A 66012-nucleotide genomic window follows, 5' to 3' on the forward strand; every position below is an offset into this window, starting at 1 on the left:
TTTTTTTTTTTTTTTGGTGGTACTAGGGGTGGAACCCAGAGGCTTTCTACCTCCGGGCTATACTCCCAGACCTTTTTTAAAAAGTATATTTTATTTGGAAGCAGGGTCTCACTGAGTTGCCGAGAGCCTCACTAAGTAGCTGAGGCTGGCTTCGAACCTGCGCGATCCTCCTGTCTCAGCCTCCCATGTGCCGGGATTACAAGCGTGCGCCACCACGCCCGGCGGAAGGGAGGGTTTAGAGGGACATGCATTTAACTGGTGACTCATTCCTTCATCTGCCTCACTAGACAGCGGATGAGATGAATGGCATGGGGTTCTGTCCCGGAAGCTCTTCCCCACAGATGAAATAAATTTCGACTCCAACGAACGCTGTCTACCCCCAAACCTACCTTCATGGTTGAATGATAAGAATATACGTCTTTCTTTTGTTTATATATTTTTTGTGGTACTGGGATGATTGAGCCCAGGGGCAGGCTACCTCTGAGCTACACCCCCACGTCCTTCCTATTTTTTCTTTTTAAAACAGGATCTCCCTAGTTTGCTAGGAGTGTTGCCACGCTGCTGAGGCCGTCCTTGAACCTGCCATCTTCCTGTCTCAGCCTCCCAAGCATTGGGATTACAGGTGTGCGCCACCGTGCCTGGCTAAGAATATATTTTGTCTGTGTGCCTTTCCTCTCCTTCCTTCTTCCCCATTCCTTGTCTATTTTTCCATATCCCCTCTTTCTTTCCCAGGCATGTGTCACCTTAAGCCTAGTTACGTTATAACCACCTAGGACCAAAAAGGACTGGCTCTTGGTGTCCTCAGGCGGGACCTGGTCTTGGTGTCCCTCCACACTTCTCTTCAGGACCGCCTTCTCCCCTGCATCCAGGACCACCAGCATCACCCAGCTGGCTGGAGCTCATTTGCATATCCTTCTCTGATTGGTTGGTCAAAGCCACTGGGGTACCTAACCCTCCATCCTCATCTTCCTGTTAAGGCCGCACTTGGTCCACCAGCCTGGGACTCTGAGACTCGGCTCTGCCCACGTTTGTTCAATTATTCCTCAATAAAGTGTCAGTAGGTGATGTCTCCTGGCTTGGGGTTTGAAGACCTACATTGAATCCAGGTGTGGTGTGCATGCCTGGTATTCTGGAGTCTAAGACAGGAGGATTGCAGGTTTGAGAACAGCATTGGCAACTTAGCAAGACCTTGTTTCAAAATGAAAACAAAATAAAATCAGGCTCGGGGAGTAGCTCAGAAGTCGAATGCCCCTAGGTTCAATCCCTAACACACACACACACACACACACACACACACACACATTCAGGCCCCGACATTGCCACTGACAAATTGTGTGATCTTCAGTGATTCCATTTTCCTCTCTGAGACTCCTATGATGGAGTTTTTAGGAGATCCTCTGTAGTGATTAGTATGAACCCTGGAGCCAAATTCCAAGCTCAAATCTTACTTCGTCCACATACCAGCAGATGGCGCTGTGTGCCAGCCTGTTACATTGCCCAGTTGGTGGGAGCTGGAATAGCAAATGCATAAATAAGTGCCCAGGTATAAAAATGTTACGGTTGTTCCACACTCGCCAGAATGACTGCAGGTCCGAGAGGTGAAATAGCAAGCTCGGCAGAGACTGGGAACACTGCGAGGTGTGGTGCACCCATGTCCCATCCCAGGGACCACCCAGCGGGGCTGCCCAGGCGTGGCCACCAGAAGAAGCGCTCTCAGTGGCCATAGCAGCCGTGTGGTCCCCGCCCCAATGTGGAAGGGCCCGCATGCCCACACAGGAACCTGCACAGCCCGGTCCCTTCCGCCCTCCGCCGCGCTCCTGTCTCTGACCCTTTCTGTCTAGAAGGCTTTCTCTCCGTCCTTCGGCTTACACCCAGGCCTGGCCCACAACACCCTCCTTCCCGAGCTGCCCTGACTCCCGAGCTGCAGGTGGCCGTGCTTGGGCTGGGCCTGTCCCGTTGTGTATCTGTGGATGTTCTCTGGATAGTGGGGTCCCGCTCTCATCTTCCCAACGGGATCATGACGATTGCAGAGGGACCGGCTTTGGCTCCTTCTCAGGGAGCCCAGAGAGTCCGCTGGGCACCTCGGAGCTACACCCCAGCTCATTTTAGTTCTTTATTTGGTGGTACTGGGAATTGAACCCAAAGCTTTTCTACCTCTGAGCCATGCCTCCAGCCCTATTTTACTTATTTATTAATTATTCTGAAACAGGGTCTCACTATGTGGCAGAGGGCCTCATTAAGCAGCTGAGCCTCGCCACAAAACTGTGATCCTCCTGTCTCAGCCTCCTAAGGACTGGCAGGTGCCAATACATCCCAAAGGACTGGGATTGTGTGTGTGTGTGTGTGTGTGTGTGTGTGTGTGTGTGTGTGTTGTGTGTGTGTGTGTGTTCCTGGGTATTGGACCCAGGGACATTCTAACTCTGTGCTCCACCCCAAGCCCTTTTTATTTTGAAAGTGTCTTGGATATATATTTGTTTTGTGTTACAGGGGAATTGAACCCATAGACTTTCTACTGTTTTTCTGAGCTCCACCTCCACCCTCATTTTATATTTTTACTTTGAAAGGGGGCTGGCTAAGCCGTCAACGTTCCTGCTAAATTGCTGAGACCATCCTTGAACAATGCAATTCTTGTATCTTGTGTCTCAGCCTCCCAAGTCCTGGGATTACAGGAATGAGTGTTTTCTTTTCTTTTCTTTTCTTTTTTTTTTTGGTGGTACTGGGGTTCCTGGAAACCCTTCTCCGGGCTACACTCCCAGACCTATTTTATACTTTTTAAATTTGGAAACAGGGTCTCTCTCGTAAGCCAGCGCGGCTGGCTTCGAACCCGCGCGATCCTCCTGTCTCCGCCTCCCAAGCGCGGGGATGACAAGCGTGCCCACCACGCCCGTGAAAGCTGGGATTTTGAACTCAGTCATAGCCTTAGATAAGAGGCGCTGGAGGTCTGGCGCATGCGCAGAGCAGGATCCCGCGCAAGCTCCGCTCAGGACTACAACTCCCGGCAGACACCGCGCTCCCGGCTGACTCCGCGTTCCCGGCACTCGCGTCGCCGACTGATGACGCGCCTCAGTAGCGCGGGGAATTTCGACTGGTAGTCCCGCGCGAGAGTCCAGTGGGCAGACGGCGGAGGCTGCTGCGGGCGGCCATGGAGGCCCTGGCGGAGCCTCGGTGGCCTCCGGGCCTGGCGGTCATGAAGGTGAGGGCCGGGAGGCCGCGCTGCAGCGTGGGGGAGGCCCGCCCGCCAGGGAGCGAGGCCGCTGGGCCGGGGCGGCTCCCTCCCGCCCGCCCTGGCCTTCGGGTCCCTGAGCGGGTGGAGGCCGCGAGCTGTGTCCCCGCCACCGCGTCTACACCAGCCAGCCGGCCCTAGGAGGGAGCGTCTACACCAGCCAGCCAGCCCTAGGAGGGAGCACGTCTACACCAGCCAGCCAGCCCTTGGTGGGAGCGTCTACACCAGACAGCCGGCCCTAGGAGGGAGCGTCTACACTAGACAGCCGGCCCTAGGAGGGAGCGTCTACACTAGACAGCCAGCCCTTGGTGGGAGCGTCTACACCAGCCAGCCGGCCCTAGGAGGGAGCGTCTACACTAGACAGCCGGCCCTAGCTGGGAGTGTCTACACCAGACAGCCGGCCCTAGGAGGGAGCGTCTACACCAGCCAGCCGGCCCTAGGAGGGAGCGTCTACACTAGACAGCCGGCCCTAGCCGGGAGCACGTCTACACCAGCCAGCCAGCCCTAGGAGGGAGCACGTCTACACTAGACAGCCAGCCCTAGGAGGGAGCGTCTACACTAGAAAGCCAGCCCTTGGTGGGAGCGTCTACACCAGCCAGCCAGCCCTAGCTGGGAGCGTCTACACCAGACAGGCAGCCCTAGCTGGGAGTACACTCGACAGCCAGCCCTAGCTGGGAGCGTCTACACCAGACAGCTGTAGCTGGGAGTGCATCTACACCAGACAGCCGGCCCTAGCTGGGAGCAGTCTACACTGCAGAATCCCTGCAAACTGGCTCCGGGCACCATGGGGGTGGACACTGCATCTGGTGACATTTGTGTGTGTGTGGTACTGAGGGTGGAACCCAGGGGCTTTCTCCCTCCGGGCTATACCCCCAGACCTATTTTTTATATTTTACTTGGAAACAGGGTCTCACTAAGTTGCTGAGAGCCTCACTAAGTAGCTGAGGCTGGCTTCGAACCCGTGTGATCCTCCTGTCTCAGCCTCCCAAGCGCGGGGATGACAACTGTGCACCACCACGCCTGGTGACATATTTTTAAATCGCCTGGGATTGACGGGAGCCTAGTTGCCCCGTTTTGCCCGAGGGCTCCGCCGCCCAGCCTTCCCTAACACTCATATATTTTTATTTGTTAGCACTGGGGAGCGAGCCCCAAGGCACTGTCACTGAGCTGTGCCCCGCTTTTTTTGTGTGCTACACCCCCAGTCCAACTATATTTTTATATAAATTTTTTACTTTGAAATGGTCTTGATCGGTGGCTGAGGTTGGCCTCACTAAAGTTACTCAGGGCCTCTCTGGCTAAGTTGGTGAGGCCGGCCTCGAACCTGTAGTCCTTCTTTCTTAGCCTCCCAAGTACTAGATTATCAGTTGTGCACTCTCTTTCCTTTTTAAAACATTGAAACATGATTTCCCTAAATTGCTAGAGTTTCTCTAATTTTCCCAGTTTGGATACAAACCTGCCATCCACCTGTCTCAGCCTCTGAGTAGCTGGAATTATAGGTTGGCACCTTTCCTGTCTTATTCTCCTGAGTAACTAGGATTTAGAGTGTGTGCCATAGATCCAACTTTAATCTCTCTCTCTTTAAAAAAGAGATAGGCATGAGCCGGGCATGGTGGCTCACGCTTGTAATCCCAGCATTCCGGAGGCAGAGACCGGAGGATCATGGTCCACGGACAGCCTCAGCTACTTAGTGAGGCCCTCCGCAGCCTAGTAAGAGACCCTGTTTCAAAAATAAAGAATTAAAAAAAATAGGGCAAGGGGTGTAGCTCAGAGATGGAATGCCCTTGGGTTCCGTCCCCAGACATGCAATACAAAAGGAAAAAACCGAGAGAGAGACGAAACACTTGTTTTACGTTATGAATTATTTAATTGCATTTATTTGGGTTTTTTTTGTGTGTGTATGTGTGTGTTTTGTTTTTGGTACTAGGTATTGAACCCAGAGCCATTCTACCTCAAAGCTACACCCCAACCCCCCTTTATTGTATTTTTTATTTGAATCAGGGTTTCCTTCATTTACTGAGGCTGGCCTCAAACCTCTGATTCTCCTTTCTCAGCCTGGAATTACAGGTATGTGCCACCATACTTGGCTCTCCCCAGGTCTTTTTATTTTTTCGTTTTGAAACAGGGTCTCCGTAGGTGTCGAGAGGCTCTCTTCACTGCTGAGGCTGGCCTAGAACCTGCGATCCTGTCTCAACCTCCCAAGTACTAGATACAGGGGGGCACCACCACACCCATGCCAAGCGAACGCTCAGCCATTGACCTACACCCATAGCTCTTTATATTTCAAGACAGGGTCGCACTGAGTTTCCCAGGCTGGCGTGGAACTTGTGGTCCTGACTCGGCTTCCGAAGGAGCTGGGCGTACAGGTGTGACCCCAGCCAGTGACTCCCAACGCGTTTTCCAGAGACAAGCTCGCTGTCTTCCTTGGCTTTGGTATCTCGCCACAGCACTAAGTACAGAATTCAGCACCACAGTTTGTTTAATGAGTGAATGTTCAGCTCGGACGTCAGTTGCCTATACGGAGTTCACAGTAGAATCGTGGAAGTGCTTTGGGAAGCCAGCCCCCTCCAGGATTTGAATACCTTTGATAACATCTCCCAATTTTTCCTTTACATTTGGCTTGAATTCCTTCAGGAACAAACAACTAACTGCTCTGACATTGTTTTTTTTATACTGAATTGAAATCGGACTCAGAATCTATGGTTTCCAACCTAGGATCTGTAAAAAGAATTTGATGTTTGGAATGATTTAGGAAGTTTTCTTTTTGTGGGGCATGTTTTTCTGAGAAGAGAGTTTGTAGTTTTCAGAAGAGTCAGTAATTTTCTTTTCTTTTTTCTTTTTTGGTGGTACTGGGGATTAGCCCTGGGGTATTCTGTGTCTGAGCTACCCCGCCAGCTTTATGTTATTTGTATTTTAAACAGGGTCTCATAGGCTGATGGGTCTTAATACTTGCTAACACTGTCCTTGAACCTGTGACCATCTTATCTCAACTTCAAGTACTCTGGATTCCAGGAATGTGCCACCAACCCAGCTTCATCTAATTTTTTTTTCCCCAGGCATTGGCGATAGGACCCAGGGAATTCTACCTTTGGGCTATTCCTCAGTTCTGTTTTTTTTTTTTTTTTATTTTTTCATTTTGAAATAGGATCTCACCAAGTTGCTAAGGCTGGCCCCAAACCCCCAATCCTCCTGTCTCAGCCTCCCAAGTACTATGGTTACAACCATGTGTGACCACTCTAGCTTGATTATGCATGTATATTTGGTGCAGTATTTTTGAATTTTTTTTAGGTGATGGATAAAGAGCCCTGATGGACACACCAATGTTGGTGTCTTTCTGTTACACAGGTGGTTGTTTTTTGCATTTCAGGCAGTCGATGATTTGCTGCGATGTGGAATTTGCTTTGACTATTTCAACATTGCAATGATTATTCCTCAGTGTTCACATAACTGTAAGTATGTTTTAATGTTGTGAGTTATTAAAATGCCATTTTTACATGAGATAGCATTAGCACATATTTATTTCTCACCAATAGCTTCTCTGTCTTGAAGCTTTAGTCTTTGCTATTTCCCCTTGAACATGGAAGTTATTTTTATAATGTTTCAATATTTTCTAGCAGTTTTGCACTTTTCCCTTGTCTATGTTTATGTTTTTTTTTTTTTTTTTTTTTTCCTGGAAGCCCTTCTACCTCCAGGCTACACTCCCAGACCTATTTTTACATTTTTATTTGGAAACAGGGTCTCCTAAGCCAGTGCGCGCGGCTGGCTTCGAAATGTGCGATCCTCCTGTCTCTGCCTCCCAAGCGCGGGGATTACAAGCGTGCGCCACCACGCCCGGCTATGTTTATGCTTTTTATAGGATTTTTTTATGGTAGTGGGGTCTGAACCCAGAGGCATTCTTTTTTTTTTTTTTTTTTTTTTGCCGGTCTGGGAATGGAACCTGGGGTATTTTACTTCCAAGCTACAGCCCCTGCCCTGTTTTTTTATTCTTTATTTTGAAACCGGGTCTCACTGAGTTGCAGAGGGCCTCACTAAGTAGCTGAGGCTGTCCATGAACCGATCCTCGGGTCTCAGCCTCCTGAATGCTGGGATGACAAGCCTGCGCCACCACGCCCGGCTGAACCCAGAGGCATTCTACCTCTCAGTTACCTCCCCAGCCCTTTTTTAATTTTTTTGTTTTGAAACATTGCTGAGATTGCTACCCTTGAACCTGTGACTCTTATCTCAGCCTCCCAATACTGGATTTAGAGGCATGTGCCCCTATGCCCAGGCTTTTATACCATTTATAGGAGTAAGGCTTTTGTTACAATATGTGGTTCTATATTTAGTAAGCACTTTTAGATGCTATACTTAAATTTAAAATTTAAAGCACACTTTTTTTTTTGAGATGCGGTCTCGCTATAGTTCATAGACTGGTCTTAAATGAGTGATTCAAGCGATCTTCCCACCTCAGCCTCCCGCGTAGCTGGGACTGCAGGTGCACGCCACTCTTCCAGCTAAGAATTTTGCTTTTGGTACTGGGGTTCCTGGAAGCCCTTCTACCTCTGGGCTACACTCCCAGACCTATTTTATATTTTTTGAAACAGGGTCTCTTACGCCAGCGCGGCTGGCTTCGAACCTGCCCGATCCTCCTGTCTCCGCCTCCCAAGCGTGCGCCGCCACGCCCGGCAGAATTTTGCTTTTAATAGGATAATAGGTGAGCCAATCAAGTGGTACTTGGGATAGGATCTTAAAGTTTAAACATCTGTTACAATTAAATATATTTCTCTACTTACAGTGGAGTTTCATCCTCGTATATCCTGAATAAGTTGACAATACCATAAGTTAAAAATATACCCAAGCTGGGCGTGGTGGCGCACGCTTATAATCCCCATAATCCCCGTGCTTGGGAGGTGCCAGCTGCGCTGGCGTAAGAGACCCTGTTTCCAATAAAAAATATAAAATAGGTCTGGGAGTGTAGCCTGGAGGTAGAAGGGTTTCCAGGAACCCCAGTACCACCAAAAAAAAAAAAAAATTATATATATACCCAAGCTGCCAACCGTTGTAGCCCAGCAGTATGGTGCAATACGGTATGTAGAATATTCGTTGCCTACCATATTTGTGTGTGTGGGACTGGGGATGGAACCCAGGGGCATTCTATCTCTGCGCTGCACACCCGGCCCTATTTCATTGTTTATTTTGAAGCAGGGTCTGACTAAGTTGCTGCGGCTGCTGGGAGCTCGCGATTCCCTCGTCTCAGCCTCCCGGGTACTGGGGTTACAGGCTGCGCCACCGTGCCCGGCCCCTTTACCGTCTTGACTGTGGCTGACTGGGGGTGTGGCGACTGCTGCTACCCAGCAGCAGACCAGCAGTAGTGTGTTGTTAATGAGCGGGCATCATTGCGCCAGGGGAACATCAGAACGTCGAAAGGCAGACCAGACCCTAGTGAGGACTGTCTGACTATTTCCAATGGGAGAATTCTCCCACGGAAGAGCATTACAGTCTGTTTTACCACTTAACTACTGTCGGATCCTGGAAAGATGATTATATTAGAGTTTACTTGTTCTGTGTGTGTGTGTGTGTGTGCTGGGGAGTGAACTCAGGGTCATTCTACCTCCAAGTACACCCAGCCCTCTTTTCTTTATTTGGAGCAGGCTCTCGTGAGGTTGCTGAGGGGTCTCAATAAGTCGCTGAGGCTGGTGCGAACCTGCAATTCTCCTGTGTCAGCCTCCCCAGTAGTGGGATTAGAGGTGTGCGCCACCACGCGCGGTTTGCTCTTTTCATTTCTGAAATAGGTTATTAATTCTGAATTATTTCATTTCTGAAATATTTATTTCAGAAATTAATTATGAATTATTTCATTTCTGAAATAGGTTATTAATAGGATATTAAAATATCATTACTGTGCCGGGTGCTGCCTCATTCTGCCTTCAGTGTTTGCTTTTATGGGGCGACCCCCCACTCCTGCGCACGCCCCGTGCTTCCCAGGCTGGCCCCCCCATCCCTGGGCCCGTAGGCTCCTTCACCTCGCTTCACTTGTCTGCTTTTGTATTCGTCATATTAGCATGAAGTGGCCCTCCGTCCTGTAGTGTGTTTCTTTCTTCCTATGCTTGTGACCTGGTGTCCTTTGTAACAGTGCGGCCATCATCATTCTCTTTGGGATGCCTGAAAGGTCTTTGACTTTTAGTCTCTGCCCTTAAGTCTAACAGGAGTCTCTTCGAGACAGCAGGGAGCTGTGTCTTTTTTAATATGCATTTAGTCTCTCTGTATCTTTTGTTTGTTTTTGTTCTGTCTTTTGTGGTACTAGGGATTCAATCCAGGTGCATTCAACCTCCGAGCTCCACCTCCAGCCCAATTTTATTTCTCACTTTGGAACAGTCTCAAGTTGCAGAGGGCCACATAAAGTGGCTGGGCTGGCCGGGAACCTGCGGTCCTCCTGTCTTGGCCTCCCGAGCACTGAGGTTAGAGACCTGTGCAGCCACACCTGGCTACTCTGTATCTCTTCATTAGGATGCTAACTCCATTTACCTTTGAAGTGGTTACTAGTAAGTAGTTAAAGTACTTCCTAATTTTAAACTATTTAGTTAGTTAGTTGTGCTGGGGATGGAACCCCTGGGCTTCCTACCTCTAGGCTCTGCCCCCCAGACCTCTATTATTATTTTTTTTGGAAACAGGTTCTCAGTAAGTTGCTGAGGCTGGTTAGACCTGCGAGCCTCCTGTCTCAGTCTCACACGTACTGGCAGCCATTACAGGCCTGTGCCGTCACCAAGTTCTGGGATTACAAACTGCGCCATCACACCCAGCCCTTAAGTAATTTAATTTTTTTTAAATTTATTTTTTATTGGTGCAATGTATTCATACATCATAGTGGTATAAAGAAAATACTTTTGTAGACATACATGCACATCTCGCCCAGTTAGCCCCTACCACGATCCCTACCCCATTCCCTCCCCATCCCTCCTTCCCACGTTGGCTTACTGGTTGACATCTAGTATTATAGCAATTTATACAATATTAACATTGATAATCTCACATAACAGTTTCATTTGTCTGGTACCAAACTTTTGATGACTTAAAGATAACATTTCAATATTTCTTTTTGCTTTCTTTCTTACCAGAGAATATTTTTTTCTTTTTTTTTTTTTTTTAGGTGAAACTATCATACATTTATTTATTTATTTTTCAGAAAAAATCTATCCTGATATGGAATATGGACTCTAGATACCCAAAACAGTCTCAAAGAAGAACAAAGCTAGAAGATGTATATTTTCTGATTTCAAACCATATAAAGCTACAATAATTGAAACAGTGTAGTACTGTTCTAAAGGCAGATATATAAACCATTGGGGCTAAATAAAAGCCTAGAGATAAATTCTTCCATACATTGTCAAGTTATTTTTGACAAGGTTTCCATGAACTTTTGGTGGAGGAAATACTAGTCTTTTAACTAAATATTGTTGAAAAATAATAATAAATGAAAAAGAATAAAATTGGACCCTTACCTAACACATATACAAATATTAACTCAAAATAGATAAAAGACCTAAATATAAATCTTAATACTATAAGCTTTTAGAAGAAAATCTGGGTCATAAAACCTCACAACATTGAAATTGGAAGTGATTTCTTGGATATGATTTCAATGGCACAGGCAACAAAAGAGTAAATAAACTCCCTAAAAAATAAAAAAATATTGTATATCCAAAGACAATGTAAACAGAGTTGAAAGTTACTGATCCTCTTCCAAGAGTTCCTCCTATGACCCATTTCTCCCTAACTCTCACATATTAGGGAAAGCATCTGATTTCTTATTTTTTGTGCCTGACTAATCTCACTTAGCATAATGTCCTCCAGTTCCATCCATTTCTCTGAAAATGATGTAATTGAGTTTTTTTTGATGGCTGAGTAAAATTCCATTGTGTACATATCCCACAGTTTTGTAATCCATTCATCTGTTGATGGACATCTTGGCTGGTTCCATAGTTTGGCTAGGGTGAATTGTGCAGCTATGAACATAGATACACATGCATTAGTTTGGTAGTTTGGTTTCTTTTCTTTTGGGTAGATACCCAACAGTGGTATTGCTGGATCAAATGGTAGATTTGTTCCCATTCTTCTGAGGATTCTCCATACTGTTTTCCAAAGTGGTTGCACTAATTTGCAATCCCACCAACAATGTCTTAGAGTTCCCACTTCTCCACATCCTCGCCAGCATCTGTTGTTGTTTGTGTTTTGAATGATGGCCATTCTAGTTGGAGTTAGGTGAAATCTCAGGGTAGTTTTGATTTGCATCTCTCTGATTGCCAGTGATGTTGAGCATTTTTTCATGCATTTATTGGCCATTTGAATTTCTTCTTTTGTGAAGTGTCTATTTAGTTCATTTGCCCATTTTGTTATTGGATGCTTTGTTTTCTTAGTATTGAGTTTCTTGAGTTCTCTGTATATTCTAGATATTAGTCCTCTATCAGTTGTGTAGGTGGCAAAAATCTTCTCCCATTCTGTTGGCTCTCGATTGAGGTTCTTGATAGTTTTCTTTGCTGATCAGAAGCTCTTCAGTTTCATGCAATCCCATGTATTGATTCTCCTTTTAATTTGTTGTGCCTTTGGGGTCTTGTTGAGGAAATGTTTGTCTGTGCCTATGTGTTGTAGTGTTGGACCTATGCCCTCTTCAAGGAGCTTCAAGGTCTCTGGTTTAATTTCCAAGTCTTTGATCCATCGTGAGTTGACTTTTGTACAGGGTGAAAAAGTGGAATTTCCAATTTTCTGCATATGGTTAACCAGTTTTGCCAACACCATTTGTTGAAGAGGCTATCTTTTTTCCAGTGTATGTTTTTGGCTCCTTTGTCAAAAATCAATTTTTGTTTCTGGGTCTTCTCTTCTGCTCCATTGGTCTATATATCTGTTCTTTTGCCAGTACCATGCTGTTTTTTATTACAATGGCTTTGTAGTATAGTTTAAAGTCAGGTATTGTGATTCCTCCTGCGTGGTTTTTGTTGCTGAGAACTACCTTGGCTATTCTGGGCTTTTTGTTATTCCAGATAAATTTAAGGACTGATTTTTCTATGTCTGTGAGGAATGATCTTGGTAGTTTAATGGGCATTGCATTAAATCTGTAGATCACTTTTGGGAGGATGGCCATTTTAATGATATTAATTCTGCCAATCCATGAACATGGAAGGTCTTTCCATCTTCTAAGATCTTCTTCGATTTCTTTTTTCAGTGTTTTATAATTTTCTTTGTAGAGATCTTTTACTTCCTTGGTCAAGTTTATTCCTAGGTATTTTATTTTTTTGTGGGAGATCCTGAGTGGAAGTGTTTTCTGAATTTCTTTTTCAGTGGATTTATGGTTGGTGTACAGGAAAGCTTCTGATTTTTTAAGATTGATTTTGTATCCAGATACCTTGCTGAATTTGTTGATCAGTTCTATAAGCCTTTTGGTTGAGTTTGTTGGGTTTTCTAAATATAGTATCATGTCATCTGCAAATAGTGAAAGCTTAAGTTCTTCTTTTCCTATTTGTACTCCTTTGATTTCCTTTTCTTGCCTTATTGCTCTGGCTAGAGTCTCTAGTACTATATTGAAGAGAAGTGGTGATAGTGGACATCCTTGTCTTGTTCCAGTTTTTAGGGGAAATTCTTGAAGTTTTTCCCCATTTAATATGATGTTGGCAGTGGGCTTATTGTAGATTGCCTTAATAATGTTGAGATATGTTCCTTCTATTCCAATTCTCTGCAGTGTTTTTATCATAAATGGATGTTGAATTTTATCAAATGCTTTTTCAGCATCTATTGAGATGATCATGTGGTTTTTGTCTTTGATTCTGTTTATATGATGAATTACATGGATTGTTTTTCGTATATTGAACCAGCCTTGCATCCCTGGGATGAACCCTACCTGGTCATGGTGAATGATTTTCTTGATGTGGTTTTGAATGCGTGTTGCTAGTATTTTGTTTAATAGTTTTGCATCCAAGTTCATCAGAGATATAGGCCTGTAGTTTTCCTTCCTTGAACTGTCTTTATTCGGTTTGGGTATTAGTGTGATGTTGGCTTCATAGAATGTATTTGGGAGAGTCCCGGTTTTTTCTATTTCCCGAAATAGTTTGAGTAGTATTGGGATTAGTTCTCCTATAAAGGTTTTATAGAATTCACTTGGGAAACCATCTGGTCCTGGGCTTTTCTTTGATGGTAAGCTCTTTATTGCTATTTCAATCTCTTTGATTGTTATTGGTTGGTTTAAGTGTTCTATATCTTCTTGACTCAGTTTAGGAAGGTTGTATTTATCTAGGAAGTTGTCGATTTCCTCCAGATTTTCCATTTTGTTGGAGTACAGTTTTTCAAAGTAGTTTCTGATAATCCTCTGGATTTCTACACTGTCAGTAGTAATGTCTCCTTTTTCATCCCTTATCTTCATAATTTGGGTTGATTCTCTCTTTTTTTTAGTTAGGTTGGCTAGTGGTTTATCAATCTTGTTAATTTTTTCAAGAAACCAGCTTTTGGTTTTGTTGATTTTCTGTATTGTTTTTTTATTCTCTATTTCGTTAATTTCTGCTCTAATTTTAATAATTTCCCGTCTTCTGCTGGCTTTGGGGTTCAATTGTTCCTGCTTTTCAAGGGCTTTGAGGTGTGTCATAAGGCTATTTATTTGAAGATTTTCTGTTTTTCTTATGTGAGCACTCAGTGCTATAAATTTTCCTCTTAATACTGCCTTCAAAGTGTCCCAGAGGTTTTGATATGTTGTTTCTTTATTTTCATTTGTTTCTAGAAATTTCTTGATTTCACCTCTTACATCTTCTATGACCCATTCTTCATTCAGAAGTGTGGTGTTCAGTCTCCACATGTTTATGTTGTTTCTCTGGGTCTTCTTATAGTTGATTTCTAGTTTCATTCCATTATGGTCTGAAATGACACAGGGAAGTATGTAACATTTTTTAAATTTGCTAGTGCTCATTTTGTGTCCCAGGATGTGATCTATTTTGGAGAAGGTTCCATGAGCAGCTGAGAAAAATGTAAACTCTTCTGTAGTTGGGTGAAATATTCTATATGTGTCCAAAAGGTCCATTTGGTTAATGGTGTTCTTTAGTTCTGAGACATCTTTACTGACCCTTTGTCTGGAAGATCGGTCTAGTATTGTGAGAGGTGTGTTGAAGTCTCCCAGTATTATTGTGTTGGGATTTATGTGTGGCTTCATGTCACAAAGAGTTTGATTTATGAAAGTAGCTGCCCCTATGTTTGGGGCATAGATGTTGATTATTGTTATTTCCTCTTGCTGGACTATTCCTTTTACCAGTAAAATGTGACCTTCTTTGTCTCTTCTAATAAGTTTGGGTTTGAAGTCTAACTTGTCTGATATCATAGTTGCTACTCCTGCTTGTCTTCGAGTACCATTAGCATGGATTACCTTGCTCCAGCCCTTTACCTTGAGTTTGTTCCTATCTTTACTTGTGAGGTGTGTTTCTTGTAAGCAGCAGATGGATGGATTCTGGCTTTTAATCCATTTTGCCACTTTATGTCTTTTTATTGGGGAGTTGAGGCCGTTTACATTCAGTGTGATTATAGAGAGATAATTTTTAATTCCCAACATGTTAAGATCTTATTTCTGTTTGAGATACTGTTTATTCTTCTTTGCTTAGTTGTCTGCTGGATGGGAATTCTTGTTTCTTTGGTTCTGGCGTGAATTACCCATTTCCTCTTTGCAGTTAATCTCCTTGAGTATTTTCTCTAGCGCTGGTTTTGAAGACATAAATTCCTTCAGTTGCTGTTTGTCATGGAAGCTTCTTATTTCCCCATCTAATTTGATGGATAGTTTTGCTGGGTAGGAAATTTTTGGCTGGAAGTTGTTTTCTTTCAGAGTTTGGAATATGTTACTCCAAGCCCTTCTGGCTTTCATAACTTGGTTTGGGAAGTCTGGAGTGATTCTAATTGGTTTGCCTCTGTATGTCACATGGCCTTTTGTTTTTGTTGCCTTTAAGATTCTCTCCTTGGCTTCCACATTAGTCATTCTGACAATTATGTGGCGTGGGGATCCTCTTCTCTGATCCTGTCTAAAGGGAGTTCTATAAGTTTCCTGGACCTGTGTATCGACCTCTTGCTCTATGTTTGGAAAATTTTCTGCTATTACTTCCTTGAAGAGATTGTTGATCCCTTTGGTTTCACCTTCTTTTCCCTCCTCTATTCCAATTATTCTTAGGTTAGCTCTCTTGAAATGGGCCCATATTTCTTCAATGTCAGATTCCTGCTGTCGGGTTTTTTTTTCTAAATTAGAAACTATGCGTTCATTTTTAGAATGATCATCTTCAAGAAGCGAGATTCTATTCTCCATGTGGTTTAATCTGTTGTTTATACTTTGAATTGAGCTTAAGTAATCATTTAATATTGATATTTTTTCATTAATTTTTATCCTTCTCTTCCTATCTTCCTTTGTGTTTCATTTATTTATGTTTTGTTGTGACATGCCGGGATTCCTTTCTTATTTTCTTTTTTTTTGGCAGTACCGGGGGTGGAACCCAGGAGCATTCTACCTCTGAACTATGCCGTCGGTCCTATTTTTTTAGTCTTTTTATTTTTTGAAATAGGGTCATAGGGTCTCACTGAGTTGCAGAGGGCCTCAGTAAGTAGCTGAGGCTGTCTGCGAACCGCAATCCTCCTGTCTCAGCCTCCCAAGTGCTGGGATCACAATCGTGCGCCACCACGCCTGGCGGGATTTATTATTTTTGATGTACTTCCTTTTCCTAAAAATATTGTTTAATTACACGTGTAAATGTACTTAGAGCAGAAATACTAGAAATATAAGCTTACGATAACATATCATAGATGATGGAAATATTCTGGGGCCTCAGTTGTATTTTGTTAAAATTCAGAGTCCTACACTATGAACGTAGCTTAATGTATTTTGTTTTATTTTGTGTTTTTGCAGATTGTTCCCTCTGTATACGAAAATTTCTCTCCTATAAAACTCAATGTCCAACTTGTTGCGTGGTGAGTCTTTGTTTACCTTTTTAAAACTTATTGATTGATACAAATTTTTCTGCTTCATGTGTACACAGAAACCCATGGGGCTATGTGTGGTTGTGGAATTAAACTATACAGAAGACGTTTTCAGCCAGATGTGGTGGTTCACCTGCAATCCCAGTACTCGGGAGGCCGACACAGAAGGATTGCAGGTTTAGGGGCAGCCTCAACCTCCTGAGACCCTGTTTCAAAGTTAAAAATAAAAGGGCTGGGGATATAACTCTGAGTAGAATGCCCCTGAGTTCAAGCTTTTGTGCCAAAAAAAAATTTTTTTTTCCCCAGAAAGTACACAGAAGGAGAACTGGGCTTTGTTTTGCTCAGTTTTTCAATAGGATTCTTGATAACCAAAATGTGTTTTAGGAAGTAAAAACTAATATTAACATTGGGTATATAGCACTAATTCTTATGATCTTTTTTCTATGGCTCCTTTTTTTTTTTTTTTTTTTGTGGTACTGGGGATGGAACCCAGGGGCATTGTACCTCTGAGCTACACCCTCAGCCCTAGTTTTTAGTCTTTTTTTTTTTGGTGGTACTGGGGTTCCTGGAAGCCTTCTACCTTAGGGCTACACTCCCAGACCTATTTTATATATTGTTTTTTATTTAAAAACAGGGTCTCTTAGGCCAGCAAGGCTGCCTTCGAACCTGCGCGATACTCCTGTCTCTGCCTCCCAAGCGTGGGGATGACAAGCGTGCGCCACCACGCCCGGCTAGTCTTTTTTATTTTTGAAACCGGGTCTCGCTGAGTTGCAAAGGGCCTCACTAAGTAGCAGAGGCTGGCCATGAACTATGATCCTTTAGTCTCCGCCTCCCGAATGCTGGGATGACAAGCGTGCCCCAACGCCCCGCGCTTCTGTTTTTTTTAAGTCTCTTGGTTTTGGCGGGCACTCTGATTGTGCGGGATCCTTCGCAGGGACTGACGGTGTCAGTGTACGCAGAAGGCAGTGACTCGGGTCCGTGGGCCCAGCCAGCCTGCTGGCCCCTCGCCGCGTTCTCAGTCAGACCTTCAAGGGGACACCAGGGAATTTATTCACGCAGAAAAAGTAGTGTGAATAGGTGGGAAAGTAAATTAGAAGGGAAATGGAGCATAACTGAGAATAAAGACAGGAGAGACAGAGAGGTCTGGCAGGGTGCTGGGGCTGGGCGTGGTGGTGCCCCCTGTCACCCTGGTACTTGGGAGCCTGAGACAGGAGGACTGCAGGTTCAAGGCCAGCCTCAGCAACTTAGTAAGACCCTGTTTCAAAACGAAAAAGCCTTTTCTTTTAGTACTAGGGATGGAACCCAGGGCCGTTCTAAATTTGAACTATACCCTCAGCCCTATTTTTGATTCTTTATTTTGAAACAAGTTCTCACTAAGTTGCAGAGGGCCTCACTAAGTATCCGAGGCTGGTGGCAAACCGAGATCCTCCTGTCTCAGCCTCCCAAGTACTGGGATTACAAGCGTGAGCCACCACGTCCAGCTCAAAAAAATTTAAAAAGGGCTGGGGTGTGGCTTGGAGTTAGAATGCCCCTGGCTTCAATCTCCAGTCTCTCTCTCTCTCTTTCTGTCTCTCTCTCTCACTCTCACACACCCACACACAATTTAAATAATTAAAAAACGAGCTGGGCATGGTGGCACACACCTATATTCCTAGTACTTAAGAGGCTGAGAGCCTCTCCTGCTTGAGAGGTCTCCAGACTTTGGCCCTGGCTTAGTGAGAGCAGCCTCACCGCTGAGGTGGGCTCAGTAGCTTCCCACGGAGTGACATCTGGCTCGTCACTTGCCCCTTGTGTCCCTGAAACCCAGGTACCCTGCACTGTCTGTGACCCCTGAGTGAGGACTTAGAAGAGCACCCCTCTTCTCTTTACCAGGGGAATTTTGGGAAGAGCTGACTGCTGGCATTTTGAGGAAAAGTTCTTGTTCATAGGAGGTTTTACCTTAGTCAGTGCAGGGTGAACGAGATAGGCTTAATGGAAGCCTTTGAGCGCCTCATCCTGAGTTCCAGTTGGCAGGTACCGCTCACCGTTAAAAGCCTGTCAGTGTAAACGAGCTTTGTCCTGAGCTTTCCTGGAAGGGACGGGGCCGGAGCGCCTCAGGGGATGGTGACGCTCACCAATGACGATGGCGCGCGTTAATTACTGCTTTTGACCTTTCTCCATATGTTGTTTTTCTCTCCTAGACAGTCACAGAGCCAGACCTGAGAAATAACCGCATATTAGACGAATTGGTAAAAAGCTTGAATTTTGCACGGTATGATTTAATTTTGTGACTAACCTCTAACCACCTTTGCTTTTTCCATGTGTTCCCTCTGCACACCTTCTGGTTAGGGAATGCAGGGTCACCTATTTTGGAGTAAAGAAGGGAAGTGATATTATTCATTTTTCACATAGGGAAAAACTAGTATGTCGCCTGAGGTTTTCTTTGTTTTTCCTTCCTTCCTTCCTTCTTTCCTTCCTTCCTCCCTCCCTTCCTCCCTCCCTCCCTTCCTTCCTTTCTCTTTCTTCATCTTTTTGGGTTTTTTGGTGGTACTGGGGATTGAAATCAGGGGCACTCTACCACTAGTTCTACCCAAACCCTATTTTATTTTTTATTTTGTTCTAAGTTGCCAAGGGCCTCACCCCTGTGATCCTCCCGTTTCAGCCTCTCAAGTAGTTGGACTTCAGGTGTGTGACACACACTCCATCTCCCTTTTCTGAACAGAAATTCTCTTATGAGTAATCAGGAGTTGCTGTGTGGCTGGGCGTGGCGGCGCAGTCCTGAAATCTCAGCGCTTGAGAGGCGGAGACAGGAGGGTCGCAGGTTGGACACCAGTGCTTGCTAACTTTAACAAGACCCTGTTTCAAAATAAGAAGCTAAATAGGACTAGGCGTGTAACTCAGAGGCAGAACACCCCTGGATTTAATACCAGAACACACACACACACACACACACACACACACACAGCCCTTAGTAGCCATTTATTCTCCAAAGAGCCCGGGGTCTTTTCTTGAAGTGTTGTAAAACTAGGGTCAGGCCGGGCGTGGTGGGACGCTTGTCATCCCAGCATTCGGTAGGCCGAGACCAGAGGATCACGGTTCGTGGACAGCCTCAGCTACTTAGTGAGGCCCTCTGCAACTCAGTGAGACCCGGTTCCAAAAATAAAAAGACTAAGCCGGGCGTGGTGGTGTACAATTGTAATCCCAGCACTTGGGAGGCTGCGACAGGAGGATGGCACAGGTTCAAAACCAGCCTCAGCTATTTAGTGAGGCTCTCAGCAACTTAGACCCTGTTTCCAAATAAAGTATAAAATAGGTCTGGGAGTATAGCCTGGAGGTAGAAAAGCCTCTGGGTTTCACCCCTAGTACCACAAAAAAGTAAAAATTAGAAAAAAAATACAAAGACTAAAAATATAGGGCTGGGAACATAGCTTGGAGGTACAATGCTCCTGGGTTCCATCCCCAGTACTGCAAAACAAACAACAAAAAAACCAAACAAACTGGGGTCAGGCCTGGGGGTGCTTGTTACCTTTGATGTGCCACCGATTCCAGGCCCTCCCCGTGGACAGAGCCATGCGGCATGTGCGTGCGCAGGGGTGGCTGCTAGCTGGGGTGTGTGCGCATGCGTGCAGCTGGTGCTGCGTGTCCGGTGTTAACCCACTAATTCACAGCCTGACTTACTTAGCATGTGTGGCACGGCGTGCCATGAATGAGCAAGTGCTTGTCCTTGAGAAAGCTCAGGCACGGAGCTTTACTTTCTGTCAAAGGCATGAGTGCGCGAAGGCAAGTTTGGTCATGCAAACGGATGTAGAAAGGCTTCTGGGGATTGAACTTGGGGGTGTTCTACTTCTGAGCGACGCCCCCAGCCCTCTTTGATTTTGATTTTGATTCAGGCTTGCTAAGTCGCCGAGGCTGGCCTCAAACCTGTGAGCCCCCGTCTCAGCCTCTTTCAGTGCTGTGGTCTGGATGCACGCTGTTTGCTCAGCTGCCCATTTATCGATGGGTTTTGATTATTTAGAGCTTCCGGCGGTTGTGATGAAAGCTGCTCTGAGCATTGTGTGCGGTCGTGTTGTGTCTGCTGCTGAGGGTCCACGCGCAGCAATGGCAGCTGTGTTTGCGCTGAGTCCCGGTTAATACACGGTCCCAGCAGTTCTTAAGCTTCCTGGAGGGTGCGAGATGGTAGCCCACTGTGGTTTTATTTATTTATTTGTTTGTGGTACTGGGAATAGAACCCAGGGGCATTCTACCTCCGAGCTACACCCCCAGCCCTATTTTTTATTCTTTATTTTGAAACCGGGTCTCACTGAGTTGCAGAGGACCTCACTAAGTAGCCGAGACTGTCCTTGAACCACAATCCTCCTGTCTCAGCCTCCCGAATGCTGGGATGACAAGCGTGCACCACCACGCTTTTTTTTTTTTTTTTTTTTTTTTTGGTGGTACTGGAGGTAGAACCCAGGAGATTTCTACCTCCAGGCTATACTCCCAGACCTGTTTTATACTTTATTTGGAAACAGGGTCTCACTAAGTTGCTGAGAGCCTCACTCAGTAGCTGAGGCTGGCTTCGAACCTGTGCGATCCTCCTGTCTCAGCCTTCCAAGCGCGGGGATTACAAGCGTGCGCCATCACGTCTGGCTGCACTCTCTCTTTTTAATGACTAGCAATTTTAGTTTTATTTGTTTGTTTTTGTTGTTGTACTGGGGGTTGAACCCAGAGGCATTCTACTTCTTAGCTGCACCTATTCCATTTTATTTTTAAATTTTATTTAATTATTTTTGTGATACCCAGGATGGAACCCAGGGGCTTTCTACCTTCAGGCTACATTTCCACACCTTTTTTTTTTTTTGTGGTACTGGGGTTCCTGGAATCCCTTCTACCTCCGGGCTACACTCCCAGACCTATTTTATATTTTTTAAATTTGGAAACAGGGTCTCTTAAGCCAGCGCGCTGGCTTCGAAACTTGAATGATCCTCCTGTCTCCGCCTCCCAAGTGCCGGGATTACAGCATGCGCCACCACGCCCGGCACATTACCACACCTATTTTACGTTTTATTTGGAAATAGAGTCTCACTAAATTGCCGAGAACCTCACTAAGTAGCTGAGGCTGGCTTCGAATCTGCGTGATCCTCCTGTCTCAGCCTCCCAAGTGCGGGGATTCCAAGCGCGCGCCACCACGCCCGGCTTATTTTTTTTATTTTGAAACAGGGTCTTGCTAAGTGGCTGAGGCTGACTTCAAACCTGTGACCCACTTCTCTCAGCCTCCCAAATACCGGGAAGGCATCACCACACCCGCTTCCATCTCCTTTTATAAACATATTAGAATCAGATTTTTACTCTTTGTTTTATTCTAAAAGGAATACTTTGTTTTGGTGTTTTTTATTTCAGAAAAGCTAATGCTGATTGGGCAAGCAGATCATGTCAATTTATTATACAAATGTGTCATCTTTTGTGTGTGCCCGTGTGTGTGTGTGTGTGTGTGTGTGTGTGTAAAACTAGAGGTTGAACCCAGAGACATTCTATCTCTGAGCTATACCTCCAACCCTTTTATTATTATTATTATTTTTTTTAATTTTAATTTTAATTTTTTATTTTTTATTTTTGGTGGTACTTGGGGTGGAACCCAGGGGCCCTCTACCTCTGGGCTACACTCCCAGACCTATTTTATATTTTATTTGGAGACAGAGTCTCTTAAGCCAGCTGAGGCTGTCTTCGAACCTGCACAATCCTCCTGTCTCAGCCTCCCAAGCGCGGTGACTACAAGCGTGCGCTACCACGCCCGGCTTATTTTTTTCATTTTGAAATAGGGTCTCACAAACCTACGATTGGCTACGAACCTGCGACTGTCCTATCTCATTCCCCCCAAGCGCTGGGATGACAGGTGGGTGCCACATGCCTGGCTCTAATTTAATATCTTAAATATCTATTGTGTTTTTTGTATTTCAAGGAATCATCTGTTGCAGTTTTCTTTAGAGTCACCACCCATATCCCCTGCTTCTTCCTCATCTAAGAAACTAGCTGTCAAGGTCCATATTCCTGGAGCCTCCGGGCATTCTTTAAAGCAGAGGAGCCAGGTAACGGACGCTTTCTTGACCAGAGAAACTGGTGGGCCTGCATCCGAGTCGCTGATGCGAGAAAACGACAGCAAATCGGGCTCACAGAAAGAAGCGAACATGTCTCCTGAGAGGAGAGAGCCAAGCGTCATGCCCAGGACAGCGCCCAGCTCCTCCGATGCCCACTGGTCTGAGGCGCCCTCCACGTCCACGTTGAAGCAAGTCACTAAAGGTAGGCGGTTCCCATCCGAGCACCCAGCGAGGGGGTATTGTCATCGGCGATGAGTAGGCGTGGTCCTGGGGTTTTGTTGTCGTGGTGTTTCTGGTAGAGGCAGGGGCATTCTGCCTCCGGTCGACACGCCCAGCCCTATTTCACTTTTTGTTTTGACGCGGGATCTCTAGGTTGCTCAGTCTTGCCGCATTGCCGAGGCTGGCCTTGCTCCTGTGATCCCGTCTCAGCTTCCCAAGTGCTGCGCCACCACGCCCACATTCTCTAGCCCCTCCTGCCGGCGAGGTTCAGAGTGTCTTTTAGGCAGACTCTTCCTTAGACGCCATCATCATCATCGTTATTATTATTTTGTGGCACTGAGAATTGATCGCAGGGGTATTGCACCTCTGAGCTACACCCCCATCCCTTTTTTGTTTGTATTTATTTATTTATTTATTTTTTGTTGTTGTTTTTGGTGGTACTGGGCTTCCTGGAAGCCCTTCTACCTCCAGGCTACACTCCCAGACCTATTTTATATATTTTTTATTTGGAAACAGGGTCTCAAGCCAGAGCGGCTGGCTCCGAACCAGCGCCATCCTCCTGTCTCCGCCTCCCAAGCGCGGGGATGACAACATGCGCCACCACGCCCGGCTTTTTGTTTTTATTTTTTATTTTTGAGATAGAGTCTCAGTAAGTTACAACACACGGGCCCCAAACCTTGTGATCCTCCTGCCTCTGCCTCCCATAATCCTGGTACTTGCCTTGGACATCTTCAGTCAACCCTCACAACCCACCAGACAAGGCTCCTAGTGTTTATAAAACTAGCACAGATTGGATTTAGTGTATTCTTCTTAAGCGTTTAAATTTCTTAAGGGAATGTAAACTTCCCATTCCCAGCACATCTCTTCCTCTAACAGAACCTCCTTCCCCCCAGTGAAATCTCGCAATGAGCCAGAGCATTATAAAACGGGCAGAGTCGCTGTTCTCTGTTGAGAGTAGAGGAAGCGCCCGGAGCCGGCTGCTCAGCCCCGACCCCGGCTTCAGCCCCTGCCTGCCGCCATGGGCGTCTCCAGGCCCCAGGCCGCGAGTCCCCGCTACTCCTCGGCCCGGCCGAGAGTGACCGCGCGTCCTCGTTAGAACGTGGCGTAAGGAACTGCGCGGGAGACTCAAGTTGCTGCACTTGTAACTTTCAGAGTTACGGCTTTGGTCCCGAGTTGCTGCGTCAGCCCAGCCGTGTCTGCGCTCGCCTGCCCGGGCCGGGCCTGCCCCCCTCGGGCTGACGTGATTCTGCTGTGCTAACCGGGGCCTGAGGCCTGGGAGAACGGAGATGTGCTTCTTAGCATGGTCGTAGAAAAGATGCGGAGCATTTCCTGATAGACCGCTTTCCAGAACTATCTACAGTCCCTAGGCCATCGTTATTACCCAGTCTGCCTCCTGAGAGTGCCCTTGTCGGTCATTCTTCAGCTCTTCTGCTGTGTATATGTGTGTGTGTCAGTTACTAGCGATTGAACCAGAAGCATTCTGTCTCCGAGGTATACTCCCAGTCCTTTTTACTTTTTATTTTGAAACAGGGTCTTGCTGGGTTGCTGAGTCTCACAGAGTTGCTGAGGCTGGCCTTGAACCTGCAGTCCTCCTGTCTCAGCCTCCCAAACGCTGCGATTGTAGGCGCGTGCCACCGCGCCCAGCTCTCTTGTGCCTTTCTAAGTGCATGTTAAGTTGGAGTTTTGTTTTCTCATCTTTAAGTGCTGAAAGGCGTCAGCCTGTTTTATTTTTGCCCTTGCTACAAATGCTCAAGTCTCTCTCTTTTTAAAAACTACAGTGGAGTGTCCTGTGTGCGGGGTTAGCATTCCAGAAGGCCACATTAATAAGCACCTAGACAGCTGCTTGTCCCGGGAAGAGAAGAAGGAGGGCCTCAGAAGGTAAGACGTCGCCGTGACCCCGAGGCCGTGACCCCCAGGGCGTGACCCAAGAACCGAGCTGGTGCCTCTGACTTACTAACTCCAGAGGGAGGATCCCGCTCCTTCCGCCCCGCCCCGCGCCCCAGTCGTCCTGAGCCCGCCCACTCTCCCTTCTCCCTTCCCTTCTATCCATCACCCAGCTCCTGTCCTCTCCTTCTTTCTCAACTCTGGCTTTCCCAGAGACTGTCAGCCATATCGAATGCAGAGTTACTAAGTTTTTTGGTTTTTTTTTTTTTGGTGGTTCTGGGGTTCCTAGAAGCCCTTCTACCTCCGGGCTACACTCCCAGACCTATTTTCTTTTATATTTATATATTCCTATTTATATATTTCTATTTATATATAGGAATATAAATATTCCTATTTATATTTTTATTTGGAAACAGGTTTTCTTAAGCCAGCGCGGCTGGCTTCGAACCTGCGCGATCCTCCTGTCTCCACCTCCCAAGCGCGGGGATGACAAGCGTGCGCCGCCACGCCTGGCGCTCAGAGTTACTAAGTTTACTGGACGGGTGGCTATAACATTTTCTTGGCTTTGGTACTGGAGATGGGACCCACGAACATTCTACCTCCAAGCCACACCCCCCGACATTTATTTATTTTTGTTGTGAAAACAGGGTCTTGCTAGGTTGCTGAGGCTGTCCTGGAACCTGTCATCTTCCTGTCTCACAGCCTCGCAAATGTTGAGATTACAGACATGCACCACCATGCCAGGCTTGTTTTTTTTATTTTAAAAACAGGGCTTGCTAAATTGCTGAGGCTGGTCCGGAGCCTGTGATCCTCCTGTCTCAGCCTCCCGAGGTCTGGGATTACAGGCGTGCGCTGCCGTGCCTGGCTCCGTGGTTACTGCAGTTTGGTTTCTAGGTTGCTTAGTGAGGACTTGGGACCACTGAGACTGGAGCGCTCCAGGAAGCACCCGAAACCTTTCTGGCTGTTCATCTCTTGGGCAGTATTTATCCCCAGAGGACAAGTTGGGAGTATGAAAGCCAAGTGTGTTCTCCTTAAACAATAAGATGTGCTGGCGCACTTCTGTGATCGCGGGACTTGGGAGGCTGAGACGGAATTGCAGATTCGAGGCCGGCCTCAGCAATGCAGGCCTTGCTTCAAAATAAAAAGGGCTGGCCAGGCGTGGCGGGTACGCTTGTAATCCCCGCGCTTGGGAGGCGGAGACAGGAGGATCGCGCTGGTTCGGAGCCAGCAGCACTGGCTTAAGAGACTCTGTTTCCACATAAAATTGTTAAAAAATAGGTCTGGGAGTGTATACCGGAGGTAGAAGGGCTTCCAGGAACCCCAGTACCACCCAAAAAAAAAAATAATAATAACAAAAAAATAAAAAGGGCTGGATGCATAGCTTGGCTGCAGAACGCCCCTGGGTACCAGCCGCAGTACCAAAAATGCGCCAAAAAAGAGCCAGTGACCGGCCCGGCGATCTTGCTCGGCAGCTCTTTTTCTAGATGCGCCTGTCCTATTCCTTCACATTTATCTCTGTTGGTTTACCCAAGGATGGGTAAGTAGCGCTTCCATACCCGGCTCCACAGAACGCCGGGGCCCGGCCACTTGGTCCGCAGCACAGCTCGGAAGCCCGGCGCCCGGCGTCGCGCTTTGAGCGAACCGTAGGCGCTGCTGGGCTGGCTTCACCTAGCAATCCCCAGATCCATCTGCTCCCCAAGCCGTTCTGTGTTATAACTCACATCCTGCAGAGCCGTCCACGCACACCGAGGGCCGCGCGCCGCGTCTGCTGTCCCCGTTTGGTCGCATCCTGTCCTGGGGTGGGTCTGCTCACCTAGAGGCGCCGCCGCCTGCGTCTCTGCCTCCTTCCCAGCACGGGTCACTCCCAGCTATGTTGACAACCTGGAACCCATTCCATAGCAATTCATCTCACAGCGATTCAGAGCGTGCACTCCCCAGCCAGGCACGTCTGGAACTCCACGCCTGCTGGACAGGAGGATCGAAGATTTGAGGGCAGCCTCAGCCACAAAGACTGCATTCTTCTTTGTCCTCAGATTCTCCGGCCCTTTAAATACATTCTTAAAGCCGGGCGTGGTGGCACACGCTTGTCATCCCCTTGTGATCCCCGCGCTTGGGAGGCTGAGACAGGAGGATGGCGCAGGTTCGAAGCCAGCCTCAGCTGCTTTGTGAGGCTCTCAGCAACTTAGTGAGACCCTGTTTCCAAATAAAATATAAAATGGGTCTGGGAGTATAGCCCGGAGGTAGAAAGCCTCTGGGTTCCACCTCCAGTACCACCAAAAAAAAAAATGCATTCTTAGTTTTATTATGTATTCTTAGTTTTATTTTATTATGTTTTATTTTATTATGAAGTAAGATAGATGCCATTTTTATGTCTGGGGAAATCTTGCAGGTTTCATATTTTAAGATTCTAGATAGAAATTGTGGATCTTTTTATTATAAATGAGCAGTACAAGGCTGGATTAGAATTTTATAGTTGTACATTTAATCACCTACCCCTGATAAAATCAGTATTTTAGATGGGCGTTAATGAAGTCTTCCTCCGTGTGCACTTGCAAAGAGATTCGACTCTTGCCACCTGCCATGATTTTATTTTGCCATAATTTTATCAGTTCTGTGGAGTCCAACTGACTGTCATTGCAAGAAGAACAATTTTCAGAAAAAGACAGTGTTGTGGGTTTGAGGCCTTCTTCTTTTTTTTTTTTTTTGGTGGCACTGGGGTTCCTGGAAGCCCTTCTACCTCCGGGCTACACTCCCAGACCTATTTTTACATTTTTATTTGGAAACAGGGTCTCCTAAGCCAGCGCGCGCGGCTGGCTTCGAACCTGCGCGACCCTCCTGTCTCTGCCTCCCAAGCGCGGGGATGACGAGCGTGCGCCACCACGCCCGGCGAGGCCTTCTTACGGCCACGTAGACACTTCTGGCGTTTAGTGTAAGCTGGAGAGGCCACTTTTGGTTGATGGAGACGAGCTTCTCTTTTTCTGTTTAGTTTTTATTAACTTGTCTCTGCACTGGGGATTGAAGTCAGGGGCCGTCTATCTCCAAGCTACATCACCACCCCTTTTTATTTTTATGTTTGTTTTTTATTTATTTTGTAATCGGATCTAGTTAACTTGCTGAGGGCCTCACTGTGTTGATGAGGCCAGCCTAGAACCTGAGGTTCACCTGTCTCAGACTCCCAAAAACTGGGACCACAGGTGTGTGCCGCCGCGCCCAGCTGTCGTACCTGTTCTCTTGTGTGTGTGTGTGTGTGTGTGTGTGTGTGTGTGTGTGTGTGTGTGTGTGCGCTATTGAGCTGTTCTACCTCTGGGCTGTTCTATTTTCTGATCTCATTTTCAAATGATGGCGGCTGTAAAGACCACCGCGAGGTGCCGTATCGGGAAGTGAGGAGATACGCTCAGGGAGCCAGCGCAGTCGCCTGCTCACGAAACCCGCTCCACTACTGCTATTGTTGGTAGCTTGAATTCTAGTCTATTTTAAGAAATACTGTGTGTGTGTGTGTGTGTGTGTGTGTGTGTGTGTGTGTTAGGTACTAGGGATTTGATCCCAGGGAAATTCTACCTCCAAGCTATCCCCATGTTGTTGCTGTTATTTTTTTGAAGCAGGTCTCACTGGGTTGCTCAGAGTCTCGCTAAGTTGCTGAGGCTGGGCTCGAACCTTGATCCTTCATTCTCGGACTCCCAAGTCCTGGGATCATAGGTGTGTGCCGCCGCGCCCGGCTCCCCCTCACTGCCTCAATGGCTCTGCAACTCTTCCAGGCGCCCCCTGGTGTTTATTCGGGAATTGAATTGTGGTCTTACCTGAGAGCATTGGATAGTCACAGTCATCCTCAGAGATTTCTTTTTTCTTTTTCCTTCTCAGTTCTGTTAACAAAAGGAAGCTGCTGCCGAAAACCGTGTACCACCTGCTCTCTGACCGGGATTTAAAGAAGCTGCTGAAGCAGCACGGGCTGTCTGTTCACGGGAGCAAGCAGCAGCTCATCAGGAGACACCAGGAGTTTGTGCACATGTATAACGCCCAGTGTGACGCTCTGCATCCCCGGTCAGGTAAGGGCTCAGGCAGCGGGGCTTGCCGGGCCCCTGCGGGGCGTACTTGTGTGGAGCTCGGAGATGACGAAGCACAGAAAAGTTTGAATAAATACACTTTTGGCAGTTGGTGGGGTATGGGAGAGTATTCCTCCGGGAGGTCTCTAGACATGCTAGATGAGCCAGCTCTCCATGCCGCCTTCTCCCAGTCTCCATTCTTAGAGGAAGTATTGTTGCCAGTGTCTTCTGCGGACAGCCCCAGGTTTCCGGCCTTGTGGCTGTGTGACTGGGGGCAAGTTACTTGACGTCTCCGTGCCTCAGTTGTCTCATCCATAAAGCAGGGTTCTAAGCTGCTTGTGTTGGCACACCAGTGATCCCAGTATTTAGGAGACTCAGACAGGAGGGTCTCAGGTTCGAGGTCAGCCACAGCAATTTAGTGAGACCTTCGGTAACCTAGCAAGACCCTGCACCAACTCGCAGAGGGCCTCACTAAGTAGCTGAGGCTGGCCACAAGCCTGTGATTCTCCTGTCTCAGACTCCCAAGCACTGGGATTATAGGCATGTGCCGTCGTGCCTGGCATCTCCAGCCCTTTTTATTTTAATTTGAAGCAGGGTCTAAGTTTCCTAGGCTGGTCTGGCCCTTGTCATCCTCCTGCCTCAGCCTCCACAGTATCTGGGATTGTAGGCATATGTCACCACACCTGGCTCAAAACCCATTTATTTCAAGATAATTTTGAGCTTGTAGGAAAGCTGAGAGTGTCACGAAGATACATGTTGGCGATAGCATCTGTAGGTCCTGTATCCTCAAGCGCTGTTCCTCAGCTCTGCCGTGACGTGTGGTGACGTGTGGTGCTCCTTCAGTACTCAGGTCCTCGTCGCTGGTGATGCTGCTGTGGGGCTGTAGATGCCCCTGGCCGGGTCCTCAGGGCTGCAACAAACAGTGCATTTTGAAGTGATACTAGGCTACCAGGAGAGTTGCCAGAACTGGACAGGGAGTTCGCGTCTACCCATCACCCATGTTCCTCTGGTGCTGACGACCTAGGAATCAGAGTACAGCGATCAAACCATGCTGTCAGCAGTGACTGTTCTTGTTTTAACAGCTGCTGAAATCGTCCAAGAAGTCGAGAACTTGGAGAAGACCAGGATGCGTCTGGAAGCGAGTAAACTCAGTGAGAGCGTATGTGACTGGGTAGAAATGGAGGGAAGTGACGTTTACTACCTGCCAAAAACAGAGCCAGCTGTTATTAAATCCCTTCAGGAGGAAATGCAGCAGAGTGCATTAATAATTAAGATTTACATGAAGCTCATTTTTAGCACAGCATTCAGTTGTGTTTAGCAGACTGGTAGGGTTTGTTCATGAGCTGGAGTCCTGGCTGGTAGAAAAGCCTGCTTTTTATTTTATTTTTTTATTTTTATTTTTTGCAGTACTAGGATAGGAATTGGACCCAGGGGCACTCTACCTCTGAGCTGCAACCCCAGCCCTATTTTTTATTCTTTATTTTGAAACAGGGTCTCCATAAGTTGCCGAGGGCCTCACTAAGTAGCTGGGGCTGGCTGTCCACGAACCGTGATCCTCCAGTCTCCGCCTCCCGACGCCGGGATTAGAGCGTGCGCCCCCACGCCGTCTCGCAGGGAGCTTTGATAGTGGCTCTTCCTCTGTGCTGGGGTCTTTCTGTATGGCTGAGTGGCTGAGCCACATGACCTTTAGGATCCTCTCTTAGCTCCCTTCGGCGGTCATACTCGTCAGCGACGATGGGCAGGAAGTGCCAGCCGGGCTGTCGAATCGGAGACTCAGGTCTTCGCCGCCGCCGAACCCGAGCTTGGTGGCCGCATTTGCGGGAAGGTGCTAAGGGAGGTGGCCGCTGAGTCCTGGGCCCCGGGGGAAGCTCTTGCCTCTGAGCCTCAGGAATGTGTGTAAGGGAGGCTGTGACGCGAGGGGAGCGTGTGCATCCAGAGGAAATGGGGTCTGCGCTGGCTTTGTTCTGCCCTGTGTGCTAACCGGAAGTGGGGCTGGAGCGAGTTCTGTACGGAGGCCTCTGGTCTCTTAAGTCCTACATTTAGAGACGTAGATTAAGCTGGGCGGGTGCTGCGCAGCCCTCATCCCAGTGCTGGGGAGGCCGAGACAGGAGGATCGCAGGGTCAGAGAGGCCGGCCTCAGCCACTTAGCAAGACCCTGTGTCCACACAAAAAATACAAAAGGCTAGCCGGGCGTGGCGGGCACGCTTGTCATCCCCGCGCATGGGAGGCAGAGGCAGGAGGATCGCGGCAGGTTCGTAGTCAGCCTCACTGGCTTAAGAGACCCTGTTTCCAAATAAATAAAAAAAAGGTCTGGGAGTGTAGCCCGGAGGGAGAAGGGCTTCCAGGAACCCCAGTATCACCAAAAAAAAAAAAAAAAAAGGCTGGGTTATGCTCAGAGGTAGAATGCCCGGATATAATCCCTAGACACGCATGCACGCACGCACGCGGACACTCAGTAGAATTAGAAGTTTAACACCGTCGCGTATTACTGCATTTTCTTTACATTTGACTTACTTTTAACATGTGCTGGATAATTTAGATGAGCAAGGAGGGAAGGTACATGCAGAGCTGTGCCTTATTAACAACAAGCAGCCAATGTCTAGCGTGCTAGGTTCGGTATTACCTGGCACGGTAGTGGATGCGGCAGGAGAGAGACGGAAGACAGGTGGCGCAGTGGCTTGTGTTGTTACTGCTTTCTATAGTATAGTGGAGTCGTGTTGCGCTTTCTCCTAATGAGAAAGAATTAGTAAAATATGTGCTATTTGTAATAAACAAGGGAAGCACATAGGAATTAATATTCTGGATCTCTGTGAGGCAGGAACTAGAGATTATTTTCCTCTGTTTTTTGGGGTGTGTGTGTGTGTGTGTGTGTGTGTGTGTGTTTCTAGTGATGGAACCCAGGGGCATTCTACCTCCAAGCTACACCCCCAGCCCTATTTTTTTTTTTTTTTTTTTTTTGGTGGTAGTGGGGGTGGAACCCAGAGGCTATACTCCCAGACCTATTTTATATTTTATTTGGAAACAGGGTCTCACTAAGTTGCCGAGAGCCTCACTAAGTAGCCGAGGCTGGCTTTGAACCTGTGCGACCCTCCTGTCTCCGCCTCCCAAGCGCGGGGATGACAAGCGTGCGCCACCACGCCCGGCTGCCAGCCCTATTTTTTATTCTTTATTTTGAATAAGGTTTCACTGAGTTGCAAAGGGCCTCGCTAAGTAGCTGAGGCTGTCCGCGAACTGAACTGCGACCCTCCTGTCTCCGCCTCCTGATGCTGGGCTTACAGATGTGCGTCACCGCGCCCAGCTTCCTCTGTTTTAAGTTCCAACATTTGAGATCTTGATGTGTTTAGTATATTTATTTCTGTCATTCTGGGGAAATTTTAAGGATTTTTTTCTGATTATTTTAGGCAATGGTTTTTACGAGGGACCAAACAGAAAAGGAAATAGATGAAATTCACAGTAAATATCGTAAGTCGTGCAACATTTATTTTTATTTGCAAAGACCACTTGGGTTGCTAAAATTCGGTTTAAGTAATTAAAAAAATGTTTTATATTAACATTTAAACTTTTGTTCATAGTACATCAGAAAGTAGTGTCTCCATAGACAGTGGCTGTTGGGTACTCTGTGTACCTGCTATTTGATTTGTGACGACCTGCTTTGAACTTCTCGCTAAGCACTTTGCAGATTTTGGGGGGCACTGGGGGTTTAAACACAAGGGCATTCAACCTCCAAGCCACACCCTCAGCCTTTATTTTGAAACAGGGTCTTGCTAGGTTGCCGAGGCTGGCCTTGAACCTGCAGCCCTCCCGTCTGAGCCTCCCATGTACTGGGATTACAGAAATGCACCACCACGTCCGGCTACCATTCTGATTCTTTAGCCTTTATGTGTTGACCTTTTATATTTTTTCTCAAGTCCCATGTTTAGTTCATCATTAAGTTCTCGGAGTCTTTCTTTTTCTTTTTCTTTCTTTCCTTCCTTCCTTCCTTCCTTCTTTTTTTCTGAAATAAATTATTTATTTCACAGTACTGGGAATTGAACCCAGGACCATTCTACCTCTGAGTTACATCCCCAGTCCTATTTTTATTTATTTTGAAGCAAGGTCTCACTAGGTTGCAGAGGACCTCACTGAGTAGCTGAGGCTGGCCGCGACCCTGTGTCCTCCTGTGCTGGGGTGCCAGTCATGCGCCCCTAGGCCCGGCTTGGCGCCTCTGTTTTTCCAGTAGCTCTTGACTCTGTGTATTTTTTTTTTTTTTTTTTTTTGCGGGTCTGGGGATGGAACCCAGGGGCATTTGACCTCTGAGCTACACCCCCTGCCCTATTTTTTATTCTTTATTTTGAAACCGGGTCTCACTGAGTTGCAGAGGGCCTCACTCAGTAGCTGAGGCTGTCCGCGAACCGTGATCCTCCAGGTCTCAGCCTCCCGAATGCTGGGATTACAAGCGTGCGCCACCACGCCCGGCTCTCTGTGTATTTCTTATTCTTGGCTCTGAATGTCTGAGTCACTTTTACTCTTGACTCGTCACCCTCTTCTCTGGCCCTCCCCATCCGCTGATCGGTGGCCTAGCTGGTGCTTGGGTCAGACTGCCTCCTGGGATTCCCTTTTGGATGCTGGCCGGTGCCTGCTCCGCCTGTCAGTGTAACAGCTTTCCAGCGGCTTTCCATTGCTCCGCAGGCAGAGTTGATAACCAACGGAGTGTTGGGTGTCATGGCGCGCACCTGTAACCCAGGTGCCTGGGAGGCCAACACGGGAGCCCTCTGCAGCTCAGTGAGGCCCTGTTTCAAAATGAAAGAGGATCTGAAGCCTACAAGAGAGTTTGCCTGTCTCGGGCGCCTGGCTCATGAGGTTGGCTGGAAGTACCAGGCGGGTGCGGCCACCGTGGAGGAGAAGGGGAAGGTGCAAGCCAAGATCCATTACTGGAAGAAAAAGAGCTTATGAGGCTACGGACACAGGCAGAAGAGAACGGAGAGAAGAAAATTAGCAAGTTCACAGAGGTCCTCAGGACCAGTGCACTCCTGGTCTGAGCCTAAAAAAGACTGCTTATGCCAAAATGGAAATGGAAATGGCGCTGGTGGGGGTTGGGGGAGCGCAGCGCATAGTAAACAGGTAGGTAGGTGGGTGGGCAGATGGAGAGCGGTGAGTGAGAGCCTGGAGGAAGCCGCGGAGACGAGTGGACCTCAGGCTCAGCCCTCTGAGCCTCCTAACCCTGGAAAACAGTACCAGGGACTGCAGGGCTTGGCTTCCATGCTCATGTCACTTGATACGGATCACATTAGCAATTAAAACTCGAGGACTCTGGCCAGGATGCCAGAGATGGGACCTGATTTTCCCTCTGGCCTGAAATGGCCAAATGAATGGAAAGATTACGAAACAGCCTTGCTAAGACATTGGCTATTGCACAAGGAAAGACAGGAGTCCCTGAGAGATAGGGAATGCCAGGGCCTGAGCAGAGCTTCCAGGCTGGGGGCCAGGCAGGGCGATTCCAGGCAGAGCCCACACCTGCCGGCTCAGGAGGAAGAGCCCGAGACCAGAGACACCGGAGGAACTGAGTTTGCAGGACAGAGTATCAAGAGGAGAGCTCAGAGAGGGACCCTTGGCACCCCCACTGGGCTCCCCTTCAGTGTGTTTTAGCACGCAGAGTGTGTTCTATGACCACAGATTAAGTTAGCGGTCACTAGCAAGGCCCATTGAAGACTGCCAAATATTTGGATATTAAGTAACACACTTCCAAATGACCCACGGGTCAGAGAAGAAGTGAAGACCAAGACATTTCAAAAATACGGAGCTCAAGCAGGCACGGTGCACACCTGTGATCCAGTCCGTGAGAGACTGAGATGGGAGGATCTCAGGTGTGAGGCCAGCCTCAGCATCTTAGGCCCTGTCTGCTTCTCAAGTACTGCGAGGCAGACTGGCAGGAAGGAGGTTTCACTGAAAGCCAGCTTTGAAGGAGAGGAAGATAGGGGAAACTTTCTCCTTTCAACTCTCCATCTTCTGAAAACTCGAGGCCAAAGGAATCTTTTCCAAGACAAGAGGTGGCAAAGTGGAGAAAATAAATGTCCACACGCAGACTTAGACCACTGTGAACCTGGCTCTCAGCTCCGGGAGGCCAGCCCAGCCAGGAGGGCAGGCCTTCAGTCTCTCCTCTCAACTTGAAAAGGAGGCAGGACACAGAAAAACAGGTTATCAGGAAACTCCTCAGCTTCAGAGAGATCCCTTTTCAAAGTAATTGCTTTGAAGAATTTGATGAGTGGGAGTTGGTTGAGCCTGGACTTAGTTATCAGCTCCAGCTAACTGAGCTACTTAAAACTTTATGATTAAGGCCGGGCGTGGTGGCGCACGCGCTTGGGAGGGCACGCTTGTAATCCCCGCGCTTGGGAGGCGGAGACAGGAGGATCCTTGGGAGGCGGAGACAGGAGGATCGCGCAGGTTCGAAGCCAGCATAAGAGACCCTGTTTCAGAAATATAAAATAGGTCTGGGAGTGTAGCCCGGAGGTAGAAGGGCTTCCAGGAACCCCAGCACCACCAAAAAAACTTTATGATTATTTTTTTAGTAAGAGGCCTTCTATCTTTGAGCTCTACCCTCAGCCCTTTTTATTTCTTTGCTTTTTGACACAGGGTCTTGCCAAGATGCTGAGGGTTTTGCTAAATTGCTGAGGCTGCCCTTGAACCTGCCATCCTCCTGTCTCAGCCTCTCACACACTGGGGCTACCGGCCTGTGCCACCACGCCTGGCCCACTTGAAGCTTTTAAGCGGTTAGCTCAGGACTAATAGCCAGCAGAACCGAGGTTTTAAACTCTAGAGCACCCCTTGCCCAGCGGCAGATCCCGGCAGCACGGTGGCCAGTTCTGAGTGGGAACGGTGTTGTTCGTCATTGTTGGCACCGCACATTTTCGGAGAAGCCGTGACCTTCCTGGATCACGGCCAGTGGGGGGCCATTTGGCTTTGGTGTCCAGCTGTGGGGAATTAGATTGCAACCAGCAAAAGAAAATCTCATTTAAATCTGAGATTTGATTACCTCGGGAGATAACATAGCTTAAGCCTCCTTATCTGTTAATGCAATTCCTTTAGCAAGTTTCTTGACTGAATCTTAATCCCATAATCCTTAATTTCCTAGTGGCCTAGAGAAAAGGGCAAACTCGGGGAAAATGGCCTCCCTCGGTCTGAGTAAAGCGCGCTGATGTTCTGGCGCGGTGCCGCCCTTGCTGGTACTGGGAGCCCCTTGACGTGGGGAGCTGGAGAAGTACAGATGATCCCCCTCAGATGCAGGAAGTTGAATAGAAGGCGCCACTGCAGCCAGTGTCGTTCCACGTAGGATCTCACCTGTTTCTGAGAAGCTGACTTTCCAGCCATCTTTATGGCCAGCTTACACTCCTTTTTGCTGAAAATTTAACAAGTCTTTTACTTAAGATTTATCAGATTTTTCCCAACCCCACCCCTTAGTTTCACTGGGGGTTTTCATACATATGCTATGCATATAAATATGTTGGGAAGCTGGGCTAAGTGGCACAACCTGTAATCCCGGGACTTGGAGGGCGGAGACAGGAGGGTCGCAGGTTGGAGACCAGCCTCAGAAACATAGCGAGACTCTGTTTCAAAACAAAATAGGACTGGGGTTGTAGCTCAGGGGCAGAATGTCCCTGGTTCAGTACACACGCACACACACAATGGTGGGATCAGGAGCAGTGTTTCTTAAATGTCCATGTTATTTATACCTATTCATCCCCAAATACGGGACCCCGTCTCCTTTTTTGTGTGTTTTGTAATTTAGTCTTCTTTACTCACAGTAAGGGATAATTTCAAAAACAAAGCCATTGTCCTCATGTAGATATGAAATGAATGTGTTTTTATTAGACATTAAAAAAAACAACTCCTTGGAGAGGGTTCTGAGATGTTCTAAGATGTTCCAGAGCCAGGCATGAGGGTGCGCGCTTGTAATCTCAGTCCTTGGGAGGCTGAGACAGGAGGATCGCAGGTTAGCGCCCAGCCTCAGCTACTTGGTGAGGCCCTCTACAACTTAGTGAGCTCCGTTTCAAAAGAAAGAATGAAAAATAGGGCAGAGGGTGTAGCTTAGAGGTAGAATGGCCCTGGGTTCAATCCCCAGTACTACAAAAATAAAAAAAGTTAGAGTTGAGGAATACATTCCCTAAAATGTTTAAAGGATGTTTATTAATAATTTTGAACCATGTGCTAAGGTTCCTAGATAAGTCAGCAGCCTCAGCTGATGGGACCACGGTTCAGTCACAAGTAGATGTCCTGAGGCCTGATGTATTCATGACCCGGCGGTCTTTATTGGGCCTATGAGAGACCTGCTAATACAGGTGACGTCGAGGTCACGATACATTAAACTAGGTTCAGAGGTGTTGAAGTGCTCTTGTTAAAGGCTTTGCTAAGTTGCTGCGGATGGCCTCGGACCTGCAACCCTCCTGTCTCGGCCTCCCCAGCACCGGGATTGCATTTGTGGGCCACCGCGCCTGGCTTCTTTGGGGTATATTTAAGGAAGCATCTTTGATGCTCTTATCAGTTGGAAAGAAACCTAAAGTAGCAAAGTAGGAATGTATGTCATGTGGCTGCATTCGTATTTGAGGCATGAGAGGACAGGGAGGAGCCGCGGCCCGGCACCTTGGGTACTTTGTGATCTTGGAGAGAGCGCCCTGAGGCTGGGATCCTTGAGCGGCTGCCCGGGGCATGCTGGGCAGCTCCCGGGGCTCACGCTGCCCTTGCAGCTGGAAGGGCAGATGGCTCGTCTCCCTCTCCTGGCCCTCCCTGACTCAGATCTTTTTGAATTGCAGGTAAAAAGCATCACAGTGAATTTCAGCTTCTGGTGAATCAAGCCAAAAAGGGATACAAGAAAACTGGGGGGATGTCAAAAACCAAAGTCCTGAAACAAGAGGACTCCGAAGAGCTGTTATCCCTGTGCATGGGTAAGAGACTTGGGAAGGCAGAGGAGTGGAGAACTCGGAGAAGTGCACAGAGAGCGACACACCGGTAGTAAGAGGAGAATGGTGTGTAAAAATCAAAGGCGGCTTTGTTCCCAGGCCGTATTTTTATTATACAAGAACGTAAAACCGAAGGAATTTGCTTTGGAGCCACTAGGTTTCGGTGGTGGTTGTTCCTCTACTGAGAATTCAGCCCGATTTTCTTTTTCATTTTGGAACAGGACCCCACTAAGTCTCTGAATTGTCGACGCTGGCCTCGGATCTGCGCTCCCCAACTCGGGCTCCCGAGGACTGGGATTATAGGTGCGCTGCGCCCAGCAGGGGAACCTTTCTTTGGTTTATTGGTCGAATCTTCCTGAAACACCATCGGCTGCTTGCGTGTGTTACGCATTATGTATGCACACACACAGACAGTGCCCCGTCTGGCTTTAGAGGCGGCCGCCGCTGTTCACCTGCTGTGCATGGATGGAGGTGGTGTGAGAGAGAGGAGGCGGACAGGCTCAGCTCGATTGGAAGCATGGCTGCTCCCGTAAGGGAACAAGGCGCGAGTTCTCTCACGGGAACCCAGCCTGTTTGCGCTGTTGTCTTTGGGGAAGCCTGATGTCTGAGCCTCACATCTGGGGCTCTCCTCAGAGCCCTGCATCCCCAAATCTGAGCGTAGACAGGAAGGATGACACTCAGTGTTGGCAGATGTTGACTGATGTTTGTCCCCTACCAGGATTTATCTTCCAGAAGGGAAGGGAAGCCTATGTGGTGGCGCGCACCTGTGATCCCATGCTTGGGAGGCTGAGACGGGAGGATGGCAGGTTCGAGGACAGACTCGGCAACTTAACAAAACTCTGTTTCAAAATATAAAAGTAGAGTAGGGCTGGGATGTAGCTCCGAGGCCGGGCCGCACGCTCTGCCCTTGTTTTCTGTTTGAAGCAGGGTCTTGCTAAGTTGACGAGGGCCTTAACTACATTGCTGGCCTCCTTCTGTAGTCTTTTTTTGCTAGACTTGTCAGTGTGCTTTGGTCGATGAAATACATACGAATCCTTTAGTAATCTGTAAGTAGAAGCCTCGTTAGAAGCAGAAGGCGCTTCCCTCTGTTTTTAAAGGACATTTCACTTCTAACTCCTGGAGAGGCCCGAGTGGCCGTCCCTAGACAGCGCTGTCCCGGCCCTGGTTCTTCTTTGGCTCGCACTGGCATCTGGGCTGCCTTTATCCCAGTTGTCTTTACTGAGCGCCGGCAGCGTAGTAAGTGCTGTACAAGGGCCAGGGGCAGAGGCCGCGTCTGAAGGTGCTCTCCAGCCTCTCCTTTGTTTTTCCATTTCTTTTTCTCCTTTTCAGTAAGGGAAGATGAGGAGATGAAGAACTCAGGGGTGAATTCAGCACCGGAGCGCTGCCCGCCGGCCCTGCCCAGCTTCACGGGAAAGGTGGAGCCCGAGGATGGGCGCGGGGACGGCTCCTGCAGCCCCGCTCGCCTGCACGGGGCGGCCCTTTTCATTTCAGAATCCGACTCGTGTAACAGGTGAGAGCCGCGCCGCTCACCGTGCCCCACCTTGGTTTCCTTTGTACACACAGAAACGACCAGAAGGTGAGGAAAAATTGAGACTGCGCCACTGGTATTTCTTTGGTACCAGAACAGATCACTTGGTGGCAGATTCGAGGGTCATTTTTCACCGGGCGTGGTGGCACAGCCCTGGAATCTCAGTACCTGGGAAGCCGAGCAGAAGGATCCTAGGTTTGAGGCCAGCCTCAGCAGCTGAGGGAGAGCCTGTTGCAAAATGAAAAATAAAATAGGGCCGGGATACAGCTCAGAGGTAGAATGTCCCGGGTTCAATCTTCAGGAACGCACGCACGCACGCACGCACGTAGCTTGAGAGGAGCCCAGTTTGCAGCCAGTAGCAACCGTGGGGCAGAAGGAGCAATAGAGCAGGGTTAGAGTCGGAGCAGCTGTGGGTCGGCTTGTGTGGAGCCATTTTGGATTCAGTCTTTTGAAGTCTGTCTCATATAATCTTGGGAAAGCATAGATAAAGGTATCACATCTCAGATCTCTTGGAAAGGGGAAATGGACCCTAGTTATGAAATCTTTTTTTTTTTTTTTTTTTGGTGGTCCTGGGGTTCCTGGAAGCCCTTCTACCTCTGGGCTACACTCCCAGACCTATTTTATACTTTTTATTTTTGGAAACGGTCTCTTAGCCAGCGCGGCTGGCTTTGAACCTGCGCGATCCTCCCGTCTCCACCTCCCAAGCGCAGGGATGACAAGTGTGCCCACCACGCCCGGCTACGAAAATCTTTAATAAGTACATGATTGTTGTTATACTTTTACAAAGACAAATCAATGACGTTTTTCTCGGTGATCCTGGAACACAGTGGCTGGATGTTACCGAAGTCCCTTCACCTCCCACATCAGGCTGATCTGGAGATCCACACTTCCTACTGGGTTTTATTTATTTTTTTTGGTGGTACTGGGCTTCCTGGAAGCCCTTCTACCTCTGGGCTATGCTCCCAGACCTATTTTATATTTTTTAAATTTCGAAATGGGGTCTCCTAAGCCAGCGCGCGGCTGACTTTGAACCCGCGCGATCCTCCTGTCTCCGCCTCCCAAGCGCGGGGATGACAAGCGTGCCCACCACGCCCGGCCTCTACTGTGTTTTAGTACCTGCATTCGCGGACTTGTCTGCAGTGGGCCGTGTCCCCGCTGCTGGTGGCCCCGTCGTCGTGCCGTGCTTGCCCGCGGGCGTGCTGCTTGGCTTCCCACCTAGGTGCTGTGACAGGTTGGCATTTTATTAGTTGATCAAATATATGTTTTCAACAGAATGATGAAACGAAGTCAGGACACATGAAGAAGAGCACAAAAGCAGCGCGGTGGGCATAGATGAGACGGCAGGGGGCCGGAGTCGGCACAGGAATAGGCTGGCAGTTCCGTATTTTCTGGAAAAAGTGTTTTTTTTGTTGTTGTTTTTTTGCGGTACTGGGGCTGAAACCCAGGGGCATTCTACCTCTGAGCTACACCGCCAGCCCTGTTTTTTAGTCCTTTTTATGTTTGAAACAGGGTCTCCGTGAGTTGTGAATGGCCTCACTAAGTAGTAGTAGTCACGGCTGTCCGCGAGCCTCCCATCTCTGCCTCCCGAATGCTGGGATCACCAGCGTGCCCACCACGCCCGGCTGGTATATTTTTATGTTGATACGGTCTTAGTTGCTCAGCATCTCGCTAAGTTGCTGAAGCTGGCCTCAAGCCCGCGATCCTCCTGTCTCAGCCGCCCCAGCACGGAGAGTGCAGGCCTGAGCCTCCACGGCAGGCTGAAAGGCCCCTGGGAAGAGAAGTACTAGGACAGTCTTAGGACCTAGGAAGGAGGCTCGCGGTTGGCTGAGTGAGTGTTGCGTTCTGTGCGCGAGCGGTGGGCAGAGGTTGCCTGTCAGCCACAGGGCTGACCGAGGCGGGAGGAGCCGCCGAAGCCCCTGCGGCGGCCGGAGGACTTCTCGCCGGCCTTTGCAGTGCCCCTCTCTCCGAGATGTCGCGCTGTCTGTGAGGAGAAGCTGCTTATCTCCCAGCCCCACTGTTGGGGGGCAGCGTGTGCTCGTGGGAAAGCGGCGCGTTTCCGTTTGTAGTGCGTGCCGCGCGTGTCGAGCCTACGTGTGTTTAGAAGAGTTCTCCGGAGCCGTAGCAGTAAGGACTAACAGCGATGCTGGGCGCAGTGGTGCAGACCTGTGATCGCAGTGCTTTGGGGCTGAGGTAGGGAGATTACAGGTTGGAGGGGAGCGTGAGGTAACTTAGCAAAGGCCTGCTTCAAAACAAAAGGTTTTTTAGTGGGCTGGGGTATAGCTGAGTGGTAGAATGCCCTGTGTTGAATCCCCAGAACCCCCTCCTCACACACACACACACACACACACACACACACACACACACGGAGTCTAAATGAGAAGAAAGTACCATATCATAGATAAAATGGCCTCGGGTTTTCTCTGGCTTCATATTGCCATGCGTAAGTGTCTTTGTGTTGCGTTGGTTTTGGGGCAACTAGGTAATGAACCCAGGGGCATTATACCTCGAAGCACATCCCAACCATATTTCATTTTTTTCTTTTTCTTTTTTGTGGTGCTGGGGTGGAACCCAGGGGCTCTTCTACCTCCGGGCTATACTCCCAGACCTATTTTATACTTTATTTGGAAACAGGGTCTCACTAAGTTGCTGAGCGCCTCACTAAGTAGCTGAGGCTGGCTTCGAACCCGGGCGATCTCCTGTCTCAGCCTCCCAAGTACTGGGATTACAAGTGTGCGCCACCACGCCTGGCGATATTTTATTTTGAAACAGGGTCTTACTAAGTTGCAGAGGGCATTGTTGAGTTGCCGAGGCTGACCGCAAACTTGCGATCCTCCTATTCCAGCCTCCCAAGTACTGGGATTATAGGTGTGCGCCACCATGCCTGGCTTTATGTCAAGATTTTTTTGTGTGTGTGGTGGTACTGGGGTTCCTGGAAACTCTTCTACCTCCGGGCTACACTCCCAGACCTATTTTTACATTTTTATTTGGAAATAGGGTGTCTTAAGCCAGCACGGCTGGCTCCGAACCTGCGCGATCCTCCCGTCTCCGCCTCCCAAGCGCGGGGATGACAAGCGAGCGCCACCGCGCCCGGCTATATGTCTTAGATTTTTTAAATGTAATATCTGAATGTGAATAATGTCCCTGTCTCATTTCAAACATAAATTTCATCATATGTTTGTAAATTCATAAAGTAACTTGTAATACTGGTTAGTGGCACCCTAGCAGAAGATGGTCACGGGGTATAATGACCCAGTGGTCAGTGCCAGTGTTGTGTAGTAAGTCCAGAGCTTAACTCATCCCAAGAAATAGCCATGTGACTAGGATAATTGTCACCAAAGAATGCAGGGGGAATCTCCCTGGTGAAGTGGGCGTGGGGGCGTGTGTCTGTAATACATGTACTTGGGAGGCTGAGACAGGAGGATCACGGTTCTTGGCCAGCCTCAGCTACTTAGTGAGATTCTCCACAACTTAGTCTGAAAATAAAAAATAAAGCCGGGCGTGGTGGCGCACGCTTGTAATCCCCGCGCTTGGGAGGCAGAGACAGGAGGATCGCTCAGGTTCGGAGCCAGCCTCAGCTGGCTTAAGAGACCCTGTTTCCAAATAAAAAATATAAAATAGGTCTGGGAGTGTAGCCTGGAGGTAGAAGGCCCCTGGTTTCCATCCCCAGTACCACCAAAAAATAAAAAATAAATAAATAAAAATAAAGCCAGGCATGGTGGCGCACGCTTATAATCCCAGCATTCGGAAGACAGGAGGATGGCGGTTTGCGGACAGCTTCAGCTACTTAGTGAGGCCCTTTGCAACTCAGTGAGATTCTGTTTCCAAATAAGAAATAAAAAATAGAGCTGGGGGTAAGGCTCAGAGGTAGAATGTTCTGGGGCTCCATCCTCAGTGCACGTACGCACATCGCGCGTGCACACACACACTAGTGAGAAGAGATGGATCAAAGGCAGATTCCTTTAGCCGACTCCCGCCGGCACATCAGAGCTCTGCACGTGGTGTTTGATTTACCTGTCAGACTTTGATCTTCTGTAGCATCCGGGCTTCAGAAGGAAGAAGGTAGGGCGCTGTGCCTAGCGTGCAGAGATCTTTTCCAGCCCTCAAATTCTGCAACTCTGTTATTTCTGACGAGCTCAGTACTTGGTAAATCGTCTCGGTGTGTGTAAACCACTTGTCCACTTCAGATCTTGAACGTCCTAGAATTGTATTTCTTTTCATTATTTTTTTCCCCTCTTGAGACTAGGGATTGAATCCAAGGCCTCAGCCATGGCGCCTCAGGGCCTTATTTCTTTCTTATATATTGAAGTGTTTCTTATCCCTTTGATTTTTTTCCTTTCATCTGTTTTTGCAGTTCTAGGAACGGAACTCAGAGGCACTGTACCACCGGGCGGCCTCCCCGGCCCTCGCTAAATCGCCCAGCCTGGTCTTGGACGTGGGCTTCTCCCACCTCGGCCTCCTGAGTCCTCGGGACTACAGGCCCGCGCCATCTTGCCTAGCAAGTCCCTTTCATTTTCCCAAAAACTTCTAATTTTTTCTTTTTATGACAATTTTGTTGTTTTCTAAAGCCCTAAATTTTCAAATGTACTTTGTAAATCGCATTCTCTGTATTTATTGTGGAAAGTAGAAAATGCGGATTAAAAGAATAAATTTTATAATTTTCTGCGGTTACTGTTTTGTGGTATTGGGACTTAAACTCAGGTGCATTCTACCTCCAAGATGCACCCCCAGCCCTTTTTATTTTTGTAATTTTTGAAACTACGTCTTGCTAGGTTGCTCAGAGTCTCACTAAGTTGCTGTAGCTGGTTTTCCAACTGTGATCCTCCTGTCTCGGGCTCCCGAGCACTAGAATGTAGGCCTGTACCACCACGCCGGCGGTAACAGTGTTAGCGATTCCGTGAATATGTCCTTCCGGAGACATTCATATGGAAGAATAGACGGATGAATATTTTTTAAATAGGACCATACTGTTTTGTCATTTTTAAAATACTTTATAAGAAAAAAGTCTGTCCTCAGCTGGCCAGAGAAGGCCACACGTGACTCAGCGAGGTTCTAAAGGTGCGTGAGTGCTGAGACACGCGGCGAGCGGCGGCTCAAGGAGCCCCACGTCTGGCCCGCACGGGGCCCTAGCTCCATCCCCATCCATTTTGGTCTAAGATGAATGAAAATGCCTTGTGACTTGTTTTTAATTCATGCAATTTTGCTCTTTTATAGTTTATAGCTTTTTTTTGGTGGTACTGGGGGTGGAACCCAGGGGCTTTTCTACCTCCGGGCTATACTCCCAGACCTATTTTACATTTTATTTGGAAACAGGGCCTCACTAAGTAGCTGAGGCTGGCTTCGAACCTGTGTGATCCTCCGGTCTCAGCCTCCCGAGCACGGGGATGACAAGCGTGCGCCACCACGCCCCGCTTAGCTTATTTTATTTTTTTTAAAGGGGGTCTTTTTTTTTTTTTTTTTTTTTTGTCTTTTTGGACTGGGGATTGAACCCAGGGCAGTGCACTTGCCAGGCAAGCGCTTTGCCACTGAGCTCCATCCCAGCCCTGTTTTATAGTTTACAGTTTTATAGTTTATAGATAGGTTGTTGAATAATAACGATTTTGTGCTAGAGCATTATTCCAACTTATAATATGGCAGACCGACGATATGGCTGCTATTCCTAGCTTACCCCTTAACCCCCCTCTATTTTTTATCTGTTACTTTTACTTTTGCAGTCCTGGGGATGGAGCTAGGGCCCCGTGCGGGCCAGACGCGGGGCTCCTTGAGCCGCCGCTTGCCGCGTCTCAGCACTCACGCACCTTTAGAACCTCGCTGAGTCACGTGTGGCCTTCTCTGGCCCCCTGAGGACAGGTGATGGACGCACCAGGAAGAGTTGTTGGGCTTTGTGCAGCTTCCTGCTAGATGATTCCCGGGAGCTGAGACGTGTCCAGGTTTCCGCAAATTCACTTGTTGTTCTCATTAATCAAGAAGAGCGCTTTTGTTCACCGAGTTTTGGCAAGCAGAGGACGCTGCGTTTTTAACCGAGGGCTAAATGAAAAGAGGCTGTTGCTGCTGGCCTTAGATGGCAAGCATTATGTGCACGCGGGGGTCAGCTGTGGGCACGCTCTTTCTTGGAAGACTCTTTAGGTCATTATTCTGAAAAACGATTTGGGCGCTTCTTGCCTAGGAGAACGAAGGTGAACGAGACAGCGCCTGTTGGCGTGACTGGTGAAGATGAATGCGGTCTCCAGAGTGGGTGGTGTCTTTTAGCAATATTCACTTTCCTGATCTGAGCATTGTGTTGTTATATAAGTGAACGGATTTGTTTGTAAGAAATGATGGATTAAAGGGGATGATGGCTGCTGCTAACTATGCCTACGCAAAATATAGGATTTTTAAAACATTTTATGGTACAGGGGATTGATTAGAACTCAGAGAGTTTCTGTCTATCTCCAAGCTACACCCCCAGCCCTTTTACTCGTTGTTGATTGTGTTTTGAAACAGGGTGTTACTAGGCTGCCGAGGGTCTTGCTAGGTTGTTCAGGCTGGCTGTGAATCCGCAGTCTTCCTGTCCCAGCCTCCCAATCCTGGGATGGCGGGCGTGCGCCTCCATGCCCGGCTCTCAAACAGGCTTTGGAAGGCATCTGTGAGGCCTCGGCCTGGATCCAGCCCACGAGAATGTAGGGACGTCCCTGGCTTTCCAGACCCACACACTCTTGCCTCTGCTGCCGAGGGAAGAGGTGGAGGTAGATGTCTGGGCTCTTGTTGAGGTGACTGACACGGAAGCACCAGGGGCAGAGAGACGGGTGATGTAGACGGACACGGAGTTGAACGGAGTTCTTCAAATTAGACCGAGCTGGGTTTGGGAGTGCGTGCCTGTCATCCCAGGACTTAGGAGGCCGAAACAGGAGGATCGCGAAGAACACCTCGTGTCGTTCTCCAGAGTGTGTGTGTTTGCACACTTGTCTGAAGGCTGTGCGTGTGAATGCGCACGTCCCCTCTGTCCTCTTCCCTCCCACACAGGTGCATTTTAGGACACGGGGACACACGGACGCGCTGCTCTTGCTCGCCCAGTATTGACTTCAGCGTGGAAGGAGTGGTCCTTTTTCTGCTCAGAAGTCAAGCGTCACAGGACGGTCGTTTTCGGTTGCGGAGGATTCTTTCGGGTCATGCCAACGGGGGAAGCCTCTAAGGTCTCATCAGTGTGTGGCTTTAATCTGTTCTACTGCTCTAGCAAGCAGATTTGATTAGCACCATTTATAACTTGTGATGGGGAAAATAAAATTGTGCCAGGCGTGGTGGCGTACCTTGTCATCCCCGCGCTTGGGAGGCGGAGACAGGAGGCTCGCACGGGTTCGAAGCCAGCCTCGGCTACTGAGTGAGGCTTTCAGCAACTTGGTGAGACCCTGTTTCCACATAAAATATAAAAAAATAGGTCCGGGAGTATAGCCCGGAGGTAGAAAAGCCCCTGGGTTCCCACCCCCAGTACCACACAAAAAAGAAAAAGAAAAGAAAATTGTGCATCAGGGGGTGTCAAAAGCTGGAGTGAGTGCAGTTAGGGAGGGAATTTTTTTTTTTTTTTTTTTTTTTTTTTGGTGGTACTGGGGGTGGAACCCAAAGGCTTTCTACCTATGGGCTATACTCCCAGACCTTTTTTCTATTTTCTTTGGAAACAGGGTCTCACTGAGTTGCTGAGAGCCTCACTCAGTAGCTGAGGCTGGCTTCGAACCTGTGCGGTCCTCCTGTCTCAGCCTCCCAAGCACGGGGATGACAAGCGTGCGCCACCACGCCCGGCAGGAAGGAGAATTCTTAGGCATGTTTTCGTTTCCAGAGGCTGACCCCTCTACCTCCAAGCTTTTGAATTTTTTTTATTTTTTTTGAGACAGGGCCTTGCTGAGTACGTCTGTTAACATTTTCACAATTGCTGTTGGCAGGCTTGGCATCACGTTTGGTTTTTAACTGTTGGGAATGTGGCATTTAAGCCGGGCGTGGTGGCTCAGGTTTGTAATCCCAGAGCCGGGGAGGCTGAGACAGGAGGATCGCAGGTTTGCGGCCAGCCTCAGCCACTTAGTGAGGACCTCCACAACTTAGTGAGACGCAGCTTCAGAATAAAGGATCAAAATAGGACTGGGCGTATAGCTTGGAGGTAGAGCGCCCGTGGTTCAATCCCCGGTTCTGAAGAAAAAAAAAAAGTGCCATTTAAGGTAGACCTTGTGGCGAGCACCTGTAATCCCAGGACTCGCGAGGCTGAGATGGGAGGATCTCAAGCTTGAGGCCAGCCTCGGCAATTTAGTGAGGCCCTGAATAACTTAGTGAGACCCTATTTCCAAATAAGAAACAAAAAATAAGCCCAGAGGTGTCGCGCAGAGGTAGACTACCTCTGGGTTCCATTTCCAGTTCTAATACGGCAAAAATAAACAAGAATGTGTATATATTTTAAATTTATAATAATACATTTTATTATTTAAATTTAAATAATTTATGGTTTTAAGTTATTTTAAATTCTTCTAATTTAATGGATATACTGTTGCCACAAGGTCTTTTTCTACGAATATCCATGACCGTCCGATGCCTTATCCCCCCGCGGGAGTATTGGCGGTTTAGAATCCCCGAGAGCTCAGCGGGCCGTCCTGTCTCGGGCGAGTGTGGTGTGGAAGAACTCCCGGGCCGCCCCGACGCGCTTAGTCCGGTGGCGCGTGGCCTGCGTGTGCGGGGCGAAGGGGGCGCCCGTCGTGGCGGTAGGTCCTGTCCCGGCCAGCCAGCTCTCCGTGGCCGCGGGCGGCCGTCCCCGTTGGAGCTGGTCCTCTGGGGCTTCCGTCGGCATGGCGGCGCCCAGCAGGCGTGTCAGCACGTGGGGGGTTGTCGAATTCACCACCGAACTTCTGTGTCCTCGTTGATTACGTGGAGGGAAGTTTGGGGGCTTTCCTTTTGTCCTTGGCAACCTCCCTGCGTGATTCCATAAAGCGAATGAGCGTGGTTGCGTGGGCCCATCTGCCGGTAAGGACCTTCGTGTATTGGTTGGTCACTGAGTCCTTTCACTACTTTTTAGCTGAGGCGCTCATGGGTTTCTTGTTTGTTTGTTTATTTGTTTGAGTACTGGGGATGGAACCCAGGGGTGTTCCACCTCTGAGCTCCACCCCAGCCCTATTCTTTATTTTGAGACAGGGTCTCACTGAGTTGCAGAGGGCCTCACTAAGTAGCTGAGGCTGGCCGCGAACCTGGGTCCTCCAGTCTCAGCCTCCTGATGCTGAGATTGCAGGTGTGCGCCACCACGCTCGGCCTTAAAGCATTCGTCATCTTCTCATTCTGCTACATCTCGTGGAGAACACCGAAACCCTTCCGAGTCCTGCTTTATCCTGGGGCCTTGTTGATGGTCTGCTAATTACTTTATTAAGAAAAATAGGGGAGGAGCCGGGCGAGGTGGCGCAGGCTGTAATCCTAGTACCTGGGGAGGCCGAGACAGGAGGATCACAGGTTAAGGCCGCCTCCGCTACATCGCCAGGTCTCAGCGACTTGGAAGACCCTCTTTCCAAATAAAAAATAAAACAGGGCTAGGTGTGGTAGTTCAAAGATAGAATGTCTGGGCTCCATCCCCAGCAACACACACACACACACACACACACTCACACACACACTCACACACACACGTTTTGTTTTTAAAGTAATTATCACAGTTGTTGGTAGGAGGATTTACTCAGAAAGTAGAAGTTTTATCACTGTCATTTTTGAGTGTTTTTTTTTTAATCTAGGATGTTTACTCTCCTGTGTGATTGTTAGCTGGCCGCTCAGATCTGGCATGTAGACTATTACTCATCCTACAGAACAGACTGAAAAACTGGGTGTGAGGAAGGGCTCCCGGGAGCGGCAGCGCCGCCCGCGTCGTGGCCGCGCTGCGAGCCCTCCTTCAGTCCTCCTCCTCTGTCCTTTAGGGGTTCATTATGCTGCATAAGCTCAACCACATGCAAACTAGCGCCCCGGGCCAGAAGAGAGACTTGGGGGAGGAGGAAACCCGCCTGTGGGTGACCTTGAATCCACGCGATTTTTATAGCAGGTGCCTGCGCTTTTGCTACTCCTCGGTACCCTGTGTACCTGCCCTCCTGGATAAATAACGGGTTCTGATGAATCTGCACCCTGGTGTCGGGAAACCGTGGAGATCAAAGATTACAGAGGTGCACACGGCCACCGCAGGTCCCAGGGCCAGCACACGTAGCAGTGCCCAGGTAGCGATCCGGGGCTCAGGCTCAGACTGGCACTTACTGAGCGCTGCCCGTGCTCCCGCTCTGTGCTAAGCATTTGATTTGTTACAGGGATCCATCTTCACAGTGCCGCTAAAAAGCAGGCGAGCCAGGTGTGGGGGCCGCCTATAATCCCAGTACTTGGGAGGCTGAAACAGGAGGATGGCAGATTCCAGGCCAGCCTCAGCAGTGTAGCAAGACCCTGTTTCAAAATATTAAAAAAAAAAAGGGCCGAGGGGAGAGCTTGGAGGTAGAATGCCCCTGGCTTTAGTCCCCAGTATACAAAAAACAAAACAAAACACCCCCCCACGCGCGTTATTGACCTAACTCTACAGGTGAGGGCGACCAGTCGAACGGCCTGGCCACGGCTCCACAGGAAGCCGCCGACGCGGGCTGCTCTGCGGCGCCTCGTGCTCCAGCCGGTGGGTTCCCCGTGCTCCGGGCTCTTTCCTCTCTTGATATCCCGACGTCATAGCTTTGCCAAGGGCCTCTGGCGCCTTTCCGGCTTTGATGGTAAAGTCTTTGCTGGGCAGATGGAAGTGCCTGCTACAGAAGGGGTGCAGAGCCAGTGTTCCCGCCTTAGCAGAAAACGGCAAGCGCGAACTACTTGAGCCAGGCCGGCGAGGCCGGGGCGCGGGCCGCACACAGCGTCAGCGTAGGGCTTGGAAACGGAGATCTAGAGGGCATGAGAAGTGACACGCCAGCCAGGCGTGGTGGCGCACGCTTGCAGCCAGCCTTGGGAGGCCGAGGCAGGAGGATCGCGGGTTCCAGGCCAGCCGCCGCAACTGAGCAAAACTCTCAGCAACTTAGACCATGTTTCAAAACAAAAAATTAAATGGGTTGAGGGTGTAGCTGGGAAGTAGAATGCCCTGCATTCAATCCCTCGTGCCAAAAAGAGCAGCGGTGTCTACTTAGGCTCGCTTGCTCCCTGCCCGGGTGCACCAGAGGGAGCGGCCTTCTCCTGTGAAGGATTGTGTTAGATGGCTTGGAAGTCTATGAAGGGAATTTTGATCCTCCAGGCTTATTAAAATGACTAAGACTTCAAAAATATGAATTACTTCTCTCCATAAGGAAGAGATCTGTGCGTGATAATTTTAGTAATACTGACTGCTATGCCCAGTGGTCTCTGTAAAATCTTATTTGCGAAACTGTGTTTAATTTCAATAATGTGGCTTTTTTTTTTTTTTTTTTTTGGTGGTACTAGAGCTTGAACCCAAGGGCCTTCTACCTCCAAGCTACACCTCCAGCCCTATTATTCATTCTTTATTTTGAAACCGGCTCTCACTAAGCTGCAAGGGGCCTCACTAAGTACCGAGGCTGTCGATGAACCTCTGGCTCTCCTGCCTCAGCCTCCCAAGTACGGGGATTCCAGGTGTGCACCACCGTGCGCGGCAATAATGTGGCTTTTGAGTAGAAGGGAGTTAAGTGTACTAGTCTAAAAAGAAATGAACAGCCAAGCGTGGTGGTGCGCACCTACAATCCCAGTACTCGGGAGGCTGAAACAGGAGACTCCCAGGTCCGCAGGCAGCCTCAGTTACTTAGTGAGGCCCTCCACGACGTAGTGAGACCCTGTTTTAAAATACAGAATGAAGTAGGACTGGGGGTGTGGCTTGGAGGTAGAAGGCCCCTGGGTTCCATCCCCAGCACCGGAAAAGAAAGGAAGGGGAAAGGGAAGGGGCAGCAGTCTGGTGTCCGCGTCTCAGCCTCGACCCTTGGGTTCCGCAGACATCGCAGACCCTCCTGAGGCTCCAGGCGCCCGGCTTCGCCTCCGGCTGGGTGACCCGTGAGGCCTGGGTGGAGGGGAAGGGGACGGCCAGAACAGGGGCCACTGCGGCTGGCTGTCACTGCAGGAAGAGGCGCCAGCAGCCCCGCCCGGTGCCGCTTTTTGTGGCCTCCCCTGCCATCTGTTCCCACTGAGGTAGCATAAAAAGCACTTAGGCTCGTGCCATTAATGCTCTGCAAATATTTTCCTTTAACAAACCAGCGGTCTGTGCTGGTGCTGTGACAGCCCCGAGGTGAACGCCGGCAGGAGCTGCCCGAGGAGCGCTCTGCAGCCTTCCTGTCTTTGGTGTCTCTTCTCCGGGTGGGGGAGGCCCGCCTGCCCCTGGGCAGTGACCCCGCGGCGCCCAGAGCAAAGTCTCGGCGGGCCGGCCTCCCCAGCTCCGGGCGGGCATCCAGAGCCGCAGTCTCACTCTGAGGACGGGGGAGGCAGGGTTGTTTTTTGGGGGGAAGGCCAGACTGTCCCTATTTTTATGTCTAAATCATCAATAATACATACACACGGATGCGCTCAAGGAAAGCCACGGTTCTTAGTTTTAAATTTTCACGGGGAAGGTGTGGGGGCCTAAGAGAGCTGTTTGGGGCTGTAATTCCGAGAGGTTGGGAACGCTGCCTGAGCTCTGCAGGCAAAGCAGAGCCGCGGCTTTGTCAGGGCGGAACGGCCTCAGTTCTCTCCTCCAGCTGTTCTGCTCATTCCTGTAGGAAGGAGGAACAAGGGTTGGGGAGGGTTGACCGGTCAGACGTGGTGGCCTGTAATCCCAGCCCGTGGGAGGCGAGGCAGGAGGATCGCGGCCTCCGGGCCGGTCTCAGCAACTTAGACCTGAAGCAAAAGTAAACGTGGGCCGGGGGCATAGCTCAGAGGTAGCGTGCCCCTGAGTTCCGTCCCCGGTACCACAGACAAGGGGGGTTAGGACCGTTCCTGTGGGAATGGGGGTGTCGTGGATATGAGCCCTCCCTAGTAATAAAGTTCGTGAACTCTGCTTAATGTCCTTTAAGGCCTTCTGTTCTTCTTTTTTTTCTTAATAAAAGCTACGTCTAGGCAGTTGTTTAATAAGAAGCTTTATGATAAGCCAGTTTCCGGCGCAATTGATGATAAATTAATGTGTTAACTGTTCTCCGGGAAACTGGCATCTGAGCATGAAAAAGTAGTAGACGCCGTGCGTCGCCGCGCAGCTGGGCAGAAACGCCCTCTTGTTTTCATGGTGCCGAGGATCAAATGAAATATGACGGGCGCTTTGATTGGCGTAGAATATTGGAAAGTCTCGTGACAGTAGTCCATTTAGGACCAGGTTTCGGTTGAGAGATTTACTTAAGCTTTTGTGATTATTTTTTATTATTGACTATCACCTTTTATGGCTTTACGAAATTCAGCTGATGTATTATAAATGGTAAGTATCTGAAGCCCAGGGCTGGAGTGTTCACGTCCCTACACGGCTGCGAAGTCATCTTCACCGTGGAGCTGGTGAGCGTACTCTTCAACCCCGAGTTTTCTTGTGCCAGTTTCCTTTTTTGTGGTACCGAAGATTGAGCCCAGAGGCATTCTGCCTGCGAGCTGCACCCCCAGCTCGATTTTAGTTTTCTTTTGAACAGTTAACACATTAATTTTTCATCAGTCAATGTCGCCAGAAACTGGCTTATAATAAACTTTCTTATTAAACAACTACCTAGATATAGCTTATATTCCGAAAGAACGTAGAAGGCCCTAAAGGACATTAAGCAGATTTCACGAACTTTATTTTACTTAATTTTCTTTGGAAACAAGGGCTCGCTAGCTGAGAGTCTCACTACTTGCTGAGGCTGGCCTCGAAGCTACAATCCTCCTGTCTCAGCCTCCCCAGCACTGGGATGGCAGACGAGTGCCCTCGTACCCAGCTCGCAGATGGCCATCCTCCGCTTCGCTCCCCTGCGCAGACCTGGCGCCACCTCTGGTCTGCTGTTCTCTGTGGCGGTAGCGATGGCCTGGCTGCTCTTCCTAGAGCTTTCTGTAAGTGGAAGCGCAGCCTCTGTCTGGCAGTACTGACATCGTGTCCTTTAGTTCCAGTTCCGACATCATAAGGGACCTGCTGGAAGAGGAGGAGGCCTGGGAGGCGTCGCACAGGTGAGTCCTGCGTGGCCCGCAGCGTGATCGGTCTGTGCGCTGCTTTTCAAACAAGAGTAGGAGGAAGTGATCCTCGTGTGTGCGAGCTAAAGGTCTCCAGCTCACCACTGGTTTCTGTAGCTTGTGCTAAGCAGTACTTTGCCGAGGCTGGCCTCAGACCTGCATTCCTCCTGTCTCAGCCTCCTGAGCACTGGGATGATGGGAGTGCCACCATGCCTGGCCTTCTTAGCAGTCTTTGATGCTGCAGATGGCTTCCACTGTCTCTTCCTCAGCTTCCGAGACGTGCCTGGCTTTTGCCTGGCTTCCCCGCACCTTCTCTCCTCCCTCCTTCCCTGCTTCAGCTTCTCGGCTGCGATGACACTGATGGTGTCCTGAGCTTACCTCCCCCGCCTGCTGCCCCTGGAGCTCCAGGCAGGCGCCCGCGGCAGGCGCAGCGTCCCTCTAGGATATCTTGGCGCATCCGGCCTGCCCGGGCCCCGCCTGCTCCTCACCCGCCCTCCACGCTTTCTAAAACAAAGGTAAAAGCAGGACCCTTCTCCACGTGTGTTTTAGTCAATTTCTTAAACCCACAAGCCTCAGTGTCCCCCTGAGCCCTGTCCCGGCCTCTGGTGCAGCCTGGCGCAGCCCCGTGGCCTTGCGTGGGAAGCCTCTCCGCCGCGGCGTGCTCCAGCCCCTCCAGTGTGGCTGTCCTCGTGTCCACGGTCCATTTCTTGTAGAGAGAGTGTGGTGCTTGCTAGTTGGGTTTTGCTCACCTGTACCTCCATGCACGCCCACTCATGCACACGTGTGCTCACTGCACTGACGGGTCTCGCCGTGTCGCTCGGCGGCCTCCGCTGTGACCTGCCCTGCTTCCCAGAGCCGGATCTCAGCCTCCACGCCCAGCTTCTCGGCCTCTCTGGAGTCGGTCTGATTGCCGCACTGCGGCTGGAGTGATCGTCTCCAGGTGCACGTGGGATTGCTGTTACTCACCCCTCTGCGTTCAAAATCTCCAGTGGGGCCGGGCGTGGCGGCCACGCTTATAATTCCTGCGCTTGGGAGGTGGAGACGGGAGGATCACGCTTGCTGGCTTAAGAGACCCTGTTTCCAAATAAAAAATATAAAAATAGGTCTGGGAGTGTAGCCCGGAAGTAGAAGGGTTTCCAGGAACCCCAGTACCACCAAAAAAACAAAAAAACAAAAAAAAAAAACTCCAGTGGGTTCTTGTTCCTCTTAAGACTGCTGAGAAGTGATTTAAAATATGCTTAAAAGGTCTTTAATATGCTTTAATATGCATTTAAGCAAATGTCCTCTGTGATCAGGTCTCCTCCAGATCCATTTCTTTTTTTTTTTCTTTCCTTTTTTTTTTTTTTTGGCAGTACTAGGAATTGAACCCAGGAGTATTCTACCTCCAAGCTACACCCCATGCCCTATTTTTTATTCTTTACTATGAAACAGGGTCTCACTGAGTTGCAAAGGGCCTCACTAAGGAGATGAGGCTGTCCGCGAACCGTGATCCTCCTGTCTCAGCCTCCTGAATGCTGGGGTTACAAGCGTGCGCCACCGCGCCCGGCTCAGACCCATTTCTTAAAGTGATGTTTTATGAGAGTTTAAGAAACGGGCTTCGTAGTTGGATGTGCTGGTGCACGCTTGTAATCCTGTGCTTGGGAGACTGAGGCAAGAGGGGCACAGGTTCATGGCCAGCCGGGGCAACTTGTGAGGCCCGCCAAGCTCAGAGCCTTTTCAAAACAAAGAATAAAATAAGATCGGGGGTGTAGCTCAGAGGTAGAATGCCCCTGGGCTCAATTCCCAGTACCACCAGAAGAAAGAAGGAGGGAGGGAAGGACGGGTGGAGGCAGGGGGCTGGCTGCACTCCTCGTTTACATCACGTAGCATTCTTTAGCCTCCACTTCTAAGACAGACACTTCCTCCTTTGCCAGCTGCTTCCTCTCCTGCCCGTCCAAGCTGAGCAAAAGCGCGACGCAGTGGCCGGAGCAGCCGCGGCTGGCATGGCACGCTCAGGCCGCGAAGCCTCTGCTGGCAGGAGGTGCACGGAAAGCACGTGCCACCGCGCCAGGCTCCCCGCCTCCCTCCGTGTGAGCGCTGGGGGAGCGCGCTGGCCTTTCCTGGGTGCCTGGCTCCGGGGCCGCTTCTCAGGCCCTTGCCTCTCTGCCCCCGCTCCTGCTGCTCTGCGAAAACCAAGCTCGGCCCTTTATTTTATTTATTTATTAATTTTTTTGGTGGTACCGGGGTTCCTGGAAGCCCTTCTACCTCCGGGCTACACTCCCAGACCTATTTTTACATTTTTATTTGGAAACAGGGTCTCCTAAGCCGGCGCGCGCGGCTGGCTTCGAACCTGCGCGATCCTCCTGTCTCCGCCTCCCAAGCGCGGGGATGACAAGCGTGCCCACCGCGCCCGGCGAGCTGGGCCCTTTAAATGTGCCTCCTGCGCCAGCTCTCCTGCGCTTCTGTGTCATCAGTAGAGGGCACCGGGGAGGCTCTTTTCTCTTGACGCTTAAGCTGCCGCGTGGCCTGGTGGTGTGCGGTTTCCGCTGCGGCCTGCTGGCATCTCTGCCTGCACCTCTGGCCCGCTCCCGCCCTCCCTGTCTGCCCAGGCTCCTTGGCGGCCGTCTGTCTGGGGCTTGCTGTCGCCTGGCCTTGCTGGCTGGCTCCGTTCCTCCTGCTTGGGCTCGGGTTCGCTCTCTGGGTCTGTCCCCACGCTCCCTCTCCCCACAGGCATCTCGCTGTGCCCACGGCTTCTTGCTGTTCCCGGCTCCTGGCCTCCTGCTTTGCCCCGGGTTTAATTTGGGTGATTTTTTTGTGGACACCGCCGCAGCTCACTGAGCCTTTCTCAGCTTCTCCATGAAGCGTGCGAGGCCTTCTCTGACCCAGTGAATTTTCTGCAGGACCCATCCCGTCTCCCGTGGGTGGCGTGCGGCTTCTCCACCAGCACCCTCCCCTCCCACATTCACGCAGTGGTCTTGAAGTCCTGCTCCGGCGGCCCGCACGCGGCCGCTCGCTCTGTCTGCAGCGGGCTTTTCCTTGCTGCTTGAGAGTGGACATTTCCACTGAAGGCTGAGCCCAGCGTGAGGGGCCTCTGCCATGCGGCCTTCCCTCTAGAGCGACCCGCCCCTAATCCCATCCGCTCCTGGCTCCTGCATACGTCTTGGTGTGGGCTGCGGGGAACCACAGGGCTTCTCTGCCGGCTGGTCCAGCCTCAGTCCTAGGCCAACCCCACGCCTGGACCTCAGCCACAGGACGTGCCCAGCGCCCTTGCCCCTGCCCCTGCCCCTGCTCCTTCCGCAGTAGTCAGGCTGCCTTGACCGCAGCTCTGCCTGGTATTCCGTGACATCAGGAGCCTCCTCCAGAGGCAGGGCGTGGAGTTTCTGCCAGTTTCCCAGCAGCAATGAATCTTTGCCGGCATTGCCACAAATGACGTCTTGTCCTGACCCCTCCGGCGGACCGCAGAGGCCGAGCAGCTGTGGCCCGAGCCCCACCCTCCAGCACACCTGCCCTGGCCCCTGCTTCTCCAAGACAAGCTAGGCCCGTGGGCTTCAGTGCGGCCTGTGCTCAAGAATTCATGCCAGGCTCTCAGCAACCTAGCGAGACTCCGCGTACCATTAGAACTAAAATAGGGCTGGCGGCTCAGCGGTAAAAGGCCCTGGGTTCCGTCTCCAGTGCCGATAGAAACTAAGAATTCGTGACAGGGCAGGGGCCACAGCTCAGTGATAAAGCCTTGCCTGGCATCCATGAGGCCTTGGATACAACAGTCCCTAGCACCAAAAGTAAAATAGGAAAAATTTAGCTGGGGGAGGTGGTGCACACTAGTAATCCCAGTACTTGGGAGGCTGAGACAGGAGGATCTCGGGTTAGCAGCCAGCCTCAGCAACTTAGTGAGGTTTTCTGAAACTTAGTGAGATCCTATTTCAACTAGGGCTGGCTGTGCAGCTTGGAGGTAAAATGCCCCTGGGTTGCATCTCCAGTGCCACACACAAATAATAATAATAATAATGATAATAATAATAATAAAAATTTTCACAAGAATCTTAGCTGTTTTCTCCCTGCCTGGGAATAATAATAATAATAATAATAATAATAATAATAGTAATAAATTTCACAAGAATCTTAGCTATTTTCTCCCTGCCTGGGAATAATAATAATAATAATAATAATAATAATGATAATAATAAATTTCACAAGAATTTTAGCTGTGTTCTCCCTGCCTGGTTGTACGGCAGCTGCCTCTCTTTCTAGTGCTTTCTCCAGCATGAGAGAATTTGTGTGGCCCGCCTCTCTTTGGAGGAGCTTATTTTTCTCTGGCGTTTTGTTTTCTTAATCACCTTACCATGTCCACTCTCTGACCAGCTCAGGAAGAGTTATGAGCAGATCTGGCTGGTGTGTGTTGCTAGGGTGAGATAAAGCTGTTTGTTTTTTCAGATTTCTGCATGACAAGATACTAAGCAGAAACATAAAAACGCTAGATGTCGATGTGGAGGAGGGGGCTCCGGGCGGGGGGGGGGCGCTGGTGGAAGAAACGTCGCCCATAGTCAGGGTCCCCGAGCCAGCCGAGGCCGCCATGGGGAGGGAGGCCCCAACCTGTGTCTCTGCCGCCCGTACCTCGTCACGATGCCCGACTGCAGCGCCCGGTCAGAATAAGGAAGATCCCAAAAGGAAGTTTTTGTTTTAATATATTTGTGGTATTTCCAGTGTTTCAGGGATTATAATAGATACCCTGAACTATTCACTCACTACCTATAGAGTTAATATCATTCCATCGCCTATTAGATTTAGGTATAGTAGAATCAGTTAAAAAAAGAAAAGGAAGCCAGGCGTGTTGTCGCAGGCTTGTCATCCCAGCATTGGGGAGGCTGAGACCTGGAGGATCGCGGTTCGAGGCCAGCCTCAGCTACTTAGCGAGGCCCTCTGCAACTCAGCGAGACCCGGTTTCAAAATAAAGAATAAAAAATAGGGCAGGGGGTGTAGCTCGGAGGTCAAATGCCCCTGGGTTCCATCCCCAGACCCGCAAAAAAAAAGAAAAGAAAAGAAAAGAAAGGTATGCTGTTCCTGGCTGACTTGCTGTGGTCTTTCCGAATTCCTCTTTTCTCAGTGCTACAGTGGAAATACGGACAGTAGGAAGAGTGACCACTGCAGACCCACCATAGGCGGGAGCTCTGGATCACAGGGCAGGCCGACACCCCAGAAGGGGCCCTGGATGCTGACGGGCGCTCCCCCTTTGTTTTCAGGACCGATCTTGAGGACCCGAGCCCGCGGGGGAGTCCGGAGAGCCGCCGCGCCGAGACGGAGCCCAGAAATAAACGCAACAGGAATTAGCGCGGGGTTTCGTGTTACGTCCTAACGTTAAGTGGTTTTCATTGTTCTCTGCTTTCCCAGGGGGGAAAAAAAGGTTACAAAACACCCCAACTTGGCAAGTTTTCTCCTGCCTCTGAATTTAGCAAAATTTGGTAAAAGGGTTTGGTCGGTTTGGCCTCCAGCCCGCCGTCCTCCGGTCTCGGCCTCCCAAGCAGCGGCTGCACCCCCGCGCCCGCTTGCCGGCTTCATTTTCGGGTGTCTCGACACCATTTTCCCTGCCGCCGCTGCAGGATGGGGTTCTTTAGACCTTCTTTCCTCGACAAGCACTTGAGGGCTGTGTTGGCCGCGACTCCCACCCGCGGGGCGCCTCCTCCGGCGGTGGCCGGGATCCCCAGGGTGCTCGTGAGACCTGTCACCCGGAGTAGTTACAGTTTAAGGGCGCGGAGTTCAAGTCACCGTGGAAGCGCTGGGTGTGTTCTTACGAGGCGGCTCTTACGTGACTACTGCGAGTTCTTCCTTCTCGGGTCACCAGCTCTAACCCTTTGGATCCCGCCTGTTTAACAAGAAGTTTGCAATAAACGGCTTCGGCAAATGAGCGGGCAGTGCATCAGTCTGAGTCGTGTCTTATTCCTGCGCGTCCCCGCACGCTGTGCGCGTTTGCCAAGCGTCGGTGTGGAGGGCCGACCCTGTGCCCCGTGCACCCCCCCGGCCCCCCCAGCCCGCGTCCCGCGCCCGCCGCGGGTTTGGCCTATACGGGGTTTTCTGGTTACGGGCGGAGTCTCCTGGCAAAGAGGTCAGCGGTTTCGCACTGAAATGGCCATCTGTTTTGCTCGCCTTCGAGACGCCTGTAGAGGTCTTCGCGGCCACCATCGCGGGGCTGGAGGCGCGCTGAGGCCCAGCGAGCAGCGCCCCGAGCACGGGAGCGGCCCAGGCCCGGGCGCTGCTTGCTTTACGAGCCGCCAGAAAGCTTGCCGCGCTTGAGAAGTGCTTATTGCATGAGAAGTCGCCCAGCCCGCCACAAATGAAACCGCCCGTGGTGACGATTTTATTTGCAGCGAGAGGAAGTTCAAGGCTGCGGCCAGACCCAGGCTGGGGGACCTGGCACCCGAGTTGACTCGGTACGTACTCGGTTTTCTGCTCAGTTATATATCAGCGCGTCTGGGCTCTGCGAATGCCAAGGGGCCAGAGTTGATCTAACAAGAGCGGCATTGAGGTTAGAACTCAGGGGCATTTGGGCTCTACCTCCACCCCTATCTTACGTTTTATCTTGAAATAGGGGCCTGCGCACTTGCCGAGGCTGCCCTTGAACCTACGGTCCTCCTGTCTCAGCGTCCCAAGTACTGGGTTTTCAGGTGAGTGCCAGCACGCCCGGCTCAGAAAGGCATGCTGAGATCCAGTTAAAGCCTGGCGTGGTGGCGCAGGCCTGTAATCCCCGCGCTTGGGAGGCTGAGACAGGAGGATCGCACGGGTTCGAAGCCAGCCTCAACTACTGAGTGAGGCTCTCGGCAACTTAGTGAGACCCTGTTTCCAAATAAAATAGAAAAAAGGTCTGGGCGTATAGCCCGGAGGTAGAAAGCCTCTGGGTTCCACCTCCAAAAAAAAAAGAGACTCAGTTAACAAAGATTTGGGAACCTGGGGTCAGGGTTAGCTCCAGAATCGAAGGCCATGGACTCCTAGTCCTACAGTCCCCTCTTAGTGAAACCCATGCCTCCAGTCACCACGCCTTCGCTGGCCCTGGCTCCTTTGCCCGTGACTTCTCAGGGCACGACGCTGCCCAGTCCTGTGCACACGAGGCCGGCTGGGCCTGGGGAGCAGCTCCGTGTCCAATGGAGAAGACACCCACACTCTCTGCCACGCTGGCATCGCTTCCCCTCCAGTCTCCGCTGCGTTCTTCCACCACCCCCATTGAGAATCATTGATTTGTTTGAAAAAGGAGTTATATCCATAGGATCCTGTGATTAATTCAGGGTGGTATGCCTCAAAGGACTCACACCCAGGCATGGTGGCTCACGCTTGTAATTCCAGTGCTTGGGAGGCAGAGACAGGAGGATCGCAGGTTCGCGGCCAGCCTCAGCTACTTAGGCCCTCTGCAACCTAGTGAGAACCTGACTCAAAATAAAAATTAAAAAGGGCTAGGGGTGCCGGGCGTGGGGCGCACGCTTGTCATCCCCGCGCTTGGGAGGCGGAGACAGGAGGGTCGCGCGGGTTCGAAGCCAGCCTCTGCTGGCTTAAGAGAACCTGTTTCCAAATAAAAAATATAAAATAGGTTTGGGCGTGTAGCCCGGAGGTAGAAGGGCCCTGGGTTCCATCCCCAGTACCACACACACAAAGTGGAATCAGTCACTTGGTTAACATTTATGTCAAAAGTAGATGAAATAGAGAAGGCTTTGTGGACAAGTGTGTTTGTTTGTTTGATGTACCTCTGAGCCCTGTAGAGTAAGAATTATCTAGAGCACTACACTGGAACCAGCTTTGCTTGAATCTTAAAATTGAGTCTGAGTTTCCTTTGAACTGGGAAAAGGCAGAAGAGTGGATATCAGAATTCTTAGCATCAGATAGAAGAAAACAGCAGTTCTTTGGCGGAGACGCACTTAGGTCCGTCAGGAGCCAGGTGCACTTGGGTGCCGGGCATGTAGCTGTCCTGATAGGTCCCGCTGGCTGCGTCCAACCGCAGTGCGCTGTCCCGCAGGAGAGGCCGGCCCTCCTCGGGCGCCAAGCCCACTGCACCAGAAGAAAGGTGCCTGGCAAATCCAGGGCCGCCCGCACACATGCGCGCGCACACACACGCACAGTGCCTTCACTCAGCATGTTTCTAATGCCCTCTCATGGCCGCCTAACAGTCCATCTGACATCTGCCACATTCCACACAAACATTCTGGTCTGGGGCACGAAGGGTATTCTTTCCAATTCTGAATAATTTCGAAGCTGGCGCTGTGGCGCAGATCGTTTTCTTTCCTGTATCACTTCCTTCGACGAGCTGCCCAGCAATGGAGGTAGGAGGACATTAGCTTTGGATAAAATATGCAGCCAGCTTTGCAAAAGGAGAGGCCGCAGGTTCCAAAATTCTACAGGACGTTTGCTCTGTGGGATTAAAAATAAGAGATACCAAGAAGAAACCCCGGAGCTCATCAGGGAGAATCTCACAGCAAGCACAGAAGCTTGCTTACATCTGGCTGCCCCTGTTCACTTACCTAAGCTGCGGCTTCAAAAATGGAAGGGAACTAAAGGACAAAAGGGAGAGATTGTACGGTTATCGCAGTCAGTCTAGAGGGCCCTGGGCGTCGTTGTCCTGTGACAGTGTTTTGTTTGTGTTTGAAACCTCCAGGGGATGGCTGGGAAACTGCCGTGCTTAGCCCCTGGGCTTTGGACAAGCAGCTGGATACATTTTCTGGCCAAATTCTAGAGCCGCTGTTTTTCCAGCGCTGGCCGAGAGGGCCCAGCTGGTTCAGATGCCAGATGAATTAGCAGCGAGCAGCGGAGGCATTCTGCCACGATGGCGTGACAGAATGGGAGCCGGGGCCGTTCTGGTCCACGTATTATATACAGCTCCGGAACCGCACGGCACACGGTGGGAACCCGAGGTGTTCGCGTGGCAGTGGCAGTGTTTAGTTCCATTCGGGTCCCGTAAACACTAGCTTTCACGTGACTTCCATCTCTGAGAGCATTCTTCTAGCCCTGATAGCAGTCTTAACTGCAGAGTATACTTCTAGGTAGCCGTAAATTCATTATCTAATGGAATTGTTTTACTTGATGGTATCATCAGCATCATTGTTTATTTGCAGTGCTGGAGAAGGAATCCAGGCCCTCTACCACTGAACCACCACCTGCAGTCCATGCAACTATTTTAATATGAGCTGCTTGAATCCTAAACAGCACCTTTTGGAATGGTGGTACGCGCTTGTAATCCCGGTACTCGGGGACCCAGTACCCCCACACACACACTAAAAAAATCTCGAGTCAGGCATGGTCAGGAGACCGGAGGATCGCAGGTTCAAAGCCAAGCTCAGCTACTTAGGCCCTCTGCAACTTAGACCCTGTTTCAAAATAAAGAATAAAAAATAGGACTGGGGGTGTAGCTCAGAGGTATAATTCCCCATGGATTCAATTCCCAGTATTGCACAAGAAGTGAATATCTGCTGAGAACACTTTTCTTTGGTGGCATAACTATTAAGTTTCTGAAATCATCATTCTGCACAGAGTAGTTTTCTATGATGCTTTTGGGGAGGGCCGGGGTGGGGAAACAGTGCTAGGGATTGAACCCAAGGGCATTCCACCTCTGAGTTATACCCCGGCTCTACATTATTTTTTTATTTTGAAACAGAGTCTCATTAAGTTGCAGAGGGCATTGCTAAGTTGCTGAGGCTGGATGTGAACCTGTGATCCTCTTGTCTCAGCCTCCCTAGTACTGGGATCACAGACATGCACCACCACGCCCAGCTAATTTCCTGTTTTTAATACATGATGTGAGTGACTGTCGAGGCCAACCTCAGCAATTTAGTGAGACTCTCTATCAAAATGAAAAGGGCTGGGGGTGTAGCTCAGAGGAAGAGCGTCCTTGGCTTCAATACCCAGAACTCCCCTCACCAAAAGTAAAAACTTGAGTCAGGCATGGTGTAGCACACGTGTAATCCCAGTAATTGGGAGGCTGAGACCGGAGGATTGTGGTTCACGGACACCCTCGGCTACCTAGTGAGCCCCTCTACAACTTAGTGAGACCCTGTTTCAAAATAAAGAAAATATAGAGCTGTGGGTGTATGCCCCTGGGTTCAATCCCCAGTACTGAGAAAGAAAGAGAGAGAGAGAGAGAGAGAGAGAGAGAGAGAGAGAGAGCGAGAGAGCGCATAGTTAATAGAAAATAAGTCCATATATGTCAAAATATACATAAATGATTAAACTTAGTTAACACTAGCTAATATTCACCAAGTGTGCATGGGTGCCGACACTCAGGCCTTTACCAGTGGACTCAGACATCAAAATGGTAATGTCTTTTTTTTGTTTTGGTGCACTATAATTATACGTACCAGATGGACTTGGCACATGGTTATACGTGCACATACCATCATTTGGTGTGAATTCCCTGGTAGCTCTCTCCTCCCTCCTGTCCTCCCAGCCCTCCACCCCACCCGGGCTCATTCCTCGGCTGGTGCTAACCTCATTTCTTACAGCTAAGGAAAGTAGGCCAAGACTCGAGATGTCCTCCCACCAGATTGCCCCGGCAGATGTGACAGGATTTCTCAGATTGGATTTTAGAAGATCGGCTCTCTGACCCCATACAGCGAGTAAGAAGCATCCTCGCGGGAGCATCGTGCCGTGAGCGACCAGTCGGGACCAGGCCGGTGCTGATGCAACAGCGCCCGCCCGCCGCAGTGATGGACCACAGCCGGGTGCGTTCGGTGCTGCGCGCTGGGTTAGTGGGAACTTGCTGTGGGAGCCTGGGACTTGGGTCGGCTTCCAGGAATGGTTACAGTTTACCCGAGGCAAAGGAGGCCAGAGGGTGCCCGAGTCAGGCGGTGGGGAGCCAGGGGCGCCCCGGAGCCCGAGGCTGCGGCAGCCACGCTCCCGAGTGTCCTCTTTCCCAATCCCCACTTCTCATGTGCCTCTCCTACACCCCATCTTGGGGAAAGAGCATCATTCCATGAATATTCATCTAATCAGTGTTGTGTCAGGATGTGGAGACAGATGTGGGAGGAGGAAGCTCTCCTGTGTGCAGCTGCCGGGGTGACTCATCCAGTTCCAGGAGGCGCCCTCGTCCCCAGTGAAACAGCCTGGAGGGTCGGAGCCGGAAGGGGCCTTCGCTGGGAGACGGGCCGCCTTCCTGGTAGACAAAGCCCAGCGTGGGTTCGAATCTCGTGGGGGCTCCCCGTGGTCAGCCAGCTCCTGGCTGATGGCTGTGCGGGCGCCTGGGGGAGGCCTTGGCTCGCTTTTCTCTCCACAGCCAGGCACAGCCATGGCACGTACTACCATCCCGTCACTGGCTCCAGGCCAGCCTCAGCAGCTTAGGGGCTCTGAATATTAAAAAGTAAATAAAAATGGCCGGGGTGTAGGTCAGAGGTAGACCGTCCCTGGGTTCAATCCCCAGTATCAAAATAATAAAGATAGCCGGGCGTGGTGGCGCACGCTTGTCATCCCCGCACTTGGGAGGCGGAGACAGGAGGATCGCGCGGATTCGAAGCCAGCCGCGCTGGCGTAAGAGACCTGTTTCCAAATAAAAATATAAAATAGGTCTGGAAGTGTAGCCCGGAAGTAGAAGGGTTTCCAGGAGCCCCAGTACCACCAATAAATAAATAAATAATAATAATAATAAAGATAGAAATATTGCTGAAGCCCCCACAGAGGGAAGGGGCCATTGTGGCGGGGTGAGAAGGGAGGGTTGGGGCCGCCAGTCCTCTGCAGAGGGCCACCCGGCACCCCAGCTCCTCGGCCCCCACTCAGCGCCCCTAGCGTGCTCTAGCTTCCTCTCACCACCAGCTCAACCTTGGCTCTCTCACTCCGCTGGCCCCCTATTCCTATCCACTTCCCCACCACCAGCGAGACCGCCTTAACCTTGCCCTGGCCTCTCCTGCCGAGCCTGCCAGGTCCCCTCCCCACCCCACCCTACGAGGTCCCTCTCGGAGCCTCGTTGTTTGGCTGACTCCTGTGTCTGCCAGCGTCCCTTTGCTGTGACTGGTTCCTGAGATGGTCAGCTTGTTAAATGAAAGGTTCATTTTGGCTCACAGTCTTGGAGTTTTCAGTCTGCAACTGATTGGTCCCTAGCACAGAGCAGTACATCTTTTTTTTTTTTTTTTTTTTTTGGTGGTACTGGGGTTCCTGGAAGCCCTTCTACCTCCGGGCTACACTCCCAGACCTATTTTTACATTTTTAATTGGAAACAGGGTCTCCTAAGCCAGCGCGCGCGGCTGGCTTCGAACCTGCGCGATCCTCCTGTCTCCGCCTCCCGAGCGCGGGGATGACAAGCGTGCGCCACCACGCCCGGCCAAAGGTTTTTTTGTTTGTTCTTAGCTTTTTTTTTTTTTTTTCCAGGGGGTCTTTTTTTGTTTTTTTGGAACCAGGGATCGAACCCAGAGCGCTGCACCTGCAAAGCAGGCGCTTTGCCACTGAGCTATATCCCGGCTCATGAGCAGTACATCTTAGCAGGGATTGCTTTGTGGCCGGGATGCAAAAAGGAAAGGGAAGTGAGGAGCTGGTGTCCTGCAGTCCCTTCCGGCACATTCTCCCCTGACAGGAAGGCCTCCCAGTAGGCCCCGCCTTTAAAGACCCCCCCACTTCTGGTGTGTGCTAGGCTGGGGCCGAGGCCTGCACCAGTACGCGGGCATTCAGGGAACAGCTCAGATCCAGGCCAGAGCAGCCTCCTTGCACGAAGTGCCCAGAACCTAGTCTCCAGCCTTTGCCTTCTCTACCTGTGTCTTCTCAGCTGCTTGGCTTTGCCTCTAGTTCTGTAATTAACGATTCTTAAAACTGTTGCTGCCTCTTGACTCTCTTTAGCTAGCTTGACATGGCCACTCGACTCAGAGGCACCCCACACTCGGCGTGTCCAGGGCAGCTCCTGGTCTCACCCCCCCACCTTGGCTTTTCCCTGAGCTCCCCTGTTCCAGGTCATTAGACTCAGGGACAAAAATCAAGAAATAAGGTGCAAGCCGGGCGCGGTGGGCACGCTTGTGATCCCAGCATTGGGGAGGCTGAGACCGGAGGATCGCGGTTCACAGACAGCCTCAGCTACTTAGGGAGGCCCTCGGATGCTTTATTTTCTTAGTGTTGAGTTTCTTGAGTTCTCTGTATATTCTAGATATTAGTCCTCTATCGGGGG

The 66012-nt window shown here is 49.8% G+C and overlaps 1 protein-coding gene across 1 annotated transcript; it reads left to right on the forward strand.

Annotated features, from left to right (window-relative positions):
- Window positions 1–3142: 3142 nt before the first annotated feature.
- RAD18 (RAD18 E3 ubiquitin protein ligase) lies at window positions 3143–58229 on the forward strand (the record flags this gene model as incomplete). Its single annotated transcript, XM_080718244.1, has 14 exons — window positions 3143–3193; window positions 6588–6669; window positions 16110–16171; window positions 18361–18431; window positions 22098–22435; window positions 24231–24330; window positions 28195–28379; window positions 29459–29535; window positions 31778–31838; window positions 37160–37291; window positions 38516–38542; window positions 38636–38816; window positions 52860–52922; window positions 58142–58229. The coding sequence occupies 14 exons, from the start codon at window positions 3143–3145 to the stop codon at window positions 58227–58229; spliced, it is 1518 nt and encodes a 505-aa protein (XP_080574370.1).
- Between the last annotated feature and the right edge of the window lie 7783 nt (window positions 58230–66012).

Source organism: Muscardinus avellanarius (assembly GCF_963383645.1).
Source record: "Muscardinus avellanarius genome assembly, chromosome: 22".
Lineage (NCBI taxonomy): Eukaryota > Metazoa > Chordata > Mammalia > Rodentia > Gliridae > Muscardinus > Muscardinus avellanarius.